This window comes from Narcine bancroftii, chromosome 4 (genome assembly GCF_036971445.1).
Source record: "Narcine bancroftii isolate sNarBan1 chromosome 4, sNarBan1.hap1, whole genome shotgun sequence".
Taxonomy (NCBI): domain Eukaryota; kingdom Metazoa; phylum Chordata; class Chondrichthyes; order Torpediniformes; family Narcinidae; genus Narcine; species Narcine bancroftii.
This window is the reverse complement of record NC_091472.1, coordinates 119,629,460-119,701,548: the sequence shown is the minus strand read 5'-3', so window position 1 is coordinate 119,701,548 and position 72,089 is coordinate 119,629,460. Positions and strand designations below refer to the sequence as shown.

Below are 72,089 nucleotides of genomic sequence, written 5' to 3'. Positions count from 1 at the left end.
ACTTAAAGTATTTATACCTGGGGAACAAAACAGGCCATTCTTGATTCTGGAGAAAGCACAAGAATTCACAGGGCGTTTGCAGGATAGAAGAAGAAATGAAAAGGTGTAACAAGAAAGAAGACTGGCAATGGAGTATTTCTTTCTTCTTTGGCTTGGCTTCGCGGATGAAGATTTATGGAGGGGTAAATATCCACGTCAGCTGCAGGCTCATTTGTGGCTGACAAGTCCGATGCGGGACAGGCAGACACGGTTGCAGCGGTTGCAGGGGAAAATTGGTTGGTTGAGGTTGGGTGTTGGGTTTTTCCTACTTTGTCTTTTGTCAGTGAGGTGGGCTCTGTGGTATTCTTTAAAGGAGGTTGCTGCCCGCCGAACTGTGAGGCGCCAAGATGCACGGTTTGAGGCGATATCAGCCCACTGGCGGTGGTCAATGTAGCAGGCACCAAGAGATTTCTTTAAGCAGTCCTTGTATCTCTTCTTTGGTGCACCTCTGACACGATGGCCAGTGGAGAGCTCGCCATATAACACGATCTTGGGAAGGCGAAGGTCCTCCATTCTGGAGACGTGACCTACCCAGCGCAGTTGGATCTTCAACAGCGTGGATTCGATGCTGTCGGCCTCTGCCATCTCGAGTACTTCGATGTTAGGGATGAAGTCGCTCCAATGAATGTTGAGGATGGAGCGGAGACAACGCTGGTGGAAGCGTTCTAGGAGCCGTAGGTGATGCCGGTAGAGGACCAATGATTCAGAGCCAAACAGGAGTGTGGGTATGACAAGAAGACTGGCAATAGCATATACATAAAGATGTAATAACATAAAGTAAAAATAATGTATATGTAAAGATCTAAAGATGGAAAAGAGAAGGGAAGGAAGAAAGGGGAAAAAAAGAGAGAGCTTTGTTAATTGTATAAAAAAGTGTTTTCTGGGGGGGTGCTGGGGGGGAGAGAATAACCGTCACTGTGAAATCAGTTGATGATTGCGAGCAAGATTGCAAAACAAATGGAAAGGGGAGTTGTGGTTGCCCGGCAAGGGCTAAGGGGCAACTCAGAGAGGGTTAAGGTGTTATTGGGTGTGGGGATTGTCTGAGTATTTTATGTTTTAAATGTGTTGTCATAAATTGAGTTTAAAAATGGAAACTTAAAAGACAAAAATGGGGGAAAAAAGTAGATGGAGATGGTGAGGAGGCAGAAAAGAGGTGTAAACAAATACAAGATGGCCATGTTGAACTATAGGACTATAAACATTAATGGAATACATAACCAAATTAAAAGGAAGAGGCTACTAAATTTACTGAAAAAAGAAAAAAAAGATATAGCATTTGTTCAGGAAATGTATCTAACCAAAGTGGAACATAACAAATTGAAGAGAGACTGGGTAGGACACGTAATGGCAGCATCATATAATTCAAAAGCTAGAGGTGTAGCCATATTAGTTAACAAAAATGTACCAATCAAGATAGAGAAGGAAATAACAGATCCAGCAGGGAGGTATGTAATGATAAAGTGTCAGATATACTCAGAATTTTGGAATTTGCTCACTATATATGCATCTAATGAGAAGGATCAAAACATTATGCAAGATATTTTTTTGAAGATTGCAGATACACAAGGAAATATATTGATAGGAGGGGATTTTAACCTTAATTTGGATCCAATGTTGGATACAATTGGACAAAAGTCAAGCAAAAAGAATAAAGTAGCCAAATTTATGGTTAAATCAATGCAAGAAATGAAACTTATGGATATATGGAGGAGACAGCATCCAAAAGAAAAGGAATATTCATATTATCCGATTAGGCATAAATCATACTCAAGGATTGATATGTTTTTGTTGTTGGCTTATATTCAAGGGAGAGTCAGGAAAACTGAGTATAAAGGTAGACTACTTTCAGATCATTCACCCCTGCTATTAGCAATAGAACTGGAGGACATCCCACCAAGAATATATCTTCTTCTTTCTTTCTTTGGCTTGGCTTCGCGGACGAAGATTTATGGAGGGGTAAATGTCCACGTCAGCTGCAGGCTCGTTTTTGGCTGACAAGTCCGATGCGGGACAGGCAGACATGGTTGCAGCGGTTGCAGGGGAAAATTGGTTGGTTGGGGTTGGGAGTTGGGTTTTTCCTCCTTTGTCTTGTCAGTGAGGTGGGCTCTGCGGTCTTCTTCAAAGGAGGCTGCTGCCCGCCGAACTGTGAGGCGCCAAGATGCACGGTTTGAGGCGATATCAGCCCACTGGCGGTGGTCAATGTAGCAGGCACCAAGAGATTTCTTTAAGCAGTCCTTGTATCTCTTCTTTGGTGCACCTCTGACACGATGGCCAGTGGAGAGCTCGCCATATAACACGATCTTGGGAAGGCGATGGTCGTCCATTCTGGAGACGTGACCTACCCAGCGCAGTTGGATCTTCAACAGCGTGGATTCGATGCTGTCGGCCTCTGCCATCTTGAGTACTTCGATGTTAGGGATGAAGTCGCTCCAATGAATGTTGAGGATGGAGCGGAGACAACGCTGGTGGAAGCGTTCTAGGAGCCGTAGGTGATGCCGGTAGAGGACCCATGATTCGGAGCCGAACAGGAGCGTGGGCTCTGTATCACTTATCTTTGTGAGGTTTTTCAGTTGGTTGTTTTTCCAGACTCTTTTGTGTAGTCTTCCAAAGGCGCTATTTGCCTTGGAGAGTCTGTTGTCTATCTCGTTGTCGATCCTTGCATCCGATGAAATGGTGCAGCCGACATAGGTAAACTGGTTGACCGTTTTGAATTTTGTGTGCCCTATGGAGATGTGGGGGGGCTGGTAGTCATGGTGGGGAGCTGGCTGATGGAGAACCTCACTTTCCTTCAGGCTGACTTCCAGGCCAAACATTTTGGCAGTTTACTCAAAACAGGATGTCAAGCGCTGAAGAGCTGGCTCTGAATGGGCAACTAAAGCGGCATCGTCTGCAAAGAGTAGTTCACGGACAAGTTTCTCTTGTGTCTTGGTGTGAGCTTGCAGGCGCCTCAGATTGAAGAGACTGCCATCCGTGCGGTACCGGATATAAACAGCGTCTTCATTGTTGAGGTCTTTCATGGCTTGGTTCAGCATCATGCTGAAGAAGATTGAAAAGAGGGTTGGTGCGAGAACGCAGCCTTGCTTCACGCCATTGTTAATGGAGAAGGGTTCAGAGAGCTCATTGCTGTATCTGACCCGACCTTGTTGGTTTTTGTGCAGTTGGATAACCATGTTGAGGAACTTTGGGGGGCATCTGAGGCACTCTAGTATTTGCCAAAACCCTTTCCTGCTCATGGTGTCAAAGGATTTGGTGAGGTCAACAAAGGTAATGTAGAGTTCTTTGTTTTGTTCTCTGCACTTTTCTTGGAGCTGTCTGAGGGCAAAGACCATGTCAGTAGTTCCTCTGTTTACGCGAAAGCCGCACTGTGATTCTGGGAGAACTTTCTCGGCGACACTAGGTATTATTCTATTTAGGAGAATCATAGCGAAGATTTTGCCTGCAATGGAGAGCAGCGTGATTCCCCTGTAGTTTGAGCAGTCTGATTTCTCGCCTTTGATTTTGTACAGGGTGATGATGATGGCATCGCAAAGGTCCAGAGGCAGTTTTCCTTGGTCCCAGCAATATATAGATGGAGGTTAAACCCCATGCTACTTAAAAGGCAGGAATTTAGAGAGTTTATTGAATGCCAAATTAAAACATATTTTGAAATAAACATAGAATCGGTTAAAGATAAATTTATACTATGGGATATAATGAAAGCTTTCATTAGAGAACAGATAATAAGTTATGTAACTAAGATGAAAAAGGAACACAATCAGAAAATAGAGCAGTTGGAAAGGGAGATAGCAAGTACAGAAAAGGAACTAGTGAAAAGGGATGATATAAAGAAAAAGAGAGAATTGGCGGACAAAAAAATAAAATATGAAATGTTACAAGCATACAAGGTGGAGAAGAACATAATGAAAACAAAGCAAAAATATTACGAATTGGGAGAAAAAAAACTTTAAATATTGGCCTGGCAACTAAAAAAGAACAAGCTAAAAGAACTGTATTGGAATCAAGGAAAAAGGACGGAGGAGTCACGTGATGGAGTAGTGGCCGGTCAGGGAATTCCAGCCCTCTCCGGAAAAGTTGAAAAAAAACACACAAAACACAAAGGTACAAGAATAAAAATTAAAACAAAGTAAAAGTAAAAGTAAAGGTGAGAAGAAAATGGCAGCGAAGAGAGAAAAGTCGAAAGCAACGGGAAGAAGAGAAGAAGAAAGAACGTCGGAAGAAGAAGGTAAAGGCCTTACCTGTCCGAGGAGGCCCGCCGCGGAGAGATAAGCCCGCTCCCTAAGGTCGGTGGAAGTCCCGAGCTCGGGACTACTTAAATGGCTCGCGGAACCGAGTAAAAATGCGCAACCGCACATGAAAAAAAACACACTGACGGGAGGGAGGAACAGCTGAGGAGTCGATCTCCACAACTGAGAGTGACAGCTGCAACACAGCAACAGGAAGAGAACACAGAAAACAACAAAAACAAGAAAGAAGAGAGCAAAAAGAAAACAAGGAAACAACAGATGGCCAACCCAGAGGAAGAAGAAGAAGAAGAACATAGAGAAATGGAAGAAGAAGGGAAAGACAGGACAATGGATATATTTTTTTTAAAGAATATATGGAATCAGTAAAACAATGGCAATTACAAGAATTTAATGAAATAAAAAGAAGAATTAAGAGTGCAGAAGAAAAAATGAATAAAATAGAGATGGTCATATCAGAGATAGGAAAAAGAGTGGATAATGTGGAAGAACGAGAAATAATCGTAAAAATGGAAGTAGAGGACTTAAAGGAGAAATTAGAAGAATCTAATAAAAAAGTTAAAGAGGCACATGAGCTGTTAGCTCAGAAGATAGATATAATGGAAAATTATAATAGAAGAAATAATATAGATAGTGGGCCTTAAGGAAGATGAAGAAGGCAAGAATATGAGAGAATTTATAAAAGATTGGATCCAAAGGGTCCTAGGAAGACCAGAATTACAGGAAGAAATGGAAATAGAGAGGGCACATAGAACACTAGCCCCGAAACCACAACCGCAACAAAAACCAAGATCCATTTTAGTAAAATTCTTAAGATATACAACAAGAGAAAATATATTGGAGAAAGCAATGAAGAAAATAAGAGAGGACAAAAAGCCACTGGAATACAAAGGTCAAAAAAATTTTTTCTATCCAGACATAAGTTTTGAACTCCTGAAGAAGAGGAAGGAGCTCAATACAGCAAAAACGATCCTATGGAAAAAAAAGATATAAATTTATGTTAAAGTACCCAGTGGTACTTAAAATAGTTATTCCAGGGCAACAAAACAGACTATTCTCGGATCCGGAGGGAGCACGAAAATTTGCAGAACAACTACAAAACAAGCAGGGAGATGAAAACATGTAATGAGAGTAAAAATGACCACGAACTATATGTATGTGTGTATATGGGTATATATATATAGATGTGTATGTATATATGTGTGTACATGAGTGTATCAGTATTTAGAGGAAAATATATAGAGTATAGATAAGAATTAATAAGGGAATGAAGGGAACAGAGGAAATAAGGAGGGAATTAAAAGAGTGACCTTTGTTATATATGAAAATTGAAATCTTTTCCGGGGGGGGCTGGGTGGGGAGGAGTTATGGTCACTGCAAAATCAGTTGACGTTTGCGAGTTAAACCGCAAATCCAAATGGAGAGGGGAGATGTGGTTGCCCGACAAGGGATAAAGGGCAACTCAGGAGGGGGAGGGGAGAATGGGGTTAAAGAAGTTTTAAATAGGAGAATAAGGAAAATGTTTGATGTTTTGGAAATGTTGTCTTATAAAGTCTTCAAAACAAGAAAGCAGAAATGGATAAGAAGGAAAGGTGATGATGAGGAAATGGAAAGGGAAGATAAACAAAGTATGAAATGGCTACGTTGAACTATATGACTTTAAATATTAACAGAATACATAACCAAATCAAATGGAAGAAACTGCTAAATTTACTGAAAAAAGAAAAAATTGATATAGCATTCATGCAAGAAACACATTTAACTGAAATGGAGCATAAGAAATTAAAGAGAGATTGGGTAGGACATGTAACAGCAGCGTCATATAATTCAAAAGCTAGAGGAGTAGCTATATTAATCAGTAAAAATGTACCAATTAAAATAGAAGAGGAAATAATAGATCCAGCAGGGAGATATGTAATGATAAAATGTCAGATATATTCGGAGTTTTGGAATTTACTCAATGTATATTCACCTAACGAAGAAGATCAAAAGTTTATGCAAGATATTTTTTTGAAGATAGCAGACACGCAAGGGAACATATTAATAGGAGGGGATTTCAACCTTAATTTGGATTCAAATATGGATAAAACTGAGAAAAAAATTAACAGAAAGAACAAAGTAACCAAATTTATAATTAAATCGATGCAAGAAATGCAACTTTTGGAAACAACACCCAAAGGAAAAGGAATATTCATATTATTCGGGTAGACATAAAACATACTCAAGAATAGACCTATTCCTGTTATCAGCTCGTATGCAAGACAGAGTAAGAAAAACAGAATATAAAGCTAGAATATTATCGGACCATTCACCCTTGATATTGACAATAGAGTTAGAGGACATCCCTCCAAGAATGTATAGATGGAGATTAAACTCCATGCTACTTAAAAGGCAGGATTTTAGAGAATTCATTGAAAGACAAATTAAAATGTACTTTGAAATAAATATGGAAAGTGTTCATCAGAGGGCAAATAATAAGTTATGTAACCAAGATGAAGAAGGACTACAATCAGGAAACAGAGCAGTTGGAAAGGGAAATAGTAAATATAGAAAAAGAATTAGCAAAGAAGGAAGATACAATTAAAAGAAGAGAATTGGCAGATAAAAAAATAAAATATGAAACACTACAAACATATAAGGTGGAGAAGAACATAATGAAGACAAAACAGAAATATTATGAACGAGGGGAAAAAACACACAAAATTCTAGCATGGCAACTTAAGACAGAACAAGCTAACAAGGAAAAAAGACAAACAAATCACATATAATCCAACGGAGATTAATGAAAACTTCAGAAAATTCTATGAACAATTATACCAAACTGAAAACGAAGGGAAAGAAGACAAAATAGATGAATTTTTAACTAAAATTGAACTACCAAAATTACAAATAGAGGAACAAAATAAATTAACAGAACCATTTGAAATAGTAGAACTACAAGAGATAATAAAAAAAACTACCAAATAATAAAACACCAGGAGAGGATGGATTCCCAATAGAATTCTATAAAACATTTAAAGATTTATTAATTCCTCCCCTCCTGGAAGTAATCAACCAGATTGACAAAACACAAAACTTACCAGATTCATGCAAAACAGCAATAATTACAGTAATACCAAAGACAGGGAAAGATCCACTCACACCAGCGTCATATAGACCAATATCTTTACTTAACACAGATTATAAGATAATAGCTAAACTATTAGCAAACAGATTAGCAGATTATGTATCTAAAATGGTAAATCTAGACCAAACTGGATTTATTAAAAAAAAGACGGACAACAGACAATATTTGTAAATTTATTAACTTAATTCATGCAATAGAAGGGAGTAAAGCGACAACAGTAGCAGTTGCTTTAGACGCAGAGAAGGCCTTTGACAGAGTAGAATGGAATTATTTATTCAAAGTATTGCAAAAATTCAGTTTACCAGAGAAGTATATTAATTGGATTAAAGCATTATATAAGGGGCCATTGGCGAAAGTGACAGTAAATGGATATATATCAAAGCAATTTAATTTAAGCAGATCAACAAGGCAGGGATGCCCACTATCACCCTTATTGTTCGCGTTAGCTATAGAACCAGTTGGATAATCATGTTGAGGAACTTTGGGGGACATCCGATGCGCTCTAGTATTTGCCAAAGCCCTTTCCTGCTCACGGTGTCGAAGGCTTTGGTGAGGTCAACAAAGGTGATGTAGAGTCCTTTGTTTTGTTCTCTACACTTTTCTTGGAGCTGTCTGAGGGCAAAGACCATGTCAGTGGTTCCTCTGTTAGCGCGAAAGCCACACTGTGATTCTGGGAGAATATTCTCAGCGACACTAGGTATTATTCTATTTAGTAGAATCCTAGCGAAGATTTTGCCTGCAATGGAGAGCAACGTGATTCCCCTGTAGTTTGAGCAGTCTGATTTCTCGCCTTTGTTTTTGTACAGGGTGATGATGGTGGCATCACGAAGATCCTGAGGCAGTTTACCTTGGTCCCAACAAAGCTTGAAAAACTCATGCAGTTTGGCATGCAGAGTTTTGCCGCCAGCCTTCCAGACTTCTGGGGGGATTCCATCCATACCTGCTGCTTTGCCACTTTTCAGTTGTTCGATTGCCTTATATGTCTCATCCAGGGTGGGAACCTCATCCAGCTCTAGCCTTAGGGGCTGTTGAGGGAGCTGGAGCAGGGCGGAATCTTGGACTGAGCGGTTGGTACTGAAAAGAGATTGGAAGTGTTCTGACCATCGGTTGAGGATGGAGATCTTGTCGCTGAGGAGGACTTTGCCGTCTGAGCTGCGCAGCGGGCTTTGGACTTGGGGTGAGGGGCCGTACACAGCCTTTAGAGCCTCGTAGAAACCCCTGAAGTCGCCAATGTCCGCGCTGAGCTGTGTTCGTTTGGCGAGGCTAGTCCACCCTTCTCCATTAACAATGGCGTGAAGCAAGGCTGTGTTCTCGCACCAACCCTCTTTTCAATCTTCTTCAGCATGATGCTGAACCAAGCCATGAAAGACCCCAACAATGAAGACGCTGTTTACATCCGGTACCGCACGGATGGCAGTCTCTTCAATCTGAGGCGCCTGCAAGCTCACACCAAGACACAAGAGAAACTTGTCCGTGAACTACTCTTTGCAGATGATGCCGCTTTAGTTGCCCATTCAGAGCCAGCTCTTCAGCGCTTGACGTCCTGCTTTGCGGAAACTGCCAAAATGTTTGGCCTGGAAGTCAGCCTGAAGAAAACTGAGGTCCTCCATCAGCCAGCTCCCCACAATGACTACCAGCCCCCCCACATCTCCATCGGGCACACAAAACTCAAAACGGTCAACCAGTTTACCTATCTCGGCTGCACCATTTCATCAGATGCAAGGATCGACAATGAGATAGACAACAGACTCGCCAAGGCAAATAGCGCCTTTGGAAGACTACACAAAAGAGTCTGGAAAAACAACCAACTGAAAAACCTCACAAAGATAAGTGTATACAGAGCCGTTGTCATACCCACACTCCTGTTCGGCTCCGAAGCATGGGTCCTCTACCGGCACCACCTACGGCTCCTAGAACGCTTCCACCAGCGTTGTCTCCGCTCCATCCTCAACATCCATTGGAGCGCTCACACCCCTAACGTCGAGGTACTCGAGATGGCAGAGGTCGACAGCATCGAGTCCACGCTGCTGAAGATCCAGCTGCGCTGGATGGGTCACGTCTCCAGAATGGAGGACCATCGCCTTCCCAAGATCGTATTATATGGCGAGCTCTCCACTGGCCACCGTGACAGAGGTGCACCAAAGAAAAGGTACAAGGACTGCCTAAAGAAATCTCTTGGTGCCTGCCACATTGACCACCGCCAGTGGGCTGATAACGCCTCAAACCGTGCATCTTGGCGCCTCACAGTTTGGCGGGCAGCAGCCTCCTTTGAAGAAGACCGCAGAGCCCACCTCACTGACAAAAGGCAAAGGAGGAAAAACCCAACACCCAACCCCAACCAACCAATTTTCCCTTGCAACCGCTGCAATCGTGTCTGCCTGTCCCGCATCGGACTGGTCAGCCACAAACGAGCCTGCAGCTGACGTGGACTTTTTACCCCCTCCATAAATCTTCGTCCGCGAAGCCAAGCCAAAGAAAAGAGCTATAGAACCACTAGCAGAATTGATTAGAACAGAAAATAAAAGGGATAAAAATAAAAGACAAGGAATATAAAATCAGTTTATTTGCAGATGATGTTATAGTATACTTAACAGAACCAGAATATCAATAAAAGAATTACATAAGAAATTGAAAGAATATGGAGAAGTGTCGGGTTACAAGATTAACGCAAATAAAAGTGAAGCAATGCCAATGAATAATGCGGATTTCTCAAAATTTAAGAAGGAATCACCATTCAGATGGAAAATGCAAGCAATAAGATACCTAGGTATACAAATAAATAAAAACCTCGGCCATCTATATAAACTCAATTATTATCCACTAATGAAAAAATTACAGGACGATTTAGAGCATTGGAAAGATTTACCACTAACACTAATAGGAAGGATAAACTGTATTAAAATGAACATCTTCCCAAGGATACAATACCTATTTCAGGCATTGCCAATACACTTGACAGAGAAATTCTTCAAGGAGTTAAAGAAAATAATAAGGAAATTTTTATGGAAAGTGGGGAAACCAAGGATAGCACTAGATAAATTAACAGAATGGTATAAACAAGGAGGCTTACAACTGCCAAACTTTAAAAATTATTATAGAGCCGCACAATTAAGATACCTATCAGATTTTTATCAAACAAGGGAAAAGCCAGATTGGACTAGATTAGAACTAGATAAAATAGGGGAGAAGATACGTGAACATGTATTATATAAATGGGATGAAAAATTGGTACAACGTAGGAGTTCTCCAGTATTACATCATCTGCTCAATATTTGGAAGAAGATTCATGTAGAAAGGAATAAAACAAATTATCAACTACCAAAATTAATACTGACGCAAAATCAGTTAATCCCTTTTACAATAGATAACCTTTCCTTTAAAGAATGGGAGAAAAAAGGGATCAAAAGAATAGAAAATTGTTTTTCAGGAAATAAATTACTATCCTTTGAACAAATGAAGGATAAATATAATATAACTCAAGATACAGTGTTGGCATACTACCAACTGAGATCCTACTTGAAGGACAAATTGGGAAGCAGTCTGAGTTTACCAGAGGGAAGTAATTTTGAATATGTGATTACAGATACAATGATAATCAAAAAATTTATAACAAATATGTATATTAAACTGCAAGAAAAGGAGAATGAGGAAACAAATGGTAAAACTAAACAAAAATGGGAACAAGATTTAAACATAAAGATAAAGAAGGAAACATGGGAGAAGTTATGCTCTGGAATTATGAGAAATACAATAAACACGAGGTTACGTATGATAGAATATAACTGGATACATAGGCTATACATTACACCTCAAAAGTTAAATAAATGGGACCCAACAGTATCTGACAGATGTTTTCGTTGTAAAAAAAGAAGTGGGAACAACAATTCATGCAATTTTGACATGTGATAAAGTGGAAAAATTTTGGGAAGATCTAAACCAGATATTAAATAAAATTACAGAAAACAATATACCAAAAAAACCAGAGCTCTTCCTCCTAAGTAACATAAAAAACAAAGAATTTGGACTTGATTTGGATGGTGCACAAAAAAGATTTGTTATGATAGCTCTAGCGGTAGCAAAAAAATGTATTATGTCAACTTGGAAATTAGAAGATAACTTGAGAATACAACAATGGTATATAGAAATGAATAAATGTATTCCATTAGAAAAAATAACATATAATTTAAGAAATAATATTGAAATATTTGAACAAATATGGGAGCCATACATGAAACACAATAGAGAAAACCTACCGGGGACATTTACCACCTAAAATAACGAAAGGAGAAGGAAATGAAAAGAATTGACTCAGTGGAATTTCTTGTTTATTTTTATTGAATGGCAACATTGTTTGACTGGTTTAATGTATCTTAGATTCTGTACTTTAAATGAATGGGGGGGAGGTAGGGAGGGTGGGATGGGAGGAGGGAGGTGGGGAGAAAATGACACTGTATATATTTGAAAATGTAAATGTATGTATCTTGGTCAATGTGGTTTATGGTGTGAAAAATTTAAAAAAATTTAAAAAAAGGAAAAAGGACAAACAAATCACATATAACCCAACAGAGATTAATGAAAACTTTAAGGAATTTTATAAACAATTATATCAAACTGAGAATGAAGGGAGAGATGATAAAATAGAATAGTCTTTAGCTAAAATTGAACTGCCAAAATTACAAGTAGAGGATCAAAACAAACAGATAAAACCATTTGAAATAGAGGAAGTACAGGATATATTAAAAAAGCTGCTGAACAATAAAACACCAGGAGAGGATGAATTTCCAATAGAATTTCATAACACATTTAAAGAGTTATTAATTCCTCCTCTCCTGGAAGTAATGAATCAGGTAGAAGAAACACAAAATTTACTAGACTCATGTAAGACAGCAATAATGACAGTAACACCAAAGACGGGGAAGGATCCATTAACACCAGCATCATATAGACCAATATCCTTACTTAACTCAGATTATAAGATAATAGCAAAATTATTAGCAAGCAGATTGGCCGACTGTGTACCAAAAATAGTAAAACAAGATCAAACTGGGTTTGTCAAGAAAAGACAAACAGCGGACAATGTCTGTAAACTTATTAATTTAATTCATGCAGCTCAAGGAAGTAAAAAACCAACGGTGACAATTGCCTTAGATGCAGAAAAAGCCTTTGACAGAGTAGAGTGGAACTACTTAATTAAAGTGTTACAGAAACTTCAATCTGCCAGAAAAATATATTAACTGGATTAGAGCATTACATAATGAACCATTGGCAAAGGTAAATGTATATGTATCGAACCAATTCAAATTAAGACCCCCCTCATTGTTCACCTTAGCAATAGAACCATTGCCAGAGCTGATAAGAAAAGAAAATAAAAGGGATAAAAATAAAGGAGAAGGAGTATAAAATCAGTTTATTTGCAGATGACATCATAGTATACCTAACAGAACCAGAGATATCAATAAAAGAACTACATAAAAAATTGAAGGAATATGGAGAAATATCAGCATATAAAGTCAATGAAAATAAAAGTGAAGTGATGCCAATGAGTAATGCGGATTATACAGAATTTAAAAAAGAATCACCATTTAAATAGCAAACACAAGAAATCCGATACCTAGGTATCAGGTTAGATAATAACTTAAGCCACTTGTACAAACTAAATTATCAGCCATTAATAAAGAAATTACAGGAAGACTTAGAACATTGGAAAGAATTACCGCTAACGTTGATAGGGAGGGTGAACTGCATTAATATGAATGTGTTCCCAAGGATACAATACTTATTTCAAATGTTACCAATTCCCTTAACAGAGAAATTCTTTGTTTAATTAAAGAGAATAATAAGGAAATTCTTGTGGAAAGGGGGGAAACCGAGGGTAGCGCTAGATAAATTAACAGAGAGGTATAACCAAGGTGGTTTGAAGTTACCAAACTTCAGAAATTATTAGAGAGCCACACAATTAAGGTATTTATCAGATTTTTACCAGACAAGAGAAAAACCAGACTGGACTAAGATAGAACTAGATAAAATAGGAGAGAAGGTACCAGAACATATACTTTATAAATGGGATGAAAAATTGGTGCAATATAACAGTTCATCAGTATCGCATCATTTACTTAATATATGGAAGAAGATACACGTAGAAAGGAAAAAAAATGAATTACCAAATACCAAAAATGTTATTGACGCAAAATCCACTAATCCCTTTCACAATAGATAACCTTTCCTTAAGAGAATGGGAGAGAAAATGAATCAGGAGAATAGGAAATTGTTTTTTGGGAAATAATTTATGAACATTTGAACAGTTGAAGGACAAATATGGAATAACTCACTGTACAATGATTGCAGACCATCAACTGAAAACTTACTTAAAGGATAAATTGGGAAACAGATTGGGATTACCAGAAGGAAGCAGCTTTGAATACGTGATTACAGACACAATGATAATTAAAAGATTTATAACAAATATGTACATTAAGCTGAAAGGTAAGGAAAATGATGAAATAACCTATAAACCCAAACAAAAGTGGGAAAAGGATTTAAAGATAAAGATTTAAAAAATGAATCATGGGAAAAGTTATGTTCTGGAACTATGAAGAATACAATAAACATAAGGTTACGCATGATACAGTATAATTGGTTACACAGGTTATATATCACTCCTCAAAAATTAAAAGAAAGAGATCCAACAATATTGGATAGGTGTCTTCGCTGTAAAAATGAAATGGGAACAACAATACATGCAATTTGGGCATGTACGAAAGTGAAAACGTTTTGGGAAGAACTAAATCAGATATTAAATAAAATCACTAAAAACAACATACCAAAAAATCCAGAGATCTTTCTTTTAAGTAACATAAGAAGTAAAGAATTAGGCCTCAAATTGGATAAAGCACAAAAAAGATTCATTATGATAGCCTGAGCAGTAGCAAAAAAATGTATAATGTCAACTTGGAAAATGGGTGAGAGTCTGAGAATACAGCAATGGTACATGGAAATGAATAAATGTATTGCATTAGAAAAAATAACATATAATTTAAAAAATAAAGTTACATTGTTTGAACAAATTTGGGAACCATACATGGAACATAACAGAAAGAGCTTGCCTCGGACCTCCTTCTCCTAAAATGATAAGAAGACAAAAACGATTAGATTTAGTGTGTAAAAGTAGATGACACAGTTTTCTTGTTTGTTTTTCCCTTGTGTGAAGATGTTTTTTATGGTTTTATTGTATTGTATATGTTTAATATTTATTGGTTTTGAAGGGGGGATGGGAAGAGAGAGAAAAGGGGGAAAATGTCACTGTGTATATTTAATGAGAAATGTTTGTACATATTTTGGTTGGTATGGTTCATAGTGTGAGAAATAATTTTTTTTTTTTAAAAAAGGCAATGTGATTTCTTTCATCTGAACTGTATTAACTCATCACTTTGCCTGCATTTACCACACCCAAATGTCAGCTGTGCCTCACCACACAGAATCCATTCTGCCACTCCAGTGTAGTTCAAAGAGAGTTCCAGGTAAGGCAGGAAATACAAATTTTAACCTCAAATGAACTGAAAGGATCCTCAAGTGCACCTCAGAGAAGAGTAGAACTCTCTTGGTGATGAGAGATTGATCTGCACGCTTATCTGATTATTTTCTGTGTGTGCATACATTTATTTCTGTTTCCTATGTGGGTGGCAACAGCAGGTTAGGGTTAGGGTTAGGGTTAGGGTTAGGGTTAGGGTTAGGGTTAGGGTTAGGGTTAACTTACTAAGCACTGATTGGGTCATAAATCTCTTAAGGCATTCTTAAATTGTTAAAGTACTCTAGAGAGGGAAATCCTGAATTGGGATGATGCAGAGACCAGAAGCAGAGTCTTGAGATGAAACGTTGACCATCCCTGTGACTCCACAGATGCTGCCTGATTGCTCCAGTTTCCAGTATCAGCAGTCTCTTGTGTTCCCCAGGTCTGTCTTTATTTGCTTAATTATACTTTTAAATTGGCAAACATCATCCACCTTCTTACATCTTGCCTGCCATAAACATACAACCAAAATCCTTGAGGCTATAAAAGTGCTTGCTTCCTGACCCAGTTTAGGTGGCGGATAAAGCAATGCTGAAGGAATTCAGCAGGTCAGATAGCATCGACAGGTAGAATGGTCAGTTACTATTTCGGGTCTGAATCCTTTCCAGATCAGATGACGTGACAACCGGCTTCTAACCATTACCACAAACCAGAAGGAATGGCTCCAAGGATTACGGAAAAAACAAAGATAATGTAAAGGAGCCCAGTGACAACCGCAATGGTGTGACCTTGGTGACTGTGAGCTACACCTCAGGGACCTGCCTCTACTGGGCCAAGCAGAGATTCAGCAGCCCCCAACAGATCAACCTGACCCCTGTGTACCAAGGCAAGCCCCAATGGGTACATATTTGGCAGCTGTGCCTGGGATCTCACCCTCCCTCGTGAGATCACAAACCTCCTGATCACCACCACTTCAGCTTTCAGAGCTTCTCAAAGACTCCACCATTGTTTTTGGGAGAGGAGTTTGTTGGATAGCCACATTTCCTCCTGCCCATACTGGAGGATAAACACCTGGTGACCAAAGAAACTCATTCATCTTCAATACAACAGGGAGTTCTCATCCCATGTGGTAATCAGGACCAAGATTGAAATAATGAGACAACCACCTAAATTAAAACATTCACAATCCCTCACCCAGCCATCACTGGCGAGCAGTCCATCACAACCAGAATGCCTGTTCCTGTTGCACACAGGGACACTGAGCTTGGCAGGGAGATGACGATGATAAAGTTACCATACCTATTGTACAATGTGCAGATGCACTGAAATATTCACTTGCTGAAGCCAAACAGGTACTTATAAAGAAAAACTATAAAAGTAAACTAATTGAATTAAATGCAGGTGAATGATGTTTGCCAATGTAAAAGTATAAATGCATAAGTTAGATAATGACAGATAATGAACATTCGAGCTTATGATATTCCTCCCCACCTCAAACAGAATGCAAAGCCTTTAAAAAATAAACAAACATTTTAAGGTAAGCTTTCTTCCTTAGATTATTTATTAAAGCATTCAAACATTTGAGAAAAAAACCCAAATTAAACTCTTTGAAATCTCAAGACGGATTTCAATCTTCACCACCTTCCTCCACACCAATCTATCTGAATACAAGCGGTACAAAATGCAGATTGACATCACACTGCAAAAAGTCAGGGTAAGGATCTGCCAACATCTTTAATTCTGTTACGGAACATAGGACATTAAGCTATTAGTGACAGCTATTATTAAACTATTAGAAAACTTTCGTCCTTTGAAAGTGGCAGGAACACCTGGTCTGTGAAAGGATAATTATGGGTGTCCAGAGGAGAACACCCCGCACTGTCTAACCCTTAGCAGCACATTAAAATCTTCTTGGCAATGAATGCCTTCTGCTCGCTGACAGTATCATCAGCTGACACGTTATTGAGGAATGAGTTTTAAACATCTGACACACTCCTCAAAGGAAAGCTAAAAATATTTAAGTGTTTGTGTCACCCTCACCCCCTGCTTTCATCAGCCTGGAAGATGAGCAAATTAAGGCTGTTCTCTTTAATCTCTGCAGATAGCTTTCCCTTCTTTACAGCTGTTCGACATTGGATAGTGCAGTACAAAAATTCAAAAGAAACCCAGACTTTTATTGGGAAGACATTAAAGTCTTTAGCAGCAAGGAGAGTCACCAGGTATAAACTCATCAAGATACAATTAATTGGCAGAACAAGTGAATGGCCTCCTGCTACATATACATCCTTCAGCTCTGACCCCAGAGAAATGCCAAAATCAATCATGGAATAAATGGAAGTTAATTCTGATGTTATTGCATTGGCTGTGTCGCTGTGAGACACCAGGTCAGAATTCCCTGTGACCTGATGGCATTAGAGATAAACCAACTTTTTACTCTTATCATAGAATCACAGTGTAGCTACAGCAGGGAATGAGGTCATCTGACCCATCTACCCTGTTGATTAGCATTTAGCACTTCCAAAATTTAAGTTGGCTTTATGCAGAAAAGTATGTTATCTTTAAATCAGGATCTCAAATACTGACCATTTGAAATGAGAAGGAAAAGAACATCCAACTCTCAGGCATCAGAGTTTTTACATGGGAGTTTTAACATTCAAGCAACTAACATCAAACTGTAAAGAAAGGCATCAAAGGTTGATGATCAAAGGTTTGCTCATTGGGGGAGGTATTAAGGTTTCTATGTCTATCAGCCAACTTTTTAAATCCCTCTCATCACTGCAATCTGCAAAGATCTTGAGCTGGACCACCGCCCCTTGAAGACAAATGTTCCAAAGGACTCCAATGAAAAATATTTTTTCATCGCTTTCTTAGACGTGAGCCTTTATTTTTAAACTGTGGATACCTTGTTTTAGATTTGCCCAAAAGGGGAGACATCTCCTCTGCATCTACCCTGTCAAGACCACCGAGGACCTTCTATATTTCAATCAAGTCACCTCTCATTCTCTCAGACTCCAGCAGATACAAGCTGGGCCCTTTTATCTGTCCTCGTGAGACAGTTGACTCTTTAGCTTAGTAAGTTAAACAAAAAAAAATCTGCAGATACTGGTATCCAGTGCAATACACAAATGTGCTGGAGAAACTCACGTGGCATCCATTGGAAGTAAAGGGTAACCAATATTTAGGGCCTGGGCCCATTGTCAGGTAGAATCAAAAACAGCCCTGAATGAAAAGGTGAGGAGGAGGAGAAGAGGAGGGAGGAAGAGGTAGGGAGAGAAGCACAGGCCATTATCTAACTTCAGCTCTGCAGGCTTAATTAACCAGTTATTTTAGAGGGAGCATAGTGTTAATGTTACCATGAGCTTTATCTCTCTATCTCAGGTTCTGGAGTCACAATATGGTAAAATTGGACCAAGCTGGCTTCTCCTGAAGTTAGGAAGGTACTTGGTTCAAACACATCATATGAAATTTTGGAACAGCCACTTTTTTGTGTGGAATTGATCAAGGATATAAGGATAAACCAAGTAAGGGGTTTTAAATAACTTATTGAGACCTTTGATTGTTAAATTGGGGCTTGTCTGAGATATACACTGCCATCTGCTCATTTATGTTGTGGGAAAATAATTCCAAAATGCAATGTAGAGGAAATCCATTTTCAAGCCACATCAAATTGCAATTGGCAAATTAATACAACTCATAACTGACAAATGCTGTTGAGTCTCTCCTCTGCCTTCTATTGGTTTAAATATCATTAAGTGGTCGGATGTGTGACGTGGGAATTATGTTAACACTTTTTAAAACTAACTTAATTACCATTAAAAGAGAGTATTTTATTCCCAGTGCCACCAGTAAACTTGGCAATTGAAATAATTATTAACATTAGTCATCACGGCAGCTGGGAAATTCAAAACTTGGGGTAATTAAGTAAATTTGGAATAAAAAGCCATTCTCAGAGATGATGACCGTGAAATCATAGGATTGCCATTAAAACAACATCTGGTTCATTAATGTCTTTCAAGAAAAGAAATCTGCTGTCCTTATCCAGTTGACCTATTTATGAATGAGTATTAGCATTTATTGTCAGCCACACAAGTAGGTAAAGATACACCAGCAACAACAGTGGAAATTAAAGGACCTCAATTTGCCATGTGACTCCTGACACAGTTGATCTTTACTTCCTCCATTCAGGGGAATTTAATTGAATTGGTTATAGTCATGTGCACCAAGATACAGTGAAAAGCATTGTTTTACATGCTATCTAAACAAGTCAACCCATACTTAAACATAGCAGGTTCACTCCAATGATTAAACTACGATTAGATTGTTAAACAAAGACATGATCTGACTCACGTTCCAGCATAGTATTTTGGGGCATTTAAAACTTAAAATATTAAACTGTGTAATCTGAAATTACTAACCAGTATCAGTAATGAGAACTACGAAACTGGTTTGAAATTCCATCAGTTTACTGATAATTTTTAGGGAAAGGTATTTGTTTTCCCTACCTGGACTCTAGTCTCACAGCATTGTGACTGACTCTTTACTGCCTTTCTTACATACACAGCAACCAGTCAATTCTGGGGTCAATGTGGAATGGCCAATGAAGGCTGGCCTTGCCTGTAATGCCCATATACAATGGTATAAATTAAATTACCTCAAACAGCGCCTCCTGCATTTGATGAAATTAGTTGGTTTAAAAACTGATGGTCACAAATAGACCAGTAACCAGTAAAGGAAGGGGACAGGAAATATATCGTTGAAGGATGGTCTGTGATGAGTATCTGTTAAATACCATTCTGTGAGTAACAATCGTTACCAAAAACACAGCTGCAGAGAACGTATAATACAGTAAAGGCCCTTTACGACAATGTTGCGATGACCCATTTAAACCTACTCTGTGATCAATCTAACTCTTCCCTCCTCACAATCAATAACCCCTTATGTTTCATACATTCCTGTTCCTACCCAAAAGTAAATGTCCCTATTGTACCAACCTCCACTACCATCCCCAGCAATGCGTTTCAGGCACCCACTACTCTCGGTATAGAAGTCCGTTCTCTGACATCTCCCCTAAACTTTCCTCCATTCACTTTAATCAGATGCCCTCTGGTACATCTGCACTTGGAAGTGTTCTCTCGCATTCAGCTGACCATTGTTTGGGTATTCACCAATGGTGTGCCTCACACAGTGCTTGACGAGTGGGTATTGGAAAAGCAGCCTTCTCCTTTTAGCCAAACTCTTGCTCTGAATTACATTCACATGGCATCACGCCATTCAGCTCATCCTATCTGTGTGGGTTTTCAAATAAAACTCCATTTTCCTGCAACTTTTCCCCCATCTTGACCACTACAGAATGTACCTCCACCACATCTGGAGCCAATGCACTCCAAATTTTAACACCACATGCACTCCAGATTCTAACTCCACACTGTGTAATGCTCGTCTTTGTTGTGTCACTATTAATTCATATCTCCTTTATTTTATACCTGGGATTTCTCACACACTCCCTCTATCAATTTCAAAGACAAACGAGCTTGTTAGATTAATTGGTCATACGGGTGTATTTTGGCAGCGCAGACTCATGGGCCCTAGTGGCCTCTTACTTACTGTGCTGTACCTCTTTTAAAATGTGCCTTCTTTGTTTTGCATACTTTTATCAAATCTTCACTCATCCACTTCAAAGAAAACAGCCCCATCCTCTCCGATCCAGCCTTGCACCATTCTCATCATCTTTTATGGACCCACTCCAACACCTTTCTTTCTTTCTCTCAGAGGGTGGTCTGAATCCAGAAGGAGCTACCAGAGGAACTTGACAAGTGGGCACAATTCTGATATTCAAAAGATATTTGAACAGAATTATGGACAGGAAAAGTGGAAAAGGATAAGGGCCAAATGCAGGCAAATTGAAGCAGCCCAGAATGCCAACTTAGTGGGAGTGGAGCAGTTAGGCCCAAGGCCTGTTCCATGCCTTGTCACGCTATTCTTCCTATAACAAGCGACCAGAACTTCCACTCCATTCAGGAAACAAGTGCCGGAATCCGGAGCAAGACACAGTCTGCTGGAGGAACTCGGCGGGTGGGGCAGCATCAGTGGGAGAGGGAGAGTGGGCAGAGGAACCCTTCACCAATGGATGCGACCCTTTGCAACTCACCTGTCCGACGGCAGAGGCGCCAGTAACTGGGGTTATTCTGCTGCTGGGAAAGCGGAGCTCCCTACACTGAGAGGGCCCGCCACAAACTGGGCCGTCAACCACGGTACTGACAGAGGAGCACTTGTGGACCCAAGTTGCCGAATGCCTGGCAGTTTGGCCAAAGGGCCGAGTAAATGAATTGTGTGGGGGTCGAGGGAATTGGGCCCGGCTTCTGGAAGGGAACAGTTAATGACAAAGGGAGACCGCCAGCGTCCAAATGCGTGGGAAGGGATAAATAAAAGCGAAGATCAAATCAAAAAGCGTTGGAAATTGGACATGCGTTTCACTTTTGTCTTGTTACCATTACAGGGTCTGGTTACAAGTTAGCCATTCCCCACCCAGAGCAAGTCCCCTTTTAATACCCCCGTCGATCTTTCAGCTGTTTTGTCTCAAGCGGTTCTGTACCTTGCAAAAACAAAATGTAAACCCAGACTTCTCCTATTCCCAATAAATTCTCTCCTCAGGTGTCACTGTCCTGGAAAAATGTCAAGGGGCGCTACCAATGATATAATTGGGTGATCTCCCTCCCAACAGCCCAGCAACTTGTTTGATCGAATTGTTTTAGAGCCCGCAGTCAGGGCTGCCTCTGGGCAAACGACGTCTGACCTTCAGCAGCCAGATTCTTCATCACATAACGTCTGTTCACTTTTTTCCTTGCAGTTCAAAAACGCGGTCAATTAACGGGCTGGATTCATAGCCAAATTACCCAAATGTATCGGTTTACCGATGGAAATAAAGGACGACGGTGCATTGCTCAGGGAACGGATGCACTAGTTTAGCCCGGCATCACACCCGGACAAACTTTCTGCCGGGTTCCTCATTTTTTTTTCCCTCTCAACCTTGATTTTGCAATGCCAGATTTTCTCCCTTATGCGGAGGAATGACTGTGATTGTTTCTGGGAATGCTTTGGCAAATTCTCCGAATGGAACGCCCAGGACGTATCGCCTTTGGGAATTTTAAAAATTGCTGTCTGCAGTCAAACCTGTAAGATTTTTTTTCGTTCCTGTGTCCTCCATCTGCGGATGGGAACGACTGTCCCTGAAAATCCGACCGAGGAAGTGCCCAGAGCGGCGCACCTGTCTTAACCAGGATTCAGGGGAAATCGGCGAATTATGAGCCCCCCCCCCCCCCCCACCCCCAATTGCACAGTGAACCCTCAACCCTTGTGTGTGAGAGACGGCGTGAGGCGGCTGACTCGGGTGGTTACACAGCCAAACAATCGCGGAGAGCGCATGCGCTTGACCCTCTGTTTTAAAGTGATCTGCTACTTTATTTAAATCTTGTATAATTCTCCCCAGAAAGTAACCTTCAAAATCTTAATGATCCTAAACAACCGACCTGTTCAAAACTAAATCTTCCGAGTAACGGATGATATTCAAAATCGAATATTACTATTTATCCAGACCTTTAATACGAAGAAGAACCGCATATGAGAGTCTGGCAAATCATTATGGCTGGCGTGATTTATTTTCGCGCAAGATGCGTTCAATAAAACCCCTGGAGTCGCTGACCCTGAACGAGACTCCAGACGCAGTCCGTGAGAATGATGGAATTATTTGATAAAAGAAATATTCCAACTGCAGTTGTCGAAAGTTCGTGGTGGAATTGTCTTCACGAACCCATTTTTTTTTGTTTTGAACCTTCAAACTGCAGCTGCAGTTGAGTTCAAGTCCCCATGCCGACATTTTAACTAAAACCAATGTTATACTCCAAAGTGAAGATCAGGAAATGACACTCACATTCAAGACACACAATGCCATTAAAATGAGGTTTGCTATTATTTATATCCAATGGGAAGATTTCATTGTGTAAATGCACAAGTCCGGTGCAGCAAAGGGTGTTGCAACCCCACTAAAGGTCCAATCAACGGCAAGCAATTGTGTCACGATATTTCCGAATTACATCACCCCTAATGAGAAAATAAAAATCAGTTAGTGAACTTGAAAATGTTTTAGGAATTTACAATTACGATTGCTTAACTGGCAAGCGCCGAGTGGTCTTTTCTTACATTCCTCGTGGTGTGATGAATGTCGCAGCCCTGAAGAAGACGCTTTAATATCGTATGAAGGTTGTCTGCAATTAATTGAAAAACTGAGCACTTCTACAATGCCTCTAGTCCATGCCCAATTAGACAATTTATCCTCTCTCCAGCTAGTTTTGCGAGCGTCTGATCTCTGATTACCAGTAAAATTCCCGTTTCATAAACAGAGAACATAAATACTGACCTTCTTTGAAATAAATTGGTTAATTCAATCATTTTAAATCGGTTTCCTCTGGTTATCGATCTGCCATTCCAAACATGTGGAGTAAAGCAATTCTTTATCTCTTATCTCACACCACGGCAAACACCTAATTAATTACAGATGTGCCGTTGGTTCGATTAGTGATATCTTGGTTTTCTTTACACCAATAAAACCATTCGTTTGCCCTTTTACGGGAATCAAGAATTCGCTTGCCCTGAATGCTCCTTCCTTTCATTCTTGGGGAGAATATATTGCTTCTTCCGTCTAGAGTAGTGGTTTTCAAACTTTTTTCCTCCATCGCCACTTTAAGTCATCCCTTACTAATCACGGAGCACCTCCTATGGCCTAGGGATTACCTAAAGTGGTATGTGAGTGGAAAGAAAAAGGTTGAGAACCACTGATCTAGACCAAGGAAGTTATCACTGTAACAAACCCAGTCCTCTCCAGGATGTTTGTTACTTTACAAATTCTTGGCTCTTCGCCGCCTTTTGAGGGGAAATTAATAGCATTGGGTGGGTTTTTTTTTGAACATTTGAAAAGATTGGGAAGGGAATTTCCACAAGACAGCGAATATGTACTTCTTGTGTATTTTAGTTGCGGAACACTTCGGGCGTTTGTTGTTTCCCCGAGAGACAACAGTGACATGAGGTGGTTGATCCGAGGGAAATCCCTGCCTCTCGTTATCTGGGTAAGAAAACTTTTTATCGATAAAGATTTCGCCAATATACTGGTATCCGGATTGGGCAAAGGCTTTTTTGGAAATGTTCGCACCCGAGATCGAGAAGAGATTTCACAAGGATCTAAAATAATATTTACACAAAATGGTGGTATTAGATGCAATGCTGGAAATAGTTGGTGGACCAGGAAGCAAAAGGGGCCCAAGACCATTCGGCAGCGGGTTAACACTGGCTGTGAGGATGTAATAGACAGAGTCTCTCTTGCACTTGGATAACAAATAAATAACTTTCAATCCCCCGATAAAATGATATAGCGGCGAAAATCTCCGTAAACAGGTAATCTGTCCCAACACCAAATGCATAAAAGCATATGCTTATAAAATACTGAGACACTAGATATTTAAAAGACACCAAACATTCCCTGAATTGAGGGTTGTGAATCTGTTACCCAAAACCCTGTGGAGTAGGAGGGAAAATCGATTGAAGATAATGAATGCAGAACAACTACGACCGAGCTGCGGTAACTTCTTTTTAAATAGTCGCAACTTCCCTTGAGAATTACATCGCTCCTCGCGGGGATTTAGTTGTGTTTGCGGGCGAGGTGAAGCGTATCCCGGGGAATATAAATCCCACTGGAATGCTGACGAGTTGCTTTTAAATAATTTACTGCGATCGCACACTGCATTGAGGCTTGGATCGGGATACTATCTAAAATCTGGCTTTAAATGTGCCACGGAGGGTCAGATGAAACCCCCAAGCTGGCGGGTCGGTGAAGTGCACAAGTGCCCAGAACACCGGGTGTTAACATTCCTGCCCGAGGTTCTCAAGCAGCGTTAACCTGCACATTCTTCTGTGAAATCACACTTATCCCAGGCAAAATGGAATCATGAGGGAGGGGGTTTACTAACAAGCTATATTAACGGCAATGAGATACATTCCAAGTATCTTAAACCGCAAGAGCAAAGAGACTACAATGGCTTTGTTGTGCCTGTGAGACGCCGGAATGGAGCCTCATACACGGTTTCTTGGCCAATCAGGGATCTTTGTCAAATGTTCGTCCAATTCCCTTCTCTCGGCTCAGAAATCCCATAAACCCGAAACGTGTGGGAATGGTCACTCGTTCATCCATCTCAGAAAGGATTGGGCTACAGATTATTTCCGAATAATCTAATCTTCAGCAAGGTTTCCAAAGTTGGACTGACTATATGAAATGTAATTTTATGACTAACGGCCTCGCTTTGTCGATGTCATCAGTTAAAGAGGCAGCTTACCAAAGCCAAACTTCACATTTCTTCTCTATACAACGTTATTCCAGGGTAAAACTTTGTGTATATGAAATAATGTCCTTCGTAAGAAGTGACTGAAAATTGAAACAGTTTTATGTAAAATAGTAGTCGGTAAAAATGCAGGAGATGAAATAAACGTATCTAAAACCCTCACACAAGTGTTCCGAGGTAAGAGTGTACATCACTGTCGAAAATGTACAAGAGAAGGAATCATTCTGTAACATGATTCATAAACGCAATCTCATGTAGTTTCAAGAACACAGATTCTAAAGTTGTAGAAACCATTTCAAATTAAATTAATCTCCGGATTCTCAATCGGGCATTAAAAGCGTATCGATGCTTTGTTGACATTTCAATTTGATTGGATGTTTTAGAAAGAATCGTATCGGGTAAAGCTGAACTTTTAGTTTAAAGGCCTTTTAAACAGTCCTTAATTATACCTTGTTCCCAGCACCCAATCAGGGAGGTTGGAGCGCACTGGCGCTTTCTGATCCTGGATTCAGACAGCACTTTTGAGTTGTTTTTTTTCTCTCTCTCCCTCTCGCAATCTCAAACTATTCAGAACCGTTTGGCCCAAGTTTCTACCCAAGCCAGTGATAATACAAATCCCGACAAAGAAACAATTTGCGGAAGAATGTCGGTCAAAATTAAAATCCATCCCTCGGATATTTCAATGTCTTAAATTAGACTCTGGATTAACAACCACTTTAATGTATCTATCTTTAGACCATGCATTAAAACATTGCAACCTGCACCAGAACTGCAAATAAAAACCACTGGCTAGTTTCCATAAACCTTGCAATTTGGTTTTGATATAGTTATTTTCCATCTTAGTGACTTCAGTTTTTTTGTCGCCTTTGGTTCCTTATGAAATTATTCAGTAAACATTTTGGCAAAAGCTGACTGGGAGTGAACATCCATGAATTATTGTAGGAAACACTTCCAGGGCGCGCTCTCCTTGGCGATAAGCATCATTGGTAACTTCGGTAAGGCTCTATAAATAAAATGGTCACATTTTATGTTATCGAGACACTCTCCGCCTCCCATTGAAATACATATCCAAACAAGCGTTGCCTTAACCCAAGGGACCTTTAATCTGCGCGTGGGAGGTTTTACGCGTCTAACTTCTCACCGCAGTAGAATTTGGACATGGTGCGAATTATAAATGGACGTACATGTGATTAAATCTTACTTTCCCTAAATCTTACTTCTGTTTACAACTGTCATTAAATCCGATTGTTCTATTTGAGTGCTGTGTTATTCGTTAACATTGATGCATTGGAATAATTTTCCCAGAACCCCGCATGGAAAATAATGCAAACATTTGCTCTTATTGATGTGAATCTCTTCAAATGGATTTTCTTAAAATATTTCGTTATGTGTCCGGAGATTTCGCGACTGGAAAAGCGGCAATATAACAGCAACTTTTAAAGGCTCAACTTCCAGGTGTGGGTGTACAGGTGTGGGCCACAGCGTATGTGTGGTGACCTTGGGTGAAGGTTACCAGGTGGGATCAAATATTATGGATCATTTAGCAGAGAGGTCGGCGATATGAAGGTCTCCAGGTTTAGAGAAAAGTGAATGTGAGATTATTGGACGTGAAGCAACGGTGTAGATAGAAATCAGTATGTTTGAAGTTACTCGGATGTGGGGGACAGAGGGACACGATCACTTGGAACAGAGATCTGTGGAGGTTAAACACGGAGAGTGGAACGCACTGGATGTCGAAGAGGTTGAAGCTTATTCCGTGTGGCGATCACTAAATGTGGAGCTCGCTACATGCAGTGGACACTGCGTCTGGTGGGGTAAACCTAAAGAACATCATTAACAGGGTCAGAAAGCGACCATGCAGTCCCTCGAGCATTCTCCGCTGGCTAATAAGATCCAGGGTGATGCGATATTGACCTCAACTCTACTTTCATCCCTTTCTCCAAAATTCTTTGCTCCGCCATAAACCAAAACAAACTGTCTAACTCGACAATGAATTTGCCCAGTAGCATGGCTTCCACTGTTCTGGGGGAAAGGGTCACTCCTCCTCTCCATCTAAAATGTGCAACCCTTCCGTTTATGGCTCTAGTTGTAGATAGTCCCTACCATCCTCCCAGACCCTCACAGAAGGGTTGGGTGCATCAGTAAACCAGTTTTTATTATTCTAAACGGTATTGGATACTAACCCTACCCCTAACCCCACACCCCCCCCCACCCCACCCCCATCAATCTTCCCTCATAGGACAACTTATTTTAGCTTTGTCTCCGTTTATACAGACTGAGCCACGGTCCTACTATATAATTCACAATTGTCCGCAAATAACAACATCAAACTGGGTCAATTGGCTGTTAATTTGAAGGCTCCCGCTTTCATTTACAAACCATTTCCTTGTTAGTACAGCCTTTGGTTGCCCGTACTCCTACCTCTTCCCACTCCACCTTACGCCCTCTCCCCATTCAAATAACTATTTGACAAATCGAACCACACAGACTTTTTTCAAAATACAATTTAAACATATCATTAAGAATCGATACCTGATGCCACAGCATTTCTGTGTATGGATTGAGGTCTGATCAGTGAAACAGTTGGATCAGTTTTATATAGATAGGGAGGAGACCCAGGAATTGCGGGGGCTTTCTGGGTGTTGGCATAACCGATAGTATTCCAGAGAGAGGAACTACCAGAACATGGACAGCAGTGAAAAGGCAGATTTCGCAAGGCACCCGTCAAATTTTCAAGTTCTCCTTACGGAAAGTTCACAGCGTCAGATTAGAACCGTCGCCCTCTCCTCCGGCACCAGAAATCCCCAACTCCCAAATGCACCCCATTAACCCATCAGTCTTTCTTGCATGACCTGGAATTAATACATCAACCCATTCCCCTCGCTGGACTGTTTGCAGTGTGAGGCCATGTCCTGCAGATACTGAGTGGACAAACGCCACGAATGACAATTAGAGCGTTAGTTGGAATTTTCTGCTCCTAATAGTAAAAGTGTTAATGTTAGGAACAGAAATAGGAAATATTCTAAAAGTATTACAATTGTAATGAGAGTTATGTATCAAGTCTGTCAAAACCAGTACTCTTTGACCTGCCATGGGGATGGGACAGGTGGATTGATGGAATGACTGATCACTCCTCCCCCCTCCCAAAAAAAAAAGATTGAGGTAATTTGAAATTGGACTTCCTGTCTCATCAGTGACATACATTGTGGGGTCATCAATTTGATGTCAGGGACTGTTGGTCTTGCTCTATTATTAACAACTGGGATTATTCTGAGAATTTCCTTTCGAAATGGTGACTAAAAATATGCATCCGACCATTTGTTTTCCAAACAGAGGTAAAAGGATCCCCTTAAAAGCAAACTACCGGTGAAAGGGAAACAGAACAGCAGATGCAGGGACCTTAAGTGAACAAAGAAAAGCTGAAGATGCTCAGCGGGTCGAGCAGCCTTGGTGGGGAGAAACTTTTCTGTTCGCAACCCTTTATCGACTGTCCATTTCTCTCCCTGGATGTTTGGCCTGCTTTGTTCACCAGCTAAAGGGTACCCTTTGATTTCCCAGGGTTCATAAAGCCAGGTCCTGTGTTCTGAATTTCCCAGAGGAGGCAGCTTTCCCAATTATTTCAAATCCAGATATTAGGAAGCATCTCTCCCTTCAATTGAACAAAAGGTTAATCAATGTTTAAAAAAGAAAACTGAAGGTGCTGGAAATATGAAATAAAACAAACATGCTGAAGATAGCCATCAGTCCATGCAGTATCTATGGAGGGAGCAGTTCCTGTTTATTTTAAAGGATTAACCTGCTTGGAGACTTGAGTTCAAATCCCACACTGGGGAACTGGAGAATTAAAGTAAGTTGAGATTTTTTTTTAAATAGAATGTTGCGCCATTACCGCGGACCCCTCATCTCCCTTTGGTTCACACATATGTACCTGATTTTCCCATATTCACCTGGTTCACCAATATCTTCCTGTTTCACCCATATCCACCTGGTTGACACATATGTATCTGGTGCACCAATATCCATCTGTCATTCATATCTACCTGGTTGATCCATATCCATCTGGTTCACCAATATCCAACTAGTCCACCCATATCCACCTAATTCATCCATATCCACTATAGCAAGGAGTATATCTCCATATCTTCATGTCCCACTCCTGCAATTCCACAAAATAAGGGATTTATTTTGTTTTAAAGTTCTCTTTGATACATGTTGAAGACTGGTTCTTGACTTATAACACAGTTATACAAAGGGCACTGCAAGAATGTACCTAAATGATCTAAGGGTAAATAAGTCTCGTGAACCTGATGAAATGCACCCTTGAGTTGTGAAGGAGGTAGCTATAGAAATTGTGGAGGCATTGGTAATAATGTTCCAGGAATCAATGGATTCTGGTATTGTTTCAGTGGACTGGAGGGTGGTGAATGTCACTCTGCTGTTTAAGAAGGGAGCGAGGCAGCAGAAATTAAATTATAGACCTATTAGCCTGAGGAGGATGGTTGAGAAGCTGTTGGAGTCGATTGTCAAGGATGAGATTATGCACTTGAAGATGCATGAAAAGATAGGCCCAAGTCAGCATGGTTTCCTTTAAGTAAAATCATGCCTGTCAACCCTACTGCAATTTTTATAAAGAGATCACAAGTAGTATAGACAGGGAAGATGCAATGCATGTTGTGTATTTGGACTTTCAAAAAGTCTTGGAACAGGTGCCACACACAAAGCTGCTAAACAAGATGAGAGCCTATGGAATTTCAGGAAGGATATCAGCATGGGTAGAGCATTGGCTATTCAGCAGGAAACAAGTTGGCTACCAGTTTCCAGCAGTGTACCTCAGGGTTCCATGTTGTGGCTGCTTCTTTTTATGTTCTATATAAATTATTTGGAAAATGGAATAGATGGCTTTGTGGCTAAATTTCCAGATGATGCCAAAATAGGTGGTAGGGTGGGTGGTGCTGAAGATACAGAAAGGCTGCAGAGAGTCCTGGATGATTAGAAGAATGGGCAAAGAGGTAGCAGATGAATACAATGCCTGTCATGCATTTTTTGGTAGCTGTAGAATAAATATTATTTGGACAAGAAGAAAATTCAAAATTCAGAGGTGAAAGGGGATTTGGGAGTCCTCATGTCTGGACAATGATTAGAATGCCACTTAGACTTGAGGGCTAATGAGCCCACTTCTGCTCCTATATCTTGTGATCTTGTGAATACCCAACTCCATTGATGAAGAAAGTTGTATAGAGAGTTTCATGGTGCTGGGACTCAAGGTGCAAATGTAAGTTGGGCAATCACAGCTGGTAACATATAGTGTAAAGACAATGGAAATCACAAGGACACTGTAAACTATGCACAAGTCAATGAAGGTGGGGATTGATGTATCATTGATGTTACCGATCACCCCTTTCTCGCTACTATATTGACAGGTTAAGTGATATGGAACCAACAAACATGAGGTGATCAGAGCAAAAGCACAAAGCTGGAGAAACTCAGCAGGTCAAACAATGTCCTTTATGTAGCAAAGATAAAAATACATCACTGATGTTTTAGACTTGAGCCCTTCAACAAGGTATGGAAAAATGTGACCAGGCATCTGAACAAAAGAGTGGGGGAGGGGTCACTGCAAAGGCTGGAGGTGATGGGTGGAGAAAGGAGGGAGGGGACAGCAGCAATCAAGGGGAGAAGGGATGGCTAGGTGAAGGGAGGGGCAGGGAGGGAGGAGAACTGAAAAGGGGAAGGGAAGGAAGAAGGGGGGGAAGAGGAGAACAGGTTAGCAGAAACCAGAAAAGTCAATGTTAATGCCATCTGACTGAGAGTGCCCAGTTGGAAAATCAGTTGTGGTTCCTCCAATTTGCAGGTGGTCTTGATGGGACATTACATAAGGCCATTGACTGACATGTGAATGTGGGAGTGTGACACAGAACTGAAATGGTTGGTTACTGGGAGGTCTCTGTCACTGATGTGGACCGAGAGAGGGTGCTCAGTGAAGAAATCTGCAACCAGTCTCTCCAATGTAGAGAAGGCCACAAAGGGAGCACCAGATGCAGTAAGTGAGTCCTGCTGTCACTTGAAACGTCTGTTTAGGACCCTGAACCATGGTGAGGGAAAACGTATGGGCACAATTGTGGCACCTCCTGCGGCCACAGAGGAAGGTTCAGGGGATGGGGGGGGCAATTGGTAGGGAGGCATGAGTGTATGATGGAGTTATAGAAGGAGCAGTCCCTATGGAAGGCGGAGAGGGGAAGATGTGTCTAGGAGTGGGATCCTGTCGTGAGTGCCAGAAATCCTGGAGGATAATGTGTTGGATGAGGAGGCCGGTGTGGTGGTAGGTGAGGATAAGGGGGATTCTATGTTTCTCGCCAGAACAGATGAGCAGGAAATGGAGGAGATGCAGCTGAGGGCTGAATTGAGATGATTGTCTCCCAGTCTTCGGGCTTAAACTTTATCATCAGATATTCAGGGAAATTATGTCAGTAGGTTAATAAACTGCTCAATCTATTGTTCAGAAAAGCACCGTTTGTCAGATCTAAACTTATTTTGGTGAAAATTGTGTGTGTGTGTGTGTGTGTGTGTGTGTGTGTGTGTGTGTGTGTGTGTGTGTGTGTGTTCTGGCTATCCATCCCATAGGATGATGATAGTTTCTTTCAGTCAGTTTGTGGGGTTTGATGTGAAGATACCCAACTCCTCAGAAAGGAGCAGCGTGTGCTTGAATGGATTTAGGTGAGTAGGGGGTTGCATGGACCAGACCCACCCTCTCCATATCCCCTCCAGGATTCAATAGCATGGTGAGGTCCAAGACGGCTGGGGGAAGTTCTGGTGCAGTGAATGGCCAGACCAAGCTTTTATGCAAGGGATGCCCTTCCCATGTTTCACTGAATGTGTTTGCTAGATGGTCGTTGACCATATTCGAGAGTTATCCGCCCTTTGACAGGTCTTGTTTTTCATCCTGCAGGGTGTCTAGCCACCCTCCTCACCAGGCAAGTCTATGGGGGAGCTGGTTTAGTCGCTGACCGTCAGACCATGTTTGTGTGTAAAACTACATATATCGCTTCTCTTCACTGTCAGCAACATCTACAATAGCGCCCGCATGCATCCCACACATAGATGTACAATAAATAAGGGACGTTCTCGCATCGAGAGATCCACAGGAGGTTGCGAAATCAATCCTCACCTCTGCGTAGAGTGGATAAACTGGAAAGTGTAGTTTGAGTGTCGAGCATCAGGGTGTTTGATGGTGCAAACTATCATGGCCTTGAGAGGCCGGACGCAGGAAGAGGATAACAATGTTTGAGAAACGCTGATTTTTCAACTGGGGAACAAATCCACGTCAGCTATTTCATTTAACAATTTCAATGTGTATCATCACCTCACAACATATCGGTGACAATCATTGAATATGTTAAGTTTCATCGATGTTTTAATGCAGACAATTCCTTGGCCAACATGTGCACTGCAAGGTCCCACAAACAGGAATGCAACAAGGCGTAGATAATCTATTTAATTCAATGATCGGTTAAGGGCTCAATTCCGAAACGTCGGTCATGTATCTTTGGTACATAAAGGTCACTATTTGACCAGCTGAGCTTCTCTAGCATTTTATGTTTTTACTATTTTGTTCAATGAGATCCATTGAGGGACATCTCACCGAGAATGCATGCGTTTTTTACATCACACAAATAGACATACCGGACATTAGGATAAAGTTATGACGCACGTATCAGACAATCGGGCACTCTGTACCTGTACTGCTGTGTGAGATTAGAAATGTACTTCAACCTCTAGATGACCATTCTTAATACTTAAAAAAACAAAGTGTCTCTCGCTTTCCTCGGTCACTGGTTTCGAATACTACTGGTTTTCTTCCCTTGTTGTGTGTTCAGGGGCAGGTGAGGAACTCTGCCGGACAGCTGACGGCCACAGGTGCTTGATGTAGGGAGGGGCAGTTGTGATAATGAGGATGCAGTTGCCCTTCCACAGTTTGGCCGAGCATACATGCGCCCCCTTGACACACAATGGAGGTCCTCTGTCTCCTCAAACTCTCCTGCTGGAACAGCGTGGGGAATAGAGTTCTTGGACCAGGAACCTGGCGTCAGGAGCCGAGAGAGCACAACAAAGCGAGATATTGGACTGGGATCTATACCACACACCCCGTTCTACCTGTGAACCCAGGAGATTGCCGTTTCTTGGCTTTAAAATTGGGTTAATTAGAAAGTGATCTGAAACAGTGTTATTTTGAATTATGTTTAATCATTCGATGAGCAATGTGTTGATTGCATGGATGTTCCTGGAAACAATGTTGTCTACAAGCAAGAAAGACGGGTTCCTTGCAAACACCAACTCTAAAATTCCAAAGCTGATCATGAGATGTTCCTCCACACAAACCAAGTCATGCGTGAAAATCCACAAAGAGCTGAAGTAAGACACGGAGAGACTTTGATGGAAAGATATACTGGTTCAATCAGCTGAGTTCACATACACACTAACACAAGATTCCCCAGAGTTGCTCATTCTACCTTCGCTGACACCTCTGACAATGCACGGGGTTGTTGAGTGAGAAGAATAAAGCCGGAGTGGAGAACAGGGTTAGTGGGGAGTGGACAAAGGAGAAAATTGGAGGGAAGCAATATTCGACCCATTTTATTCGACACCACTACAAATGCTAATTTTTAGATTCGCATCCCTGTGTTGAAATCCGTCCTTGGACCTCTCGCCCATGTAGTTTTCTCCACTCCTACCCCGACGTGCCCGCTTGCCGCACTTCTCACCACCCACGGCGCCAACCTGGCGGAAAGACACGCCGTGCATTCAGTGCAGCCAGGACTAAATCCTGGGATTCCCTTCCCAACCCCACTGTGAGAGCAACTTCATTTAAAGCACAGCATCGACGGAAGCTCACCACTGCCTTCGCAGTCAGGGAGAGGCAATAAATGCCGACCTTGTCATCAACACCCGCACGCTGACTCTTTATGTCTTTTTCAACCCATCCATTTCTTTCATCATGTTATTGCTTGCAGCTTTTTCACTCCTCTGAGCCCTAGCCCCTGGAATGTCATCTTAAGTTCCTCCCCTTCAATCTTCTCTTAAAAATTTCCCAGTTTAAACCCATTACAATCACCTGTTTGATAGCGAGATAATTTTGCCCAATTAAGGACTTGTGAAGGACCCTGACATTTTAAACCGCATTCACTCCTATAAAAGGCGTTGATATTCAACAATAAAAATGTGTATGCTCATAGTTAAACCAATACCCGCATTATCTGGTGCTCCATAAACGAACGGAATGCGTTTACTCTTTCAGCAATCATATCACAGACTTGCATCTTGCACAGTAATCAGTGGTACCCATAAAAATCGAGGCTTTGTGATTTATTGGCAGAATTCTTTTTTAGCGAAGAAGGACTACACGCCTTCTACTAAGAGACGTTGGTATTAAATAACAACGAGCGCTCTTAGCCCGCGGAGTCTCAATATGTAATTTCAAACGTGATTTTAAATTATTTCCATGATCATCGGTTGGTATTTTCCACACAAACGATGATCATTAATTTCAACCTCTTGCAAATAACGTCCTCTGTGAATTGGGACAGATTTTGTTCCCTCAACGAAAACGTGCCTTCCTCCCCGATAAATGGAGAAAGAGAGAACGAGAGAAAGAAGGAAACATCAGTGGTGTATTTAGCCTGAGGTGTGGGAAATGGCATGAATCGGTAACACTAATGGGTAAGACATAAATCTCTCGCGTTCTTCTAGTCTTTCTTCCAATAAATTCTCGCACAGTGAGGAAGATTTGACGCCTGGGGAAATTGCTGAAAATAGGCATGTATTCCGTTCAGTTTCCTAACATGTAATTTTAGCTCAACTAGAAATGGTATGACTTGAATGTTTAGTAAAAGAATGTCAGTGAATCCCAGTCTCCAAATCCCAGTCAGAATCAGTTTACATGGGCTTATGTGCTGATTCCCCGATTGTCTTATGAGGGGTGGGTTGAACGTGACTCCGGCAACGCAGTGGAATGATACAAAACACTTCCCCAAATAAAAGGACGGTTTAGACCCAGCATCAGAGCCAAGATTAGCCGAGAAACCGCTCCAAAATCCAAGTATTATTGACATTTTAAAACAACTTCACTGTTACCCGGCCTCTTAAAAAAAATAGCTAGCACCAATTGCAATTGGGTATTATGATTAATGGTTTAAATGCCTGACGGAAAATGTGAATAAACACAAATATGGTATTCAATTCCAACTAAACTCAAATATCCCAAGGGATTTTGAGGGTGTATTGAGGACCAGGGCTGGTTATTTGGCGGACCTCATTCTAGCAATTGGGATTATTGTAGATGGGCAGAAAGATCGGTATGAAGGGGATGGATTGACTGGCCTGTTTCCGTATTCTACAACTCTATATGACTCTAATTAGAGCCTGTTTACTGCACCTTTAGACTATTCCAAATGATACTTCTTGGTGACATAATATTTTGGACCTGGTAATATTTTGGACCTAAGCGGAGCTTCTAAACTGGCCTACATAATTCCGTTGAAATCGATACTTCGTGTCTATTGTACTTTCTTTGTAAAACTGTGCAGTTAGTTAACGAGTACCTTTTGAAAGGGCAGGATTGTCTACGGTTTGACATTAAGGAGGAACATTCAAAGGGTTCACGTGAACTTTTGTCACCGGATGTTAAGAATGTCCTTAAACGGCAACGGAAAATTATATATATCTGGTTGATGACTATAAATAATGCTTTGAATTAAGATTAAATCAAGTGTACAACTGGATGGAAATAGGACATCAACAAAATTTATGATCGTGTAAGACAGGTAAACTGGCTCAGGATGACCAAAAATGAAAAGGTCTTCCCAAATAATACATTCCATGGAGCAAATGGGTAACGTTGCATCCCGTCTTTCTGAAGGGAGAAATATTTATGATTTTTCTCATCTTTCTTAAAGAAATCGACAATAATTTGTTGTACATTATCTAACTATTATGAAATTGAGTTTGTTAATGGTGCAGTTACTCTGCACCAATGCAAACGATTTTAAAAAAATGTTCTCACGAGTAAAATATTAAGAAAAAATACATCGCTAGGACAATCTGTACATCACTGATTAGCTCTCCATTAAAAATATATTTTAGAAGGCATTTCAAAACGCGAGCTTTTGCCACAAATCATTCAATGCAAATACTGATAAACCACGTGCACAATGCAAAGTCTTTAGCGACCCTTCATGTTTAAACATAATCAAAGGAAATATGATCTCAGGATCTTTATTTGAGATTAAAATCCAGATCGATTAAAAACGCAAAAATGCTCTAAACAGACAAGATAACAAAAATTGCCTCAGGTTTGTCATTCATTTTTATTGATTTAATGGACTTGGAGGCATTATGTGGCTACTGATAAATGTACAGAAGAGAGACGCCCAATGTTTATATTTTATAGGAAATATTTTCTGATTTCTTTCCTCGTAAATCTCGCTTGAATCTCATTATAACCGATCAGTTCAATGTGTTTTTTTCCCCGAGTTTGTGTGACCAATCTGGTCGAGTGTAGATCCCTTCACCAAACGGACAGTCTGTTACACAAATGGAAGATTGGGAGGGAGTGCTCGCTGCTTTTATTAATTGTCAATTATATAAACTATATTTAGAAATGTTAATTTTAAATGGGCGATTCTGTAACTTTCCTACTGGAGTTACATTCCTTATTTTCTCAGAGTATTCTTTTTTAAAAATTTTAAATAACATTTAAAATACATAATTGTACTAATTATAGAATAGACAGATGTAAAAGTTGGGAATTTGAAACTCTTATCATTTAGCAAACAACTCTTCATAAAAACAGTTATTTGAACTAATCATATTAACAATTAATACATTTAATTTTGTAGTGTTACAATCTTCAGTTATTACATGGATACTATGAAACATTTGCATAAAAGAAAATTATTTTTGACATCATGTACTGTCAAGAATTAAAGCATCTTGTTAATTTGCCCACACATGGTGAATTCATCAATTTCACATTTAATAGTTAAACGAGTTTCGAATTAATGCTCTGGAGAGAATGGCAACGTATATTAATCTATTTCTCTCTCTCTCTCTCTCTCTCTCACACACAAACACACACACACACACACACACACACACACACACACACACACACACACACACACACACACACACACACACACACACACACTAAACGTTAATTATATATATATGACCCGGGCTCAAATGTTCTGTTTGTTTGTTAGAGAGAGAGAGAGAGTGAGAGAGAGTATATATATCCTCTAACATAAATACGAATGCTAAAACATGGATTCGCCAACTATGTTCTTTTTGGCATGCAGTACATGAAACAATGAATCGCAACACAGCGCCCCATATGAAACATTAACAGTAGCTCTGCCGAGACGCTTAAATAATCATTAAAACAAACAATTAAGTGACAGAACGCAAGGATTTCCAAAGTGGAGGCAAGGCGATTGGTCTACAAAAGCTCATATAAAACCTCACTCAACGAGACAGGATCCGCCACATGCAGAAAAATACCATTCATGGATTTCAAGAGCGTTGGTTCAGTCGAAGGAAACTTAAACTCTCAAGGACCACCAGTAACATTTTCTCGAGCCCATTTTACATTTCCAGGTGACTTGAAGTTGAAAGACACATTGAATAGCAATAAAAGATCTCCTCCATTTCCTGCAAAATGTCTCCTTAAAAGATCCCACCGGTCTTTTGTACTCTAAAAACAGGCGCGATGAATTAGCATCCTAACCTGCTACGTGAAATGGAGTGGAGCGGGTTAGATTCAGGCGAGGAAAGATTTAACTCAACGAACCTTTCTTTTTCCCCCACCAAATGTCTAGCTTCTGTTGATTTAGCGACAGAGTAGGGCTTTTCAAAAGGCATAATTGAAGGACTGGTATCGCGCTCGCGTTCAATGTGACTCTACGAAATATCGTATCAACAAAACGCTACTTAATCAGATTGCCAAGAAGGCGAAATTTGTTTGAGCGCGCTGGATGTCCTCACCCCTTTTGTTGATTGTCTTTCTTTGTGCCATACTTGGAGTTAAATTGAGTTTGTTTTAGGCCAGGCGACCTTTAAGATGATTGGTGATGCCCGTTATCTGGAGGGGCTATCAGTCTCCCCAGGAAACCAAAAACCTCATGAATCACTCTTGATAGTGGACACGTGAACTGCAAAGAAAAGTTTGGAGTAGTGCTGTTGATTAGCCTATTAAAATGTTAAAGCACAACAAACACTTAATAAAGGGCGCATTAACTGCGGCAAATCGCGTGTATCTACACACCTGCTAATTAGGAAGTGCCTCTCAATAGCAAACCCTTCAACGCGGAGAATGGGCTATTTTTTTTATCACCCAGGCACCCTCAATAGATGTACAATAGAGCAAAAAACAAAGACCAGTCGCCGTGCCACGTTTTTTGTTTGTCAAAAGGAATGCAAGTCAATGAATAATTGTGTTGGCTGCAGGATGTCTATCTGTTGGGATAATTGTTATTAATCCTTTTACCTTCACGAACAGAAATAATAGAGGGCTTGGCCGATAACATCAGTCTTGACTAAGGAAAAAATTCCGCTCATTGAATAGAAGCAAAACATTAGAGCAGTCCTAATTTTAGTAGTGTCATTGTGAAGCTGTCACTGCAGAACTGAGCTAATGGTTTTTTTCTTGGTGCTGTAAGAATTTATGAATACAATAATCTTGTGCCCGCTACGAGCAGATGTATAAAGCAACAAGGTGAAAAGATCATTGTACTAAAAGGTTGCCTCCTTCTCTCTACCCAGCATTATCAATAATCATATCAGATTTTCAGGGTCCGAAACATTCAAGATTTGCATTGTTTAATAAGTAAATACCATACTTGAGTCTCAGAGTGAACATTTCATTCATCTGAGTTCTAACGGCTGATGTTCGAATGGAATGGTTTTCTGTTTGAAGGTGTTCGTTTTCTATATAAACGGACATGGAAGTTTGCAAGTTTTGGACGTGTAGGGGCGGGGTGGACTGACACCAAAACATGGCAAATATTGACCACCTTACCAACACAGGGCCTGAGCGTGTTCTCTTTTTTGGGGTATGACAATGTTAAATTAATCCGTTTGCGCCCATGCATTATCCTGTTTTGTGTAAGTTCGAAGAACAGCGAAAAACCAGGACTCAAGAGCGTAGCTAGTATCATGAAGGATCCCCGTCAGAATCCGGGTCAGAACCTTTTCTCGCTGCTCCATTCAGGCAGAGTGCCTGAGATCAAGGACATTTTCTTTATAATTCGAACAACTATCAGGCCCTTGAACTCCTCGCACTACCTTTACCCTAAATTACACGGAGACCATCAAAACACCTGTCTACACATTTTTTTTCACTGTGTAACTGTGAACATTTATTTATTTTCTATTTATATTTAGATTCTTTTTTTTCCTCATGGGATAGAGTGGTGATTTAATATATACTAGTGTTTTTGGTGTGTGACTGCACCAAGTAAGAACTTCGGTGCAACCGTATATTGTACTTAGGTATATGACAATAAACTTTTGGGGGGGGGGAACACGCTCTGGAATTTTATTTTAAATGGTGGCAAATTCTTTCAATTAATCGTGAGTTCTTCATCAGCCCTTGATAGACGGAGTCAATGCAAGCGTGCGTTGATATTGCAATCAGTAGAATCAACATTTCTTTGGCTGCGTTGCCTTCGCAGAGTGTTTAAGGACACTAACGCCTAGGATTTTCCGAGGTACATGTTTAGCCGATAGAGAAATCCAAATTGGACGTAGCCAAACCGGTTCCACTGATCGCTGGCACAGTAGTCTGCAAAATAGAAGAAACTTTAGCCAGATGGTGCAGATTTTATATTTTGGCCTCGTGTTATCTTTTACTTGAAATGCCAAGAAAATATATAAGGGATTCGGAGTGGATGAAGCTCGGAAACAAAGTGATCTCAATTATTAAAGCATTAATTGAAACACCACAGGATTGTGCCCCCAGTTTAACAGTAAGGTGCGCTGAGCTTTGTCACTCTTTGAGTTTTGTTTTCCAAGTGTTAAATATACCAGACTTACTGAAAACAAAACGTTTTTGTACACTGTGTACTATCTCTAAGAATATAATTATGTTGCGATTATACATAGCCAGAAATAATGAGAAAGTGTGGATGGAAGCGGTGACGTATTTGCGTGTCAAGTGTTTGGGATGGTATCTACAATCCCCTCGAAAGCAAAGTCCTTCAGTAATTTGGCCTCGATAAAGGAATAATAATTGGTTCTGGTTCCATTCGGTCATTGGTGGGCGATGTAGCTTAACCCGCAAGGGCTATTGATATTGATTACTAAAGTTAAAACATTTTGCTGTACTCATCCGCTTCACGTTTTGTGCGTCGCCTTCATCAATGAAGATGTTCGAGCTCCCTGTCCTTACATCGGGACTGTTCCGAGTTCACACTGGACTTCATGAAGTGAGGTAAATGATTATTCATTTGCCCAGCAGTTATTTTTAAAGCTATTCTCCGCCTCCTGTCCGCAATAACCCCCCCCCCTTTCTCCCCTTTCTCTCTCTCTCTTTCTTCTTCTTCTTCCTCTTCTTCTTCATCTCTCTCTCTCTCTCTCTCTCTCTCTCTCTCTCTCTCTTTCTCTCTCTTCCTCTCGGCAAAGAGATGGCTAAACATGTCAGCTGCACTATCTGTCAGCGCTGTCTGTCGCTCCGTTCGACATGTGTTAGATTGTTATCAGGTAGCCTTTGACCGCCTTACATCTGCCATAATGTATTTAGTGTTGGGATAAATGACAGATATTTAGGGGCTTTTCCGTTTCCTGCGTTAAGTTCGCTATGGAGATTTATGTTTTTGTTGTTGATATCTTCTAAGTCTCAAAGTACCAAGACCACGTGAACACGTACGGCAAATAAACAGTGTCATTCCATTTAAATGCGCCGTGGACGTTGATGAGGGCATCTGTGACAAATGAGGAGCAATATTATGCAGAAATCAATGCCTTAAAATATATTCATATCAATATCCTATAGTGAGCATCAATGATATAGAATCTGTGTTGCAGTATTTTACAATATTCCACCATCTCTCTTCAATATTCCATAACTCTCTCTTGCTCTCTCGCCCTCCCTCTCTCATACACACACACACACACACTCACAAACACACCCATTCGCACAAACATAAAAACACACTCCCACATACATAGATATATAGCCATATAGACACATGTATACAGAGAGAGGGGGGGGCATGCATGCACATAAACATAGAGATACACAGACGGAGACACATACATTCTCTCTCGCACAGAGAAACATACGCACACATTCTCTCTCTCTCTCTCTCTCTCTCTCTCTCTCTCTCTCTCTTTCTACTTTAAAACTATACAAATGTTTCCATGCTGTGAGATTATCGCCCGCCTCTTTTGAAATGGTTTGGACGCTGGAAGTGAAGGGAAAGCTCAGTGTGAAGAAATGTCAGAAAGCAGCATATACACGGGAAATATTGTGTGTGATATGTACCCTAAATACCTAACCTATACAGATATTTTTCTTCGTTGATGCAAGGATCACCCAAGCATATTTGAGAAAACTGCTTTAAACTGTGTATTGGAACCGTTACAACTTTTTGGAGTTCGTGCTCTCATTCCCTACTCGCCCTCATTTTAGAAACATTTAAACAGTTGTTTTGTTTAAAGTAACAGAAGTAAGACTAAGAACTCTCAAATTTTTGAGGAGTTCGAGTATATTTAAGACGGAGATGGTAGATGGTTTCTTGACTAGGAGGGGACAATCAAAGATTGCAGGGAAAATGGGATTGGAAGGGATAGTAAATCAGCCATGATGGAATGGCGGGGCGGAGTCGATGTTTCAAATGGCCTAATTCTCCTCCAAAGACAATTAGAAGGTAAATTGTCTCTGTACTTTTGCAGCAGGCTGCGGGATAAGCACAGACTCATGTCACCTCCTATCCTCGCTGTAAACATTTCCTTCCTTCAAGGTGCTGTAGGCGGTTTTACCGTCTCCTAAGACCATGCAGAATTTGAGATCGGCCGCTCTTGTTAGTTTTTCATCCACCCAACCGCCTATTTGTACATTTAGGGTTTCATAAAGCAAGGGGAAGGGGTGAGACGGACAGCACTTAAGAGGGGAGGGTTGAAATTACAATGAGGGCACAAAATGTTACGGCGACTGCAAGGTGAACACAAACACCTGACATGGACACTCAGCAGAGGCCAAAGATACTTGCAAAACTTGGAAAGGAGAGAAGCCAAAAAAAAGGAAATGGTTACCTAGTTTCACTTTTGTTATAGGCTGTTAAGAAATTCCAGTCACCGCAGATTCAAATTAGAAGCGTTGTCCTGGACATTTTTTTTCTCTTTTCTTTAACCTGGAGAAGCGGAAAGGAAGAGGGATTCTAGCATTCTTGAGCCCGACATTTAATTCCCCTCTGCTGTTGGTGGGATGTGAGGGTGAGGGCGGGGGGAGGGGCGGGAAGGGAGGACTGGGTGGTAAGAACGTCCGCAGTCGACACCTGAACTTTCAGCTGGGAACCAAGATGATCGTACCCCTAGATGGAAGTTTGCAGTACGTTCAACTTCAAGAAACCTCCCGAAATGGCGTGAAATCAGAGAGTGTGTGACCCCTAGCATGCGCCATATGTGCATTAAAAGCAGAACGGATCCTGTTATAAACTTTACAGGAAGAAAACACGTTTCAAGCGCTTAACCATCGCGTAAGTGTCACATTCGGAGAATTTCCCCGCTGTCTAAGCTCGATATTTAAGTGTAGTTGGGTATTTCTTGACATTACAGTACTGTGTCCTGTTGCTGTAATATATTGACCGCTGGAACGCGATCCAGAAAGGATGGTGCGAGATAAATCCAATCTGAAATTAGCAAACGCTCGGCTGGGTAAGGATTGACGGGGAATGGGGCAGGAGCGAGGAGAAGTAAGTGGTTGGAAGCGATCGGAGGTTAGAAGTGGATTTGATTCACACAGACACACAACATTCGGTCAATTAGACAGCAGTCACGGGTTAACAGGGAGTTAAATTAATTCGCGGTTATCGTCCACCGAGACTCAATATCATTTGCATCTTGGTTCATTAAGGGGTCGCGCTGACTTTCTGAACATAAATATGCTGGATTGGTGACCTTTTATTTGCTCAGACTTGTCTGTGAGTTTGAATGCAAACCCTTAAAATCTCTGCAGCACCTTATCGAACCGTAGTTCAGTCAGGCAGAGCTGGGAGCCAGCGATGGGTTGTCAAACAACGACCGATTTGACAGATATTCGTGCAAAACAAGTGTAGGCTTGGCCGAGGTGATCCCGTGTGCTGCTAATTACGTGAGTTTAAACTACCTCTGAGAATGAGACTTTAACTAGGGGTTAATTCTGTTAAAGACCCTGGAGGCTGCACAATGAGGATAACCACAATGGAAGAAATGATTCGACCACGATAAAGCCCCCACCACCTTCCCGCTCCTCACTAATATGGGAGATAAATGAACGTTGTACACTCATTTCACATAATAAGGTCTCTTTTTATTTGAGGGTTCCCGGTTTCAACAAGGTAGCAGGGGTGGTGGGGGGGGGGGGGAGCATTGGCCCATTAATCAGGCTCAGCTTTCAGTTTAAGAATTCGTCTATAAAGGCCTCGTGTCAACAATTCGCGTCGCATTCGCTGTATGCATTTGCAGACAGCGGGGAGTTCACATTAAAAGGCAAATTTAGACAGATTAGACATACGCTCTAGAGGCCGCGCGATTACCGATGTGGGCAAATGCTATAATCAGAATCTCCGTTGCAGTTTAATAATGGTCCTTAAATTCATACTACGGAATACATATATTTAGTGCGTTCCTTGTATGGCATTGTTTTACTTTGCGTTAGAGTGTGAGAGTGTAGGATTAGAATTTTAATCCTCACGTTGAATAATACCATCAAACTGACCGTCAATGGGTCAAGTCAAACTTTGCGCTCAAGCTAAAACTAATGCGTCACCGGAGACGAGCGCATGGTCAACAATAAAAAGAATATTTGAGCACGGGAGTGATTGGCGCAAAATCTGTTCCAGCTGAGAAAAAAATATATCCATCTCCATTTGAAATGTAAGTAATGCTTATTGCAAGTTAATTGTCTCCGAGTTGATCATTTCCGGGCATTAAGGTGATGTTAGAATATATTTTACAGTTTTCTTTGTGGGGGGGGGGGGGGGGAGGAAGCCCAACAAAAGGTTTTGTTTTTAAAGATGTTATTTTGCTTTTGAGTGGATTTCCTCGGAAAAGCTTCTTTCATCCAATTAATCTATACGGTAAGAAACTGAGCCCAGAGGATGTGTATTCCTGGTTTAAATGAGAAGGTAGTTACAAAGTGTGAAAAATAATGAAAAGTGGTGGGTGACCATTAATTATAAATCCACGATTTGTTGTACTGGGGTCCCTGGATCTATATATTTCTCAGCTCTGGTGTCTTGAGGCAGCTCTAACCGGGCCTAACTCCCCGGAGAAATACCGCAAAATACTGGTTAAACAGATCCTCTTTTCCCGAGCGATGCATTTTATCTTTTAACACCTGCAGAGTCGGAGAAAAAGACACTTCCGACATGGCAATGATTAAAAGTGTCGGCCTTGGCTCGCACACTACACAGACAGAACATGAATCACCTTGTCTTTCTTATCTGCAAAGTCTTGGTTTCAGCTACTTTTAAGAAGTAAAAAGTCGGACCAATGCGGATTTTATTTCCTCTTAACTCGGAATAAATCTCCATACCAACATTATAAGCAGAAATTGTCTTAATTTTATTCCACCCAGTCTGAGATTAACCTTTCGGAAACTGAGCTGAATGTATATAAATTTTATTCCACCCACCCTGAGATTAACCTTTCGGAAACTGAGCTGAATGTTAATAAATTTTATTCCCTGCTGCTAGACCTGAAGGATAGAAAGAATCCGATTACGTCGAGACATTTGACCGTGGAAGGAAATTATCTGCTGTGTTTTTTTTTTAGCGATTCTAACTACTAGGCAAACGTCCCGTTCAGGAGTACCTATGCGGCGCAACCGCTTCGAGCATAAACATAGCGGCAGAGAGCCGGAGTTATTTAAAAACACTTGTTAAAATTATTAAGGTCCTGTGACTTATTTTTTCTGAAAACATAAAAAATAAAAATAGATCTGGTTACAAAACATAAGATCTAATAAATCTTGATATGGTCAGAGCAAGTAGTTTCGTCCTGGTCAACAGATGGTCTTTTCCTGCTGCCATTTCTTATGCTCTTATATTTTTCATTTGTAAATCACAAAATTCTGTAGACACTGTGGCTGAAGTAAAACACAAAATGCTGGAGAAGCCCATCTCGTCAAACCGTGTCCTTTATGTAGCAAAGGTAAAGATAGAGAAGCTTGAACCCTTCATCAAAGTTTTTATGAATATTTTATATTCATTTTCAGATTAAACCCGACTTCGTTCACAAGCCAGCTGTTTTTAATAACAGCTCTAAAGCTTAGGTTTATTTTTATTACATTTGTGGGGCGAGAACGTAGTTTGAAATTTACCGAAGACGTCAGTGTAAATGGTGCTCATAGCGACAGAGAGTGGAGTAACAAGGAGTTGCTGGGTGTGAAATTTCTCAGCTCTGCTAATTCAACCGAACACGACAAGAGTCCTCATAATTAAGAGGCGACCGATTGCCTGCGGTCATAAGGCTCTAGGTGCAGAGACCGAAATTTGCCCCCATTAAGCATTGGACTGCTACCAGAAGAAGGGATAGGTGGACAGAGGAGGTTGAATTTGAGTCAAGTCCTGATGTCCACTCCCCTTCAGCACATTTCATCACATACCGATCCTGTTATCTCGACAGTTCAGCGTGGCTCGAATCCCCACCAGGAATCGTCCTGGCGAGAGCTGTGTTAAAAACATGTCGGATTTGAGCCGTTCAGGGAAGTTGGAATCACAGTGACCCATTAATAGCTTTCTTATTGGGGAATGTTTGTATCATTCAGGGGATTTGGATTCACAATGGCCTATTGATAGACTTCTTGTTAAGAAATAGATTTGTATCACAGAATAATTAGCCGCACTGTTCTCATCAGTTAATGTATGAACTGGTTATTGAGCACAACACCGGTAAATATTAATTAGTCTGTGTATGTGTGAGTGTGAGTGTGTGTGTGTGTGTGTGTGTGTGTGTGTGTGTGTGTGTGTGTACTAGTTAATATTATACACCAGGAAGTATATGTACTTGTTAGTATTGGACAGGAGTAAGTGTGTGAACTCGTTAGTGTTCAACCAGTTTAGCGTACGTACTCGTGTATTACACCAGTAAATGTTCGCACCAGTTTGAGTGATCTGCACCAGTAAATTGATATACTACGTCAGTAAGAATATGAACTAACTAGTGTTCTATCCCAGTGAGCGTAGGTACTAGAAACACAGAGAGTGCAGATGCATTTTGAGCAAATAATATGAAGCTGGAAAGACTCCGCGAGCCAGGAAGCATCCGGGGAGAGAAATGGTCTCAAACCGAAACGTTGACCCCCCATTTCTGACCGTGGATGCTGCCTTGACCCGCCGACTCCCTTACTTCGGCTTCTCTTTTGTGGGGTCATTTATTGCAGCTGCAGTGTCCAACGCCAACAAGTCAAGGTTCTCCTTCGACGCTCGTAAAATGTGCCTTTGGAAACCAGCTCACCGGTAGAGAACGGCAGCTTTGGTTATTGCCCACCTCCCTTGACCTCTATTGGTATAAAGGGAGCGATCGAGCAACCCCGTTCAACTTGCCGAATTGTTTAAGTTTGGTACAGGTTCAGCAGATTCAATGAGTTCAGCTCGCCGGACATCCGCAATGACGTCGGTTCTCTCTCCCTGCCTCTCTGTCTTGCTTCTGGATTCAACAAAACGTTTCTCCTCTGATTGACAGGAAGCGGCTCAAATAAAAGTTCGCATGCGAGGCCCGTTTTCAGCAGGGCCCGGGGTGGGTGGAGAGAGGGCGGTGAAGGAGCCGTCAGTTTTGACATTTGGCTTCGAGGAGCTGGATCAGTTCGCTTTGCCAGATGCATGTGACATCAGCAAGGCGCTTGTGAATGGGGGAGCCCGGGGAGAGGAGGAGGGGGGTGGGAGGAGGAACGGGCAGGATGGGGCTGCTAAAACGCACGCTCTTGCCCCTTTCCCCTCAAAAACAATGAAGATGTATTTTCGATAAATCCCGCGAGAAAACAAAAACTCGCTGGAGAAAATGTAAAAAAAAACACACAAGAGCATTTCCAACACCCGAAGGCCCAACACCTCGTTTCAAAAGCAGACTTTCCGTGCCGAAAGACCATTAAACTCGGGTCCGTTTTGTTCGCTTACAGCGATCTCGGGGTGAAGAGGAAGGAAGGGGGAAATTCCAGCGCCTTTAAACCCCATATCCTATGGACGAAAGCAGCGCGCTCTCTCCCAAGGCGACTGCTTTCAGAATTGCCTCTCTAATTTCAGCGGCCGAGCAACCAGGAAACGAAGCGATTCTGCCCAATACTGCCCTCGGCAAGCACTTCGAACTAAGTCTAACGTGCAGTAGGATGCATTTTAGCACCGTCACAAGAGACATGGAAGGTGAGTGATTGCCGAAGCTACTTTTTTTCATTAAAAATCGACACGGACACGAGAAACCTGGTTTCGCGAGAATCCCACTGCTCTTATTGCGCAACGTACAGGCAAATTTGCCCTGCAGAAGGGAGGCTGCAGTGCTCACATGGACAAGGCGACATGCGAGTAGCATTTGATGTGGGACGTTTTATTTGATTGTATTAATGTGTCAATATCAGTTCTCCCCCCACAGAGATACAACTAAACATTCTCCTTTCGAAGGTCTGGTTTAAGTCCGCGAGTTATTCTGATAGTCCACACGTTGTCATTTATGCAGCCATGATGTTTGTTACTGTCTGAATGGTTTCCAATGCAAACGTGGGTGCCCATTGTTTCAGTGTGTGTGTGTGTGAGAGAGAGAGAGACAGAGAGAGGGTGTGCATGAGAGTGTGTGAGCGTGAGTGTGTGTGTGAGAGCGTGTGTGTGAGAGAGAGTGTGTGCGTGAGTGTGTGTGTGAGAGCGTGTGTGAGATAGTGTGTGTGTGAGAGTGTGTGAGCGTGTGTGTGTGAGATTGTGTGTGTGAGAGCGTGTGTGTGAGAGAGAGAGTGTGTGTGTGAGAGCGTGTGTGTGTGAGATAGTGTGTGTGTGTGAGAGTGTGTGTGTGAGAGAGTGTGTGCGTGAGTGTGTGTGTGAGAGAGTGTGTGAGCGTGTGTGTGTGAGAGAGAGAGTGTGTGTGAGAGAGAGAAAGAGAGAGACATCCAATCAACCCCCCTTCTCTCACCCGACCACCAACCCCACCCCCACTTTAAGTCATGGGTGTCAGGGAGAGCATTAAAAAAAACGGCGCGCTGCGTTGTCAATCAGACTATCAGGCCACGTCCCAGAGCGAGGAAATCCACATTACCTGTCGGGGGTTATCTCAGTAGAGAGAGAGAGTGTGTGTGTGTGTGTTTGTGTGAGGGAGAGAGAGAGGGAGGTTTTCGATTCCATGGCGAGGGAGGCCTTCTGTCTAAGATAAGGGCCCCGGGGAAGAGCTGTAGCACGGCGCACTGCACGGTGTTGTGCTGCAGAGAGGGACAGAGGGAGCAGGGAAGCGAGCGGGAGAAGGAAAATCTGAGATCAGATTTGTTTTCTCAAAGCGCCACGGAAGCGAGGAATAACTTGGAAAATGATATCAGCAATCTCTAGCCCGTGGCTGACACAACTCTCCCACTTTTGTGATGTTGCAGCCTTTACCGCCAGCAGCATTAGTAGTCTCAACTCGTCGGCCGGTTATCACCTCTCCCCTTCGCCCGGGGACCCGGGTGCCTACACCCACGAAGCCCACTACGAGTCGTGCCCGCGAGCACAGCACGGCAGCTACAGCAGTTTTGAGAGCAGCGGCTCGGCATCCTCGTCAGAAGCAGACACCGGCGCTTCCAACTGCAGTTCGGTCGCTGCGTCCGGCAAAGCCCTGGTCAAGAAGAACCCGAAAGTGGCCAACATCACGGTGCAGTTGGAGATGAAAGCACTTTGGGACGAGTTTAACCAGCTTGGAACCGAAATGATAGTCACGAAAGCGGGGAGGTAAGGAGTCGGCCAACTGATAAATCCGCAGCCGCCATATTTTACAATGTGTGCCTTTCTCAGTACAAATCTTTCTTTTCGGAACTTAACTTAAAGTTCCAACTTATTATTATTATTTTTACCTCTGAAGTTTCGGGCGTTTAATTTTAGCGTGTGCAATTATCACTCCGGTTTCTGCAAAGTTATTACTGTTTGGCCTGGATTCATTTTATAAGTTTAAACGCTCAGAGCGCTATTTTAAGCTTTTGAAACCGGATCGTGAATAAATTCCATTCCGTTCAATCCATTGCCAGCCCCCGTTCCGTTTCAGGTGCTTGTTTTTGAAGTCCCCTGTGAATTTATTTGAGGAACTGTTCATCTCCTGAGCGTGGTGAAGGGCGAGAGATCAGGGATGAAATCGGTGTAAAATGAGTGCAGTGAAAGGTTACATTTCTGACTCCAACCCCCTTCACAAACCCGCCGGCCGATTACTGCGGTGATATTTTAATATTGAGTATGAACATCATCGTGGGACAAGACAGAGTTGAGCTCTCCAGTTTACCTCGCGGTGAACTCTGATCTTGGGGTCGATTACGAAGCACGCTTTTCACTTAATCAGGCGCCCAGCTCCGGGCTTTTCTTTCCCTCTGTTCAAGAGAGAATGCCACACGAGCGGCATCTTCTACCTGAGAGATCGCGAGGTCAGATAATATTGGGCCACTGCGACTGACCCCATTGTTGGAACCTTCTCTGCGCGTTCGGGAGATAAATTCGGCAAACATGCCGTGCTCACTTCCTCCCCCAGCTCTCGCCTACCGCAACCCTGCAGTGGACGAGGGAGCAGAGCATGGGACCAAAGTACGCTGGAGTATAAGCATTTTTATAAAAAATCTAACTAAACCTTTGGTGATTCCTGCTGATCCCGCGACTTTAAATCTTGCCCATGTTTGATGGTTTCTGTCACCATAAATATTCGTCTTCTGTACAAACATGGGGAGTGAGACGGGTTTTTTTTTTCTGTGAGAGGTAAACGATCAAATTGATTTTAAGACGGAAGGAAGCGGTGAGCAGAAAATTACATGTATTAACACCATTGCTGTAATTTTTCCCAGACGATGTCATCAACCTGTTTTAGAAAATCCCTAATTGATCGCAGTTTTCAATTCAGCAAATTTAAATGATTTAAGATTTCGCCTGGGGCGTGGATAAACGATTGCTTGAGAACTCGTTTATAAACAGGCCGTGAATCTACATCAAAATGTGCGCCCATGCCGCAGACAATAAAAAAATAAACACGCTCAGTCAGTTTCAAGCGTGCCAGCCGTAAAACTGCACACAGCCGCGCACCATCTGAATCCGGTAAACTAAATGATTTTCCTCCCAGTCCACCTCTGCTGAGTGAAGATTTATTTCGGTAGCCTCCTATGATCCATTTGGCCGGCAGAAAATGGCGGTCCCAGCGAGGTGGAAGCTGCAAAGGTTAATATTGGATTGATACCAACTCCTGCACCCTGAACAAAAACAGACTGATTGAGAAGTGTGTTCTCTTCGGGTTGTGTTTCCTTTTAGTTCACCCTGTGTACGTTTTCTGAGTAAATGTGAAATGTGGGAATTGCTCTTCGTTTAAACGTTGAGCTTTTTTGCCACAACTACCGTCAGTAAGATGGCACGATTGAGACTGCTTGTTGAGCAAAATACAATACAGATGTCTGATTTTTTTTTAAGCCCACATTTATTCAACGTGACCCAACATCCCACTCATCCGCTCAACGTTTGCCGCTTTTTTTAATGGGTTAGAATCGAGCAGCTGATTTTGAATCCACAATCCCTCAGACTCTTTGCCGCCCAAGCTCTCCTCAAACACAATGCAACATGACATTTGAAGGAATGGAGATTGTGAGTTTGTTTTGCAGTGATTCGGCCGCTGAACATGGAGAGAACTGACAGTGAGTGGCCTGTTATAATTTCACTTACTGTGTAAAGTTCTAGCCACCGGGAGTGCAGTCAGCTGAAAGCAAACCTTCCAAATACTGTTTCCTGCTGTTCCACTCTGCGGGGGAAAAAAGGCCTTTGGGTTTTTTTTAAGCCTTCCCAAATCTCTTAAACGATAAGTTTTAATTTTGTTTCATAAGATATCCAACTCTCCCCCAATCTGCCAGGAGACGGTTTAAAATGCCTAAAAGTTAACATGAAAGTGAGGCTGCAACATTACATTGGGCTCAGCGTGCCCTTCAACAATGCAGACACACTTATAGAGACCCTTGCATTTTGTGTGCCTCGGTCGGCAATAACATTTCCATGGACGTGCACGAGACCGTAACTCTCAATTGCGCATTTAGCATAGGGTTCCAGCACACAGAGTCATTTTAAAGTTACAGGTCCGTTCGTCTAATTGTTAAAAACAATGAACTGGGTGCCAGGTTATCTTTTGTTCCATGATTTTAAAACACATATGCAAAGAGCAGGCAAACAATCCAGTTTTGAGTACATTTGACTGCATCCTGGGACAGGTACAATTCCAAACCAATAGATTAATAACGAGTCACGCGTTAAGTTTAAATATTGCCATTTCCCCCCACAACAATTTAGACATTGTGAAGAGAATGCCGGTAACTAATTCTGAACCATCCTTAGTTTTGTGCACTTTGTATATTAGTGAGTGTGTGGGGGTGGGGCTATCTTATAGAGAGGGGAAGAGATAAAAAAGTAATTTTCACTTTGAAGACTGTTTCTAATTAAACATAAAATATTGCATGCGCTGAATATCTTGTTAAAGAGCAAAACTCATTTAGATATTCAAGAGGGGCGTATAATATAAACCTGGCGAGACTACTGGAGTTCGTTTGGATGTAAATATCAAGGCCGTTTTAAGGAGAAATAGTGAATCATTTCAAACTGGTGAAAGAAAGATGAAATCTTGTTCCGTAACTTGTGCCTGCAGGAAGGACAGTGATGTTGCTTGTTACACTTTCCATTGAGTAACATGGAGAAGTCTGCTTCACTCACGGCTAAATTAAAAGAAAATATCAAGCTTTAGTCAACGGGTTTAATCTATCGCCAGGACGCGCACAATTTGAGAGGTCCACTCCGACGCAGTGTGTGGCCACAATGATGTTTGGCCAGAAACAAGAAAAAGTGGTCATACGCATGAAGTGAATGCTTTCGGATAATATTGCCCTCCACAGAAATTGAGACCTTAAAAGGTGTCCTCACATTTAACCCAGGCGGAAAATTAACGCGTGGAATGTTACAGCCAAAAGAAGGGTCCTCTCAGCTAATCCCACTCTCTCACCTGTAGTCTTAACCTAGGAACGCAATTTTTTTTTCCTGCCAAATGGGAACTTCGTTTTCTTCAATGAAATTGGATTTTTAAAAATAAGTGAAAAAATAGAACTCCACCGTGATACTTAAAGGTTGCCTTCACGGTTTGAAATCAGGTCTCATTTCATTCCATGAATTGCTACTGACCTGATATAAATGTTCCTCTTAAAGATCAAAAGATTTAAGATCGAGTTATTATAAAATGATATTTTAGCCGATATGAGAAATTAAGAAAATATATCTATAAATTCATGCGCTTCTACATATGTGCACATACACATTTTCTCTTCCTTAAATATTCTTTCATATTCCAACATAGATACATACACAAATATTCCATGTCATTTGTATATTTTGCACACAATCTCTCTGACAGTCACACATAAGCACCCACACAAACCTTCTCACGCGTCGATATTTTTCCACGCACATCCATCCATATTCAACAACATGACGGCGTCTTTACAGATTCAGTCACACTGCTAGGCTGTTTCGGACCCTAAAGCAATCATGGTTCCATGAAAGACAAAAATGATGTGAAAACCTCTGTGGAATAGTTCCACATAAAATATTACTAGAGGACAGACACTATTCTTTTTTTGTGTGTAGCTACATCTAAGCCACAGACCAGAATAGGAAATATTTAAATTATTCCTGAATTTACGTCGCGAGATAACCGACTGAATGTTGTATCAAAACAGGAACATTCATTATTCATTTAATATTATGTTGCAGTAATGGGCATTGCAGTCTCTCACTTTCAATTATTCAGCTGCTGAGACCTTTTATTGAACCTCTAGTTTCAAGTTCAATGTTTAATATAAAATTATTTCCCCCACGTTAATATAATAGGTCACCACAATTAAACGTGTTACATCTTTACAACGGAATTCGAATTCCTCGTTTCCGTTTACGTTATATTTTGACCTGCAGAGTGTTTGGTTTCTTTCCTCGTTGTTTCATTATTTTCCCCGGGTGTTTTTTTTGCCCTAACTTTGGAAGAGGGACCGGGCCACCGGAGTCTCGATTCTCAATTTCGAGAGGGAGCTCCTGTTGCTACTCTAGCGATCTCGCTCTGGAGGAGGCGAGGATTGAGCCGATTATTCGGCCCTTTATTTGGATATTATTCCGTGGTTGTGAATCGCTCCGAATCAACAGCAGAAGTTTGTACAGTGATCAGGTGCGCTTCGAATATTTAACGACCAAAGGCGGTAGAAATGTCTGCTATGATTTTAGCCTGGCCTCGGGAGAGAAACACGGAATTTACGCCCCGCCGACTGTAGGAGAGTTGCGCCGACTCCTCCTGGGTTACGCCAAGTTAAATGATCTTCTGCAATTATTGACGCTGTGATTTAACCCCCTCGCCCCTTTTCCCCGCTCACAGGAGAATGTTCCCGACTTTTCAAGTGAAGATTTTTGGCATGGATCCCATGGCTGATTATATGCTGCTCATGGATTTTGTGCCGGTCGACGATAAAAGATACCGGCAAGTAAAATCAAACTTTGTCAACATTTTTTTTTTAGAAAGAAGGAAATAATAAAAGGAAATAAATGCGAAATGTTTTTAAAAAGGCGGTGAAGAGGTTTTAGAAGGACATTTCCTCAGGGTAACAACAGATTGAGATTTAAAAAATAACCCACTAATAATGCTGGGTTCACGTCACTCCACTACCACACACGCTGCCAAAGCATCTAATCTGTTCTGCAAATTATATGGAACATCCTCTAAACTAGCCTACCCATTCTAATTTATCGCACGCCCCCCACCTCCTAACCCCGTAACATTTTAACATTTAAGCAGTAAATTGTTGTCTCTGCGAGCTCATTTCAAGTGACTAAATCAGTGTGCGTCCAGATATCAAGGTTGTGGGGGCAGAGTCCTAAATCTTCGAGATTGCCTTGTCTTGACATTGCCAAGGGTTTATCTTCTTTATCCAAGATTATTCATGCACAGCAGCAGGGTGATCTCTTTAGGTGATCATTCATTTTTAAAATGCACCGTGAAGGTAACACTTCCCAAGGCCACTTTCCCTCCTCAATAAGCTATCTTCTTGTTATTTTTTAAAAACCAAATATCACATTTTCCTAGGTAAACGAATCCGGCTCGGTTCGTTCAGATGGATACTGTTGGATGGCTAATTCAGAATGAACCGTGGTAAATGTTGACAGAGAAAACAGGCAATTTCTGGTTTACATTATGGTAGATTCACGTGGATTAAAGAACGTGTGTTGAACCCCTTCAATTATGTAAATGTAAGCAGATTATTCACACAGAATAGTTGTGAAGCAGGCCCGAAATCTATACGAATTGGCATTAAACGTCATAAAAGTGAATGTTATCCACCTTGAATGTGGTTCAACGCAAAATAATCCACAGACAGCTGCTAAAATAATGGTTTCATTTGCATCCCTTCAACCGTTGACGGTCTCGTTGGAGGGTCCAGACCCGAAACCATTTCCATCTATGGATGCTGTCTGACCTGTTGAGCTCACCCAGCAATTCTTTGTTTCCACAAACTACCTGAATAGCGTCATGTCCAAAGCGGCAACTACCCTCGCCGACCACGCTTTAAATCTGAAATAATATTATGATGGGAGTGTGTTCTTTGGTCTTAAATGGTTTGGACGTTCGTTTTCAAAAATTAAAATGCACGAACTCGGCATCCAAAGGAGGGAAAGGAGAGACGTTGCAGGAGCCCGGGAGCGTCACGGCTGTTTCTCCTCGCTCCATTCTCCCACCCGTCCTCATTTCCTCGAAAAGTCCCAGAGTCCAAATGTGTGCTTGAATCTCCGAGCTTGAAATCAACAAGCTGATCATCCCCCCAGCTCCCTGGAGCAGACAATCCCAAAGAGGTGCAAGAAATGTATCCTCCTCCAGTCTTAAATGACCAACTCCTCATCCTGAGACTATGCCTGGAATTCTCGACTCCACGTCCGGGAGATTTCTTTATTATCCCATAAACACTTTCTTGCATATTTTATTCAAGAACATGAAATGAAAGTGCAGATTTCCCTCCACGAACGAATTTCCTTTGAGATGACTTTTAATACTAGCCCTTTATTATCAAGGAGTTGCCTTTCTGTCACATAACGCTTACACTGTCTCTTCTTCCATCCATCTCACCTAATTTGCAATGAATGGTTCATAAGGTTTGAATTTGAATGAATAACCAATCTCCATCACAAGATACTGACACGACGCTTTTCAAGGGAAGCACAAAGAAAAATAACAATTTGGGAAAAGGGAAAAGGTCAAACATTCCCTATTCCGGACAGCAACAATAGTATCAAAATTATTGTAAGAGAAATCAGAACAGGAGACCGGCCACTCAAAACTTTAAAAATTGTTTGTCACACTTATGCTGAGCGAGAAAAGATACACAGCTCTCCTATACTGACTTGACTGGGGCTTGTTCTAACGGCACCAGAAAGGAGGGTGTAACATGATGGCCGCCCAATCTAAATGTCGGGTGTTTGGTTACTTGAGCAATGTACATTAGCCACCAATTTCCTATTCAATACCAGAAAAATAACCAAGGTCTCCTTTCTTCCAATTCTATTGATTTATTCACGATTAAAATTATTATTCTTCCCAAAAAGTATTGAACTAATCAAGTTCGCCCCCCAACTTGTTCACAATGTCGGTGCCTTAAATATACACATACCCAGGCAGACACACCAACACACACACACACACACACACACACGCACAGACACACACACACACACAAACAAACATCCCAGCATACCCAGACATACTAACACAACCGACACACACACGGACACAAAGACAGACACACACACACCAACACAACAGAGACACACACAATATGTAATACATACATGTAAAGGAGAAAAATTATTCAAACAGTAGAACAGTACGTCTGGCAGTATCTGTGGAAGGAAAAACACAGTAAACTTTTCAAGTCAATGACTGTGTGGGTAGAACGTGAGAAATAGAATGTGTAAAGCTGTAGTGTTTATTTTTACAATTTGATTAACTTTACGGGATATTTCCACGTGAAAATCTCGGGTTATTTATAAACTTCTTCATCTATGCACGAACTCGATTCATGAAATGCGGGCTTCATGTGTTCTTTTGCCCTCGGGACGTTCATTGCCCGGGCGGGTTTGTTGACTTGCTGTGTGGATTTATTCACTGTTGCACTCCTCAGATATGCTTTCCACAGCTCCTCGTGGCTCGTGGCTGGTAAAGCAGATCCAGCGACCCCGGGAAGAGTTCACTATCACCCCGATTCCCCAGCCAAAGGCGCTCAGTGGATGAAACAAATAGTCTCCTTTGACAAGCTAAAACTAACCAATAATTTATTGGATGACAACGGGCATGTAAGTGGTCTGAAGATTTAAGTCCGGTTTTCATTATTGTTTCTTTTGGGGCACATAGATTTTCCAATGATCTCTTTTTTAAAAAAAACCACGCAGATTATCCTAAACTCGATGCACAGATACCAGCCACGATTTCACGTCGTCTATGTGGACCCGAGGAAAGACAGTGAAAAGTACGCCGAGGAGAACTTCAAAACGTTTCTATTTGAGGAGACGAGATTTACAGCGGTCACCGCTTATCAAAATCACCGGGTATGTACATCACTATGAGAGATCCCTGTACTGGTGGGCTGTGGGATTTGCAAGACTTCATTCTTTAAAGCTGCAAATGATCGATAACAATCTGCAAACTATCTCTAATTTATTGCTGTTAAAGCCCGCGTTAGGCCACATTCTGTGCTCAAAATTGATAAACGTTGGCTATTGTCAATAATAATTCTCCCTATCTTTTCGTAAATTCTGAATAGCTATCAACTTTAAAAACCCGGGAATTTTTGAACTATTGTTGTTGCAATATAATACAGAGGCGTGTTGACTTTTATATAAATGTTTTTAATAATTGAAGAGAATATATCTTATAAACGGACGATACAAGGTAATCTTGCGGACGATACAAGGTAATCTTGCGGAAGACGCCATAGCAGTGAGTTAACTGAAGTCGAATTCTTCAAAGTTCATCCGCAAACTACAGACTCGAATGCGCAGAGAAGCTAATTAAATTTATGGCCGCCTTTAAATGAATTGAAATGGCTTAAGCGTGTCGAAGCAGCAATACAAAAAAAAACCCAAGTGGATTTAATATGTTGCATTTCCATGCATATAAAATTGAAGTATGTGCATGTGTCAACAGTGTCACGCCTTGGGATCTACACGCTAAATCATATTGTCATCTGTTGTACATCTCTGCTTGGTATGCATGAACCCTGATTACGGAGAGCTCGGACCATGAAGCAGATTTTTAAAAGGCTGATTTAAACTGGCAGCTCCCGTTTGCCGTTTGAGAGTTAAAATCTGTTTTGGAAAGTATCAGGGGAGTCGTGCACCCTCTTTCCAAGGCATCTGCTCAATTCATTCCCAAAACTTCAGCGTGGAACCTGATAGCTGAGCCGCTGAGGGAGACCAGATCTAAATCCATGCAACTACCTCAAGGACTCCCGGCTTGCAATTATGACTATAGAAAACTTCCTAAAACCCACTGGGATGCAATTATCTGTGTAAATTCAAGGCTCCGGTCTTTTTTTAAACCAAAACAAGTATCCCAGCAAGAAGTGTCAATCAAACGTGGCGCGGCTCAGTTACACGTGATGCAACTGAGCTGCTTTTCCACTTTTAATGGCAATGCCTGAAATATTGAACTAAAATATGAAGAGATCTCTCCTTAATGGCTATGGCTGTAAATCTGTTTCAGTTCTGAGCTTTTCTTTTCTAATGTAATACCGATGTGTGACACACTTGGCATGATCCTGATGTCTGCGAACAGCTGTTCTAGGTCTGTCCGCCATACCCTCTGCCTTCTACCAGTTGACCTTTTCGTCTGCAAACTGTCAATAACGGATTAAAGTTTGCTTTACAACCATTCCGGACATTTACAGGGGAATATTTTAGCAATGAATTAACAACGATATAACAGTTCGCGGCTGATCGTTTTTGTATATCACGGAGTATGTGCAGAGTGATTATTATATATTTCTGCAATGTTTGCAAAATGTTTTAAAATAACTATATCTGTTTGTCTAGCATTTTCCAGTGTACACAAGGAAGATAGCGACAAATGAACCGATTGAAACTGACCGAATATAAGCAGCCAGTGTTTTATAGACTGTGACAACACACACACATTTAAGCATTTAAGCCCTCCACAATAGCAAAGTAGCTACTTATCTGCGGTTTTTTTTTAATAAGATGGAATCCAGTCAACAAATCACTCACTTCAGGCGAACGTGCATTTAACTAAAAACCACTAGAACATTTAAATGTTGCATAAAAGATGTTTAAGACGAGCACTCTTTTCATTATGTCGAAATTACAGATGCCAAATCTTTGCTTTAAGTTGCGTGCAACATTCAGTTCCACCACTGAATCAAACCCTGATTGAAGTTAAGTACAGTATTTGTTCTTAATCCCCTCAGATAACACAACTAAAAATCGCAAGCAATCCATTTGCAAAAGGATTTAGAGACTGTGATCCAGAAGACTGGTGAGTCACGGAAGGGACGGGCGAAATTACCTTGGTAACATGAATAGATGTATTTTTGGTTTCAAATTTTAAAGAGTTTTTTTTTTCTCGCATGCATTTCAACATTGTTATAAGAAGTATTGGGTTTGATCTAAATGTTCTCAAATGAACAGTTTTGTACCATATTGTAGGCCGAGGAATCACAGGCCCGGGTCTTTACAGTTAATCAGCGCGTTCACGAGGAACAGGAACTCCGTGTCCTCACTACAACAGAACGGCAGCGAAAAAGGTACCTTATCCTCCTATCACAAATCCGCCAAGATTTGTGACTTTTCCAGACAATTTGTACCCTTTGTACTTAGAAACATTATAAATGTTTCATAATCTAGGACTGTATTCCCTGTAATGGCTGCGAGTGACTGGTTTGAACGTTTCTGTAAAGATGGTGAATTAAGTCGAAATAATTTTATCTCCTTGGTGAGACCAGAACAAGGCGTGAGACTAAAAATTGGAGCCAGCATTTCGGAAATGAATATAAGAAACACTTTTAGTTTACTCTTTGAGTTTGATAGAAATGTGGAACTCTCTTGAAATGGCAATTAATGCGAGGCCAGTAAACAATCTTTGCCACTGATTGAGTTTTGTTCGTCCAAACCAAAGTGTTAAAAGATATGGAGTTAGGCTGTAGATTAGCAATAATCTAATTGAAACTCTGGGGGTGGGGTGACGGGGGGGGGGGGGGTGGGGTGGTTAGTAACCTCGTTGTCTTGTAACAACTTCATGACACACCCATCGCATACTGGGGACAACCCAAGACTCTTTGCGGAGCTGAGTAATTCTATGCAGTTACGTAGATAAATTTGCTGCCAGTTTGGACACAGCGGCCTTCCAAGTAAGATCAATTACTCTGTTCTCTGCGATGACTTTGGCCAGAACACTTGGAGAAAAAAAAAATCTTTGGTCTTTTGGGACATTGTGTATTCAAAATTGAATGTACAATTGATTTCCAAGACCACCCCCCCCCCACTCCAAATTAGCTTGTTTTGTGTGTATTTCGAGAACGCGTCTGGAATTATAGAATGGATCATTTTGACCATTATTTCCCACGTGCTCATTTTTTAAAAAAAATACCGATTTCAATTCAATGAGCCAGATAAAATTCGACTCTCCTTGTTCCAGAATTGTATTTCACATGAACAATAATACTCCATCAATATTGCCATCAACTAGCTTCTGGCTCCCTTCTCATTGACCAAATTAAACTTCTTGCCTGTTTGGCAAGTCTGCAGCTCAAGTTGAGTAATGGGATTTGTCAACTCACGGGAAAGATTCACTAGAATGATACGGGACTGGTGGGCTTGAATTATCAGGAGATGCTGTGACGTTTCTCCCTGGAGCTTAGGAGGCTGAGAGGCGACCATAAACAGTATTATATAAAATCATCTGAAGCATGCATAAGGTCGTAGTAACCCCCACCCCCGGCAATCTAAAACTAGAGGTAGATAGTTTGAGTTCAGAGGGGAAATATTTAAAAGGAACGAGGGGCATATTTTTCAGGCAGAGGGCAGTGGGTATATAGAACGAGCAAATAGAAGTCGAGGTAGAGGTGGGTACAATTGCAATGTATAAAAGATGTAAAAGGTTTAGACGGGTATAGATCAAATGCAGTAAAATTGGACTCGCTTAGGTAAACAACTTGGTCATCGGGCCGAAGACCCTCCTTCCGTGCTATATTACCCTATCACTATCAATCGCCGACGAGTCCAAATCCTGTTCCTGATATTTGAGCGCAGATTCTGGTTTATACTGGGGAGGCGATGCACTGGCGGTGCACGTCGCTACTGAATACCCAAGTGTCTGAAGAAACCCAATTTTCTGCTCCTTCCGTTCCTGGGAGATATTTACCTGTGATTAGAGATAGAACGTTGTGCGCACGGATTTCCCGATGCAATAAATTTACCCCTGAATGTGGTCATTGGTTATGATGATGACACGAGGTCATTAAAAAGCGTCAAGTAAAAACAAAACAAATATTTGTTCTCCTTTACTAATTGGATAGGCCGACAGTTGCATATTCTAGACACTGGAACATGTTCACCATGGCCATGTTAGTGAAACAAGTCGTTAAAAGAAATAATAATTGAGAAGACTCGACCCGAAAGGTTGTGTGTCAATTCCTTTCCGTGGATGCTGCGTGGCCCGCTGTCCCTCCAACCCCTCTTTGCTTATTTAATGATGTAACTTCACCGTGCGTTCATTTTATGTTCAATACATATGCAAATGTTATCTCAGATCTACAAACAACAAAGGAAAGTTTTGCCATCGACGAACCTTCCCAAAAATAACTTCCGCGCTCAAATTCGCTAATTACAATTTTGTATCTTAACCTACCACCCTCCAACTCTAACAACTGCCCGCACTGAGGGAAATCAAAACTAAATGATTCTTTTCGCATTGTACCCTTCTGCTGTGTCGAGCCGCGGGGACATGGGGTTAAACAAGAACATCTGCAGATGCTGGGTTCGAATGTAATGTACAAATGCGCTGGAGAAACTCAGCAGGTCACGCAGAATCCGTAGGAAGTAAAGGGTATCCAACGTTTCGGAACTGGGCCCTTCATTGGGAATTCCTGATCCTTTGGAACCCTTCGTCAAGACGACAATGGTCGACCCGCTGAGTCCCCTCGGCAAAATGTTTTTCTTTCCGCTCCAGATTCCAGCCACTGCAATCTCTCGTGTGTCTCTCGGATAGGACGAAGTTGCATTATGATACATATCATGCAAATTCTTTATTGGCCCCTATCTTCCTTGTCCCCCTCTCCTCCTTATAGTGGGTATTACCCTCCACACACACACACACACACACACACACACACACACACACACACACACACACACACACACACACACACACACACACACACACACACACACACACATTTCTTCCAGCAGTTAGTTTTTTATTTGGTCCAGGTTTCAACATCTGCAGTTTCTAGCGTGTCCGTCTCACATCGAACTCAATATTGAAACTCAGGTCTATCAATCCATGCTGGCGTTAATTATCATTCCCTTACTCCTTTAATCTTCTATTCACTTCTCTCTTGGTCGTCACTTTAAACGCCCCCATTTACATCATGCTTCATATGATGCCCACGGTAGCAAGTCACGCTCTCTCGTGAATTCTTGCGTCAGTTGCCAATAATCATGTTGGTATATGATTTAAGATGATGAGATGAGAGCTTATGGTCATGTATTCTTGTTTGATGTAGCCACACTAGTATGTGATATGCACAAACTTGAACAACATGAATTAAATTATCATAATACGCTACGACAGAGAAAGAGATAATACATCTATAAAATGATAAATGGATAAATATTCACAGTTGCGGTTAGTTCACGAAAAAGGGTGACGTTTCAATAGTTCAGACAGATGTTTTTGTGGTCCCGGAGTAGTTTCTGCTTCGGGTACAACCAGGAGGAGGTTCAAGAACCCGATAGATGTTGGAGAAAAACTGTTAGTGAACGTGGAGGTGCTGGACCTCAAGCTTCTGTCCCTTCTACCCGAAGGGAGCAGTGAGAAGAGTTTGTGACCAAGGTAATGGGGGCACTTTATGGTTTTGGCTGTCTTCTTGAGGCAGCGCCTCACATTTGAAATTGTACACTTATTTTTTACCCTCTCAAACATCCTTCCTTGGTGACTTGACAGGTAGATGTACTGTGAATGGAACTTTAACATAGCGTGTTCTGATCCTTGGTACGTTGTATCCGTAGATGCGGACACCAGGAGTGAATACGACCGAGATCCGAGCCGGACGGCCATGCACGTGGAACACCCACACCAGCAGCAGGTCATGTCCAGGGTGCTGAGTCCGGCTCTCCCTGGTGGAATCCACCCACTCAGCCGTCCAAGCCCCCCTCACGAACTGAGACTGGATCCTCATACGCAAGCGCCGGACAGCCTCCATCACACCTACAAGTACCGCTCGTACCACGACACGTACATCAGCGCCAAACCCAGGCCGAGTCCTTACCCTTTGCCTGGAATAGCGAGTCACAGTTACCACCACATGAACCCCGCAGCAAACATGTACCCTGGGAGCGCTGCGCCCACTAATTATGACTATGGGCACAGATAAACGCAAGGACTTACTGCAATGTACTCACGATTTTTAAAGGAACTACTCGTGCTGCAAGCTCAAGAAGATGCACAAAAATGGGCAATTATCTGTTTGGTTTCTTTCATTGAATTATTACAACGGTTTGCGGTTCAAGAAAAATCCACCCTCAGATTGAATGACTTTGGGGATGAAGTTGATTGATAGATCGCTGATCAATCGCAATGCACCTCCGAGGAGGGCGTCTGAATCATGATTGGATTGGAAGTGGGTGGGACTAAATTGTGAGTTTGTTTTTACTCTTGAGTATGATACAATGGTTTGCCAATCAATTGTGTGTCGTGATAGATTGACTGATGGGTTATCCAATTGGAAGATGGTGCGGGGGGGGGGACTTCTAGCATCCCATTGGCTCCCAAGGTGGTCGTCCCACGTGGTAGGATGGCAAGAGGCTTCAGTGAACAGACTGCACTGAAAAACTGGGGAGAAATCTTGGAAACAAGCAACTGGAGGTTAATTTTATTTTCTGTGAACGGCAAAGAGTTGAGTTGCACTTTCAGCTTTGAGACAAGCCATAGCTAATGGAGACAGGGAGGCATTTCACGATGGCACAAATTCAAGCCACGTAATTAAAAGCTGAACAAGTTTCATTTCATTAAAAAGTGTGCATTATCAATGGCTGTATCATGAACTCCGTACAGTCGCATGAATGTGTGTTGAGATAAAACGGAGGGTAGTGCATATATTCATAGTCCATGTGTTGCAGTATTGTGGGTTGGGAAGTGGTTGTGTTCATGGCTTAGTAATCCAAGGCCTTATACGTCGATCCAGAGACATAGACAAATCTCAACGTGGCAGCCGAAGAACTTAAATTCACGAAGAAAACACATCGTCAAATGTAAAAGTCGGGTGACCATGAAACTTTGAGATTTTCGGGGTTTTTTAATAACAAAAATGTCAGGTTCACTCATGTCCATTCAGGGAAGAAAACTGCCGTCTTCAAACCGTTCTGGATTTTGTTGTCCTTTTCCGAAGCAGCGTGTTAAACTCTTTAACTGCCCTCTGAAATGGCCCAGTCACTTCAGTCAGAACATGGGTATCTTAGAGATAGGCATTAAAGTGGGAGCGGCGCCGAAGTCCCAAGAAGAAAAAAGAATAATTTCCGAACACATGAACATGTGAATAACTGAGACAGCAGACGCAATGCAACCATTAAAAAGCTGCCTACTGATTCCAAGCATTTGTAATATTCTAATTTAAAAGTATATGTGTATATATATTTCTCTAGTTTTGTGTGCAGATTACAACTAAATATTATATTTGGGAAATTGATATATTTACACGTATTTTGTGTTACTGTGAAAATACAGGCAGGTGAGTCAGGCAATCGACTGTAACCCAGGTTTCATGGCATTATTTTAACATTTGGATTTTAAATGGTCTGTATTTTCTGTCCATTCTGGTATCTTTTAAAAGATGCTTTCATTTCTGCAAGTATTCTGAAACAGGACGGACATTTTTTAAAAAAAAAACAAAACGTCCACCTTGTCGGAATTTTTCGTCCTGCCATGCTACTACTCTTTGGTAACACAGAGATATTCGGATGTGAGCAATTCAAATTGCAGTGCCAAAGTTTAGTCACGCTATATAAAACAAATTATATCGCGGAATGAAGTTAGTATTTATTGTTCCTTGTAACGTGGATGATGGAAATTATTATATTAAATACAGGGACTCTGTGAAGGAGGACAGTTAGCGAAACTATGCTACCGACGCGCAGGGATAGTGTAGATATGTGTAGATATTTAACCTGTAGATATTGTATAGTTAGCGAGCAACCATTACTTTTTAGTGGTTAATAATGTTTAAACGTGAACACTGTTTGTTGTAAAATGGCTTTCGTATTTTTAAGCAAAAAGATCGGCGTGTTGTAATTTTCTATATAAACTGGTAAATTTAAAGAAAGATTAAATGCTCCATTTGACTTCTCGCGAATCGACTAATTATTTTAAAGCCCCCAAATGGATCTGAATACAATCTTTTGAAGCCTCTCTTTCCGGCAAGTCTTGCACGGAGCCGTCGGAAAACGTGGGAAGAATGAACTGCATTTGTGGACAGAGTTACCTTGTCTCTGTTTCTCTCACCGCGGATGCTGCCTGACCTGCTGAGCGCTTCCAGCGTATTTTAGTTTAATTTCAGATTTCCAGAGTGCGTAAGGTTGTGGTTTCCAACTACTTTGACGAGTTACCTTCTTTACCGTGTTCAAGGGTTCGCTGCCATTGTCGAGGTCATTCAGGGGCCAACACTCGGCCCGATCAGCTTCACTCTACAAGTTAACAATTAATAGGGATAAGTTCATGGCCATCTACATTGTTATAAAAATTCACTCCCAGACATAAGAGACGGCTTCCGGCTGTCAGTCTGTTTGCATCTTGATATGTTCATCAATTCTTAGAAAAAAAAAGGAACGGTTGGATTAAAACTACCTTCCTACATTACATTCTGCCCCCTCTCTCCCTGCCACTCGCCGTCTGCACAATGTTCGGTGCTGTTATCTTTCCAGGAGAGACATCCGCTTTGAACACTGACCAGAGATAACGTCCAAGGAATCCGACCTTTAACAACATAACTCAGGGTAAAAAATTCAAGGGGGCAACGATGGAATTATTGAATCGAGCCCTATTATGAAAGCGACTACAGATTTTATGGCGCGGTGGCCCTCGCTTAACAAATTATTGGAAATTGCAGGAAAATCTAAAGCCCACGGGGATATATCATCTACAAACCCCGTACGATCTTCTTGTTATGTCAAAACATAAAATGGTTGGGTAAATACTTCACCAGGTTTCGTGTGGTCTTTTAACCATATTGAACAGTACCGCACAAGAACAGGCCCTTCGGCAAAACACGATGCCAAGTTAAACTAAATCTCTAATGCATGGATTTGGAAGCCTCTAAAAGCTATTATCGAATCTGTTTCCATCACTACCCCTTGCGGCCCATTCGAGACACCCCACCCCACTCCTTCGCTTTTAACGCATGTCTCCTGGTACGTGACATTTTTACCTGAGGGGGGAAAAAAAAGATTCTGACTGTCTACCCTATTAATTCCAAAGGCGCTGGAAAGTGATTTTAGTTATCATTTCACAACACATAGCATGAGAGTTCAGAGTAAAATCAGAACCCGTCGGAAATGTCCGTCAGGACTGCGAGTGTTAGACCTGATCTCAATGAAGTTGGTCTCTGAATAAAATATAGAATGGCACGACTATTTTAAAGAACACGTTATTCCATAGAAGCAAATCAATTTCGACAATTATTTTAGTTTACTAATCCACATAATTCAACCCAAGAATTAGTTGAGGAGACATTCTTTCGGGCAAATTAGGAGATGCCTGAACTTTGTGTGGCGGATCGGGGAGGCTTCAGGATCGATATCAATTGATAAGTGTTGGATAAAAGTGTGAGGGAAACGGCGTGAATTGGGATGCGCAGTGGGGGGGGGGGGGGGCTGACATCACCCAGGATACACTTGAGCTATAGTAGGGGTTCGGAAAGCTAACTTGCTACAAATGTTAAAATAGTTTTCATTTGCAGATTGAAAGAACTTAGGAATTTCAGGAGAACAGACTAATTCCGAGTGATCATGCTTCCTTGGCGTACGCCCACTCTTCTCTCTGCCGAAACAAGCTCCTTCGTTGCGTGTTTGTGGATCAAAGACACAGTTACTCCTCGGAAGCTTTTGAAATTTTCGAACCCTCATTGTGAAGGAGCCTATGGCTGGCAATCTGACTTCCTCGCTCCGCTGTTTGTATCTGAGCTCCAGAGTCTGGTAAAACTAAATGTTGGAGAAGTGGCCGGGCGGGAGGAGGGTGGTTTATTTGGATGGCAAGAAATGTTCGCCTGTTCTGGAGAATCACATTTCCACGAAAAATTACAATAACCCATTGATGCACCTGCAATTCTGCTGAGGTCGGGGGCTAAAATAGTCTCTCTCTCTTACAGATATCTGCACACAGAGGCACACACCTTGATGAAGGGTTCACACCTGAAACATTTATTGACTATCTCTACCCATAGACGCTGCTCGACCTGTTGAGTTCCTCCAGCAATTGTTTGTTTGGTTCATGACACAATAAATCATGATTCCTGAGTAAAATGTTCAACAATCAAACTGATGTGTATTTACTAGTTTGGAGACTATCGTTGAGGGGACAAGAAGTAGATTTTAGAGAGAACCTTTCTATTGCTGCACATTGTCCTTCCGGTGAGGCTTTCATTGTAATCGTGAGTATATAATGGTCGTAGTTGCTTGAGGGTTTTGGAAGAAGTGGTATATTTGTCTTTCGTAATGGTTTACAGCAGTGGGGGGGGGGGTTAAAGAAGGTAAAATTAAACGCTTCTCCTGACCACGCCATTCCAAGATGATCCTTGGTCCTGATGTCTGCAGATGGGGAGCCTTGCGGTGGTATGACACCGTAATAAGAGTTAAGACAATGGAACCAGAGACAAAAGACAGTTGAACATTTAAATTCAAATAATTACACAAACCTAGATTTAAACAAAACAAAATAATATTAGGAACAGGCTGCACAAAACAACTGGATTAGTTCAGAGAGAGAAATCTTCAATCCTTCCCTGGTCTGGCGCCCATGTGACTGAAAGAACCACCAAGGAGATAACTCTATCGGTTCAGGCGCAATCATGAGTACCCCATGGGTACTCATGGGGTCTCCATTAATATGCGTTTCCCATCATTGAAATATTAATCAGCTGTGGTCTCCTGCAAAGTCGATGGCTGGAATGAGCTTCTGTGTAAGTGAGTCGTAATGTTGCGTGAACTAGAACGCAGCTTGTCTCGGGGTCTGAAAAGGACTGTGCGAGAGTGTTTCGGCAAAGAAGTGAGAACTGGTGCGGCTCAAGTGAGGTAAACCTTTCCTCGTCTGAGTGATCGAGAAAGAGGGAAGTGTGTGAAATGACAGCGGAGTTTCCCTCAATTATTTAGATATGAGCTATCTATCTTCTCTGACTTTGCGACTTTCATGTATCTTCATTCTCCTCATCCGATTAAAAGAATGGGCAGAATCCCCGCCACGAATTTGTTCCAGAATAAAATATTTGTAAAATACACTAATATGCAGGAAATAGAGCGATATACATTTTACTTTAAATTGGCCATCCTGTTCGGCGCAGAAAGATCTGTTCCTGTGCTGTAACTATTTTGTGTTCTCGATTCTATTATTATACACAATCGTGCCTTTGGGATGCAACTTGCATTATTAAACTGCAATACATTAAAAAAATTGTGATCTCCGTTTATTCTCCTGTCGTGGTACAAGAGGAGAAAATGTTAACTGGGTTTAAACCAAACAATCACGCTTTCCGGCTCGAGGGTTGTATGAAATTTCTAACCACATTTGGGCGCAGAATTTTCCACGGATATTTGCATACGAATGTTGAGGAGGTCAACGTGTGCATAGGTTACTGCTCAGAGAGAGAGAAACGCTCCCAACTTCGATTCCTATCTGGGTTATGATGCGGTTCCTTGAGGAGGAAAGCGGGGGCTTCACAAATCTCTCTGGTCCCGCTGAACCACCTTTATATGATGCTTAAATGGTGGAATGTGGGAGAAGTTAATGACGCCGGGAATCGAGGAAGATCTCGAGATTGGAAGCATGGCCCGATAGATTTAGTTTCATTTTTGTTGAACAAGATACTGTGGCAATGAATTCTAATTCATTCTTTTTCTGTTACCATTTTATGTGGTCATTAATTTATTTTCAAAAGACCCCCCTCCAAAAAAAAAGTTGATAAACTCATTGAGGTGGTTAATTATCTTGTTTCGCCTGGCGTCGATTCTTTATTTTGTTAAAGATGTTCTATAAATGGAACGTTGTGTATCCAACGTTATGTAGAACAATGCTATTTTATGTTATATATTTTTTAAAAAGTTATCCCCTTGATACTTTAGAATTGCAATTCATATATATTCAGCTCTGTTAGTATCATTACATGAAATTAATGTCAAGTTGGGATTCTTCGCAACGGAGTGTGCACAATGACCTTGTTTAAGATCAAGCGTGCATTGTTCCATTGCACGGGGTATCTCGGGTTAGCTCTCGAACTAATAATGCGCTGGGAGGTTGGCAAAGGTTGACAACTTAGCAAGAGATATAATAGTGTTTGGAAAATGTAAAACTGGGAAAGCCGATTCAAAACTAGGACCAACGAGCTTTCCACAACGAGCGACTTCAAGGTTTTCTCGTTTGAGGAAAAATTTGGTGCGTCAACTGTTCTAATGGAGATGTCATTAATAGGACCTCTCTTTCCCTATCGTCCGTTAGTGGCGAGTTGTGTTGATGAGAAGCGGTGGCGGGTTGGGACTGAGACGGTTCTGTCTGTTCGAGGCTGTCCAGTAGTTTGTTCCGATGTCTGTCCAGTTCCCGGCCGAGGGCATCTCAGTTATTGTGGAACTGACTCCGGTGATAGAAATCCACCGAATTCCGTACACGGACTCCAATGCTTTGACATTCCAAATTAAGCAAAATTCTGCGGGTCTGGATCTCGCCCACCGTTTAATGTGAAGGTGTAAACCAGATTGTTAGTCTCCATAATTTTCCAATGGTTTCTCTCCGTGATTTCACTAGGATCTAGAATATAATAGAATGCAACTAACCCACACCGCAGATTTCAATGGTCTTCTTTAGTTTAAAAAAGGACACTTTTATGCGAGTGACCATATTCAAGATATAAAAGAAAACATGATGTTTCCACACTAATCCAGGCCATTCAGCCCAACGCTTCCATGCTGGTCACCCGATACTGTCCCTTTGCTCCTGTCGGTGTCCAGGTGATTCGCCAATGCGCGCAATAAACCGCGTTATCGTGGAACGGCATTGGAAGGGATCTGCATTGCTTTATAGACGGAGGATGGGAGTGAAGAAAAAGAAGATGGGAGAGTGTGAGACGGGTGATCTTCTAATCCACTTTAGAATCACCAGCAATCATGCAACTAACAAAAAAATTCCTTCCCCAGAGAACACAAAGACTGCGGGTTGAGAGCTGAAGGAAGGCAGAACAGGATGAGAAAGGGATAGTGTGGGACGCCGGACGTGGAACCGTTGGCCTGGATCATGTAGAAATGTTATGTCATTATTTTAAATGCATCTGAAATTTTAAGAAGTATGAATTAGAAATGCATCAAACTCTTGCTTGTTGCAGTCACAGGAAACAAATCGAGAAAACTGTCCCTGAGCTATCGAGTGGCAGAAACATCTCCATCGAAACAGGGCGTTAACCCCACTTGGTCCATCGTCTTCTACGCCGGGTTCAAGGGATCGCCGGAAACTGGTGAAATGTGTGTAATTTTTATTAAGCAAAGAGGACACAGAGGATTGTCCCACATGGTGGGGCATGTTGTGTCGCTGGGATTCGGGCTCTGGAAATAGCAGGTGGTGAGGAAGGTGGAAAGGGGGGGGGGGGGAGAGCGTGTAAGAATGGGCAGAGAGAGGGAGAGAAAGGGGAAACGTGACAAGAGGCAGAATGGATGGAAGATTCTGCGAGGAAGGAGGAAAATGGGAACTGAGCAGCGAGGAAAAAGGGATATTTCACAGACTGAGAAAAAACAGATAGATCGATCGCATATAGAGATAGAGAGAATAGATAAAGCAGAGAGACGGATATACGATCAGTAACTGCAGCATGGCTCATTATTGGGCTATTACATTGCAATGGCACAAGACTAGGAGAAAACGCAGAGAACTGCTCAGTATCCCACCTGGACGGGCTAGAGACCCTGCCCCTGGCTCCAGCCTCCCCTCTCCCAACCCCTCCCCACCCATTCCCCGCTCTGATGAATAGTGGGAAAGTTAATGTCCTGCTGCTAGCTCCTTCCTGTAAAGGGAAAGGCAGGCGGAAACCGGGGGTGGGTCGGCCGTCCCTTCGTGTGAGATGGAGCTGGACTCCATGTTCTCGCTTCAGGAAGATGGTCAGGTTGAGAGGGACAAACTTTTCCGTTCCGGTAACCCAGCTGTGTGTTTGTCCAGGTTCCATTTCTCAGCTATAGCCGACAGTACACAGCTGTTAAGAGGGACAACAACATTGGACATGGGGTTGAAACAGGGTAGTTGCCGCAGCGGTCCTGTGGGAGAGCGCAGCTCACTAATTCTAACTTCATCAATGACAGCACCATTAATTATTACCAACTCGAAACATAATTGTACTTGACACACTTCAGGGAGTATATTGATTAGATGGTACAATTAATCCAGGAAAGACATGGTTGCATATATATGATTATAAATTAAGTATATATTTGTAATAAAACTAACCAATTATGCAAAGCTGTATCAACTCCGCGAGGTGGTTGAAATTCGGGACTTGCAATGGCTTGTATTCTTTTCGTGTTTTTCAAGATTTCTACTCTTCCCAAAGCTTTTGAACCCAATGAATTCGTTCTGAAGCGCGGTCTCCATTGCGATGTAGGGAACCCCACCGGGAATGTACCCGTTTTCGTGATGCTGACTGATTCGGACCCGGCGAGTTCGTAATTCGCTCCTCCCACCCCACTTTTCCACCAATTTCTCCCGGGAGAACATTTTGCAGTCGGGTTGGGTTTACGCGATTGACCCAACGGGGAGCCGCGGGCGTAAATGGGGTGAATTTTCAGACCGTTACTATTGGTATCCAGAGTTAATGG

The 72,089-nt window shown here is 41.6% G+C and overlaps 1 protein-coding gene and 1 long non-coding RNA gene across 8 annotated transcripts; one reads left to right on the top strand and one right to left on the bottom strand.

The window, feature by feature from the left end:
- Window positions 1–34,909: 34,909 nt before the first annotated feature.
- Window positions 34,910–65,375, top strand: tbx1 (T-box transcription factor 1). Of its 7 annotated transcripts, none has more exons than XM_069932613.1 (9): window positions 34,910–35,013; window positions 47,796–47,912; window positions 49,115–49,451; window positions 54,136–54,237; window positions 56,927–57,098; window positions 57,195–57,350; window positions 59,228–59,295; window positions 59,448–59,563; window positions 63,048–65,375. In XM_069932613.1, the coding sequence occupies exons 1-9, from the start codon at window positions 35,010–35,012 to the stop codon at window positions 63,410–63,412; spliced, it is 1,437 nt and encodes a 478-aa protein (XP_069788714.1). In that variant the 5' UTR covers window positions 34,910–35,009; the 3' UTR covers window positions 63,413–65,375. The 7 variants fall into 7 exon arrangements, with proteins under 7 accessions (XP_069788714.1, XP_069788716.1, XP_069788710.1 ...); XM_069932615.1 differs by lacking the exon at window positions 34,910–35,013 and adding an exon at window positions 42,854–43,049; XM_069932609.1 differs by lacking the exon at window positions 34,910–35,013 and adding an exon at window positions 42,854–43,049 and having other exon boundaries at window positions 47,672–47,912.
- On the bottom strand, window positions 36,646–43,180 carry LOC138761055 (uncharacterized). The gene is made up of 2 exons (XR_011356089.1): window positions 42,607–43,180; window positions 36,646–40,135 (listed from the first exon to the last, which is right to left on the bottom strand). It is a non-coding gene; the product is annotated as an uncharacterized lncRNA (long non-coding RNA).
- Window positions 65,376–72,089: the final 6,714 nt, after the last annotated feature.

Coding starts and splice junctions, on each gene's coding strand:
- tbx1 (XM_069932609.1), top strand. CDS start 47,732: ATGGACGAAAGCAGCGCGCTCTCTCCCAAGGCGACTGCTTTCAGAATT. Junction 59,296..59,447: donor GACTGTGATCCAGAAGACTG/GTGAGTCACGGA, acceptor TCAAATGAACAG/TTTTGTACCATATTGTAGGC. Junction 59,564..63,047: donor ACAGAACGGCAGCGAAAAAG/GTACCTTATCCT, acceptor TTGTATCCGTAG/ATGCGGACACCAGGAGTGAA.